Source organism: Cenococcum geophilum (assembly GCF_001692895.1).
Source record: "Cenococcum geophilum 1.58 unplaced genomic scaffold K441scaffold_15, whole genome shotgun sequence".
Taxonomy (NCBI): Eukaryota; Fungi; Ascomycota; class Dothideomycetes; order Gloniales; family Gloniaceae; genus Cenococcum; species Cenococcum geophilum.
Window position 1 is genome coordinate 1,261,096 of NW_027137573.1, and position 68,198 is coordinate 1,329,293.

A 68,198-nucleotide genomic window follows, 5' to 3' on the forward strand; every position below is an offset into this window, starting at 1 on the left:
TAGGTTCGCCTTAAAGAGCTATCTAATTATATCTATCTGTTAATTGTTATGGCTAGATATAGTAACTCCTTATCCTTTAATCTTATAGAGCTTTAGTTATAGTTATTGCTTAATAATTAGCAGTAGCTTATAGTGTATAAAGGCCTCTCCGCCCGCACTAGAGTTGAGTAGGCTTATTATATTAAGAGCCACGCCACCTAGCGCGATCCTGTATAGTATTGTAAGGGCTGCGCCTCCTAAGATCTCCTTTAGCTATACGGGCGCTATATTAATTGCTCTGGTCTACTCTAAGTAGGAGACTTTTCCTAGAGCTACTCGTTTTCTAATTCTGCCGAGTTAGTAACTATCTTGTACTTTTTACTTTAGTTAATTACTTTAGCTTCTGTTTTCTTTAGCGCTATATAATTCTTAGAATAGTGTCCTTACTTACTATAGTTAAAGTAGGTAACTAGCGCTTTTACGGCTAGTGCTAGAGTTGGAGACTACTAGGAAGGGGGGGGGACCTTTAATCTCTTTAGCGCCCCTAGTAGATGCTCTCTTTGTAGCCTAGGCTGCTCTATAGTTACTTTATTCCTTACCTATCTACTTTAGACCTTAGGCGTACTATTAAGCAGTCTTATAATAAGCGTGGAAGCTATAGTCTTTATCTACCACCTTAACTTCTATTTAGACGCGTAGGCTATTATAAAGCTTATTATAAAGCTCCTCTTTCTATTAATCTTATGGCATCCTTAAGATATTTACTAGCCGTATAAAGTTAGATTAGAAATTGTTAAAGTCTCCTAGGTATAGTATCTTAAGGCCTTTAAGTTCCTGCTAGGCCTTAATACGGCGATCTGGGTCTTTAAAGACGTTCTTTAGGAACTCAAGTACCTCTTTACTAGTAGGGTTGCGTTCTATATTGCGCTCTACCTCTAAATAAGGTAAGAGGTAGTTATAAGCTTTACCTCCTATACGCGTCTTAATGTACGCTACTTTTATATCTTTTTTTTAGCCTAGGTCGTCTTGGTAAAACTAGTCTATATTAGATTAAAGCTTATTTTATATATAGCCGCTTTAGGCTTAATAAGTAGGTTCTTTCCTATTTATAAGCGTAGGTAGGTTTAGGAACTTTGCTGTGCGTCCTAAGCCCGTAACACTGCTCGTCTAAAAGAGTGGTATCCCTTCTTGAATTATCCGTAACGGTGTGCTTTCTCGCTCGCTGTCTTCCCGATCTAAGGCTTATATAGTAACCTTACGGCCTATCCTTAATATCTTCTAATTGGCCTCGCGGAGCTCGTCAGTCCTATTATTTAGGTGCTCCTTAAGCTTTGCTATCTTTGCCTCGGCCTCCTTTTTCGCATTAATAGCCTTATATGCGTGGTTATTTATAAGACGCTATAGCATAGCGATCTACTATTTTAACGCCTTCCTTTGTATTCCTTGGAGCCTTAGCTCCTCTATAAGTTTGGTTATAGGTATCTTAGCTAGGCTTTAGGTAGTCGCGGCTATAAACTCCCTTTTAGTCTCTATCTTAAAGTATATAGGGTTCTTATCGTCTTCCGATTGTGCTATAAGACAGTCCTATTTACTCTTTATATCGTCTAAAAGCTCTATCTCGCTATAGTACGGTTAGAGCTCTGGCGGCTTAAGTGTCGCGTTTACGGGTTCCTCGCGACCTACTAGCGCTAGGTTGGTAGCTATCTCTAGTGCACTAGGCCTTAATACGCTCTTTCTTACTATAGTGTCTCTTTGCTTTCTTAGGTAAGTCCTCTTACTACTAAGATTATAATTAGGGTGATCCTTTTAATCTAATTGCCGTAGTCTCTTCTTTTAGCTGCTTAATCTACTGTCGTAATTGCCTACCTTGAGCAGGGCTTAGAGGGTCGGTTAGTCTGTAGTCGTGGTGGTAAAACTAGCTATACGTTTAACCGTTAAACCTAGTATTATATCGCCTCTACAGGCCAATTAGGGTTAACCTTAGTCTAATATTATGGCTAGCTTCCCGTGGGAGCGGTCTAATAGATTAAGCAATAATAAGGGGCTATATTATGAATAGACTAAGGTAAGGGCTTAAAGAAAGGGGCGCGGTAGATAACTATGTACATGTTTAGTCGTCGGGGCAACGTTAGGGCAACATTAATCCGTGACCGACGACGCCTCGATGGTAGCTATGTAGACGAACCGTCATATATTAACGGTTAAGGAGCCATCGCAAAATATAGTCTATTAGCTATTAGCTTAAAAGATAAGACGGCAGCTACTAAAAAGTTAAAAGCTAACGGTAGTAGGAGGCTCACTATCTAAGTAAGTTAAGGACCTCATTTAGCTAATTACTATTTAGGAGTTAAACTTAATAAGGCGTCTAAATCAGCAACAGCATACTTAATCCCCGCCTCCCTCTAGTATTAAGCCGCCTACTTAGTTAAGCCCAGTATGGTCAGAAACGGATCATTACAAGATCCTCTTACAGTTCTTTAACTGGCTGATAGCTCAGCTAAGCCATTCTAATAAGCGTTAAAGGCAGATTCTAGAGTTAATTAGGCATATATTAGTAAAGGACGATTAGAATATTAATAGAATAAGATCTCTAAAAGATATAACAATTAAGATCTAGAAGGATTATAGCTTTTTAATTAGCACGCTACCGCGGATAAGAGAGAAAATAGGAGAGTTTAAACGGCAGAGAATAGTATACTATAAGTAGAGTAGATTATAGAGAGTCTCTATATAGAGCCTTATTCTACTATATAGCCAGCCCTTTTAAAATAGCCTTCCGCGTAAACTCTATAAGCTTAACTAATTACAAACTCTAGAAATCTATTAAAGCTCTTAAAGTTAACCGCTAGTATATGGTTTTTTTTATCTAAGCCTTTAGATCTTTAAAAGTCGCCTTAATTAGATTAAAATCTGGTAAATATAGTGGTAGGAATTTAAGAATAACACCCGCCTAATCGCAAAGCTCTTAAAGCCGCTTTAACTTATAGATAGATACGTTATCTAGTATAATAATTAATCGCGGCCCTGGGTACGGTGTATAATTAGGTAAAACTTTATACTCTATAAAAGCCTCAAAAAGCTCACTTATAAAAGCTCCTTAAAAGATAATATAGTCTATATAGCCTTTAAGCGTTAACGCCGGTAAAATACTCCACCGTTTAGATCTTTTATATAGCGTTAATACCTTACAGTCTACACCAACTAGCGCCTAGCCTCATTTTCTATCACTAGTCCTCTTATTTAAAGCCGACTTATTAAGAAAGATAAGCTGGTTAGCAAGCCATTCTTTCTACCTACTCTACCACATACAACAGAGCAATGCGCTTTACTAAGCGGCACGCTTAGAAACTACCTTTCAAAACCACCAAGCTGCCTTAAGAACACGGCGAATAGTAGTAATAGAGGCTTAGATATTAAATTTATTAAAGAGGAAGTCTTACATCTCATTAAAATACGCGGTAGGCCTATCTTTAAGGTACTTAAGCAGTTGCTATAAGTAGGCAGGAATGTTAATAAAAAACTTAATACCATATTAAGAATACTGACCTACTTTTAATACTCCAAAAGAAGGCCCGGTCTACCTAGTTTTACACTAGGTGGCGCGTACGGTCGGCTCTAAAGGTCCTAGTTTAATTAAAGCTTATAAACGGTTATTTTTAACAGCCCTAAAGCGACCGCTATATTAGGTACGTACTTATTAAGATCTAAACGAAGCTTAATTTGGTTTATAACCTTAATTGGAAGACAACGGCCCATTATAACGGCGTGTGCAAGCAAAAATAATCAATTGCATCGATTTCTATGTGAAATTGGGTGGTGCGCGATGACCGGCTTTACTCCGGCGCGAGTTCACGATATTTCGGCAAGAACAATATCCTGCACGCCAACTTTCTTTTCTCCTCACATTTAGGCAGCCCCCCTAAGTAAGTCATGTTATCACACTAATCTTCTCTACAAATGTCCTGATTGGGATTTCATTTCCTAACTTTCACTTCGTCTGAACTATTTCTTCTAGTTTCTGCCTCCATTCACGGCGCTTTGGGGCCTGCGTCATCCATAATGACAGCAGATCCAGAGGTTGTGAAAGACGGCCTCCATGTGTCTTCCGCACGTTCGTCCCTCAAGGATGCACCTTTGGCGGGTGAGGTCCAACATCTTCCCACCTACGAACATGAGAAGGCCCTCGTTCTCAAATTCGACTTGCGCATCTTGCCCATGCTAGCTCTCATGTATCTGTGCAATGCGCTTGATAAGGGCAATCTCGGTAACGCAAAAACCGACGGTCTCGAAAAGGACCTGCACTTTAAGTCAAATCAGTACAACTTGATCTTGTCGATTTTTTACGTTCCCTATGTCGTCTTTGCGCCGCCAATTGGTATGCTAGGCAAGAAGTACGGTCCACACTTGGTCCTGCCAATTATGATGTTCTCTTTTGGTACCCTCACCCTGTTGAGTGCCTCTGTCAAGAACTTCGCGGGGATGATGACACTGAGGTGGTTCCTTGGTGAGTTTGTCTACATTGATTGTACAGTTTCTGCTGCTCAGACCTTGGGTCCTCCATATGAGCTTAATGAGCCCTCAAGTGTAGAAAAACTAGAGTACGCAACTACGTATGTGGGAACGCTAGAGGCGTGTCGATTCTTCCGTGTTTTTAAGCATTGCATCGAAAGCCATAGAGTTATTCAAGGCCATCTGAACCAGTTACACAAACAGCAGCTACCGTTGGCTGGAATCCCTTGCATTGATCCGGAGATATGCAGTGGCTAATATCGTTATGCAGGTATGTCTGAGTCGGCATTTTTCCCATTGGTCATTTACTACCTGACCACATTCTATCGGAGAGGAGAGCTTGCTAGACGTCTTGCCATCTTCTATGCTGCCTCAAATATTGCCAATGCTTTCAGTGGCTTGTTGGCATTTGGTGTCTTCCATATTCACTCCAGCCTCCCAGGATGGCGATATCTCTTTCTTATTGAAGGCTCCTTCACGGTTCTGTGTAAGTGTTTTGTCTCCTCTCAGATGATTAGACCAAAGTGAAGTTGATATACATCCAGTTAGTTTCTTCGCTTTTATATATTTGCCTAAATCTGCTTCGGAGGCGAAATTCCTCAGTGAAGAAGAATGCCAGATGGCTTACCTCCGCATTCAAATGGACAGTTCCTCTATTGTTAATGAGGAGTTTAACCTTCGTGAAGCGCTAAAGGTCTTTAAGATGCCCGCTGCCTACGCATTCTTAGGCATCGAAATCTGTCTCGGCGTGCCTCTCCAATCTGTCTCGCTTTTCCTACCGCAAATCGTCGCCCGCCTGGGTTACAGCCCGATCAAGACGAACCTCTACACTGTCGCGCCGAACATCGTCGGCGCTATTGTACTGCTAATATTGGCATTCTCAAGCGATTTAACGAGGTTGCGGTTCCCGTTCATCGCGTTAGGTTTTTTGCTCACATTCATTGGATTCATCATCTACGCAACGATTGATGTTTCGCACTCCATTCATGTAGCTTATTTCGCCTGTTTCATGATGACTTGGGGAACCTCCGCGCCCTCAGTGTTGCTTTCGACCTGGTATAATAACAACGTCGCCAACGAAGGTCGTCGCGTGACGCTTACTAGTGTCGGTGTTCCTCTTGCCAATCTCATGGGTGTTGTCAGCAGTAACATCTTCCGTAACCAAGATGCGCCAAAGTACATCCCTGCACTGGCAACCACTGCGGCATTCGGAGCGGTTGGCTGTGTTTTGGCGTTGCTGTTGGGAAGCTTCATGGTCGTAGATAACGCGAGGAGGAACAAAAAACAAGGTATCGCACTAACGGCAAGGGATGTGTCAACGGAGAGATTGAGGGATGGACCGACAAATCCAGAGTTTAGGTGGTTCTTGTAAATTACGAACGAGAAGAGACTATGAGATAAGGTGAATGATTTGGAGGGTAATTCCGCCGAGATCCTACTCTACAGACTTTCAAGATAGTGAATGAGTATACACTAGAGATTAACTCGATGAAAAATAACGAATGTACAATCTGAAAGACTTTTGAGTCGTCACAAGTTGATGAGAAAAGTATAATTAATGGTGGACTTCACCATTATTAGGAACCCTATGTGCCGACAGAAATAACCTATGCAAAAAGGCCTCTCTAGGGTTCCAATTTCAAAGTTGAGGAGCGTGTATACTTCATGGCTGACGTTATCTCATAAGTCAGACACGCCGAACTTAGTTAGATCAGCTTTGCTACAGGGCAGGGCACGCTCATATCTGCTCCCTATATTTTTAAATTCTACAACGGAGCGTCTGAGAGCTTATCCCATGCGCTGTTGAGAAAGGCGTACGCACAAGCGAACCAACCAGAGTCTCTAGATTAAATCGAGTCTTGGCAAAATGAAGTCGTGAATTTAATCCATAAGTTAAAGCTCTAAATCATTATAATAAAGTTCAAACTTAATATATAATTAACTCTATCATATTCTAATTAGGCTAAGGTATTCCTGCCAACAAGGTCCTTCTTTACAGAGGGGTATATTGCATAGAGCACAGCCAAATTAAGTCCTTAAAGGACGACGTCGTCTTACCCACTCCTTGCTACCGCGAGATTTCTATATTATATTTACTAAAAGCTTCATAAAAGGCTTCCTTTTTACTTGCTTATTTATACCTCTTCTACCTGCAGCTATACAAGCTACACAGCTTAGCTTCTTAGGAAATAGCTGAACGGGCCCTTATCCATGTTCCTCTGCAGGCGCCTTATAAATATCCTTATCCTCTATTATAGCAGACGGGCTAGGTAGTTTAGTAAGACGTTCACTATATTCAAATAAGGCACTAATAAGGTCTTCGCGGAAGGCTTTATGGGCGCTACGGGTAGGCCAATGGCCAGGAACTGATTTAGTAGAGAGTTTATAGCAATTAGCAACAGTTATATTAAGAAGGAAGTAGTAAAGAGACTTCCACAACTTTAAGTGCGTCCTCTATATGTTGTAATAAGACCTTAGTTAATTGGCTTAATTAACGCCGCCCATAAAGTAGTTATATATATTAATGAACTGCGGTATTAAGAGCTCCTTTATGGCGTTGTTTCCAAAGACTTTATGCATTTATTAGGCTCTAGATACTATAGCAGTAGAACGTTGTTGCGTTCGTTAAACCTCAACTCTACCTAGTAATATATAACGTCACCATCTATAGAGCCTTATTTTTTTGGTGGCAAACATACCTAAATTAACCGTACTTATAAAAAGTACTATATTAGCGTCCTTCTAGGCAAACTCCATAATAGAGCCGTCTTTTAAAAGCCTTCCGTATAACTTCCCCTATTTAATCTGCCCTAAATATACTAATTTAAGATCTGCGAGCAACCAATTAATATACTCAGGAGGATCATTTTTAGGGTATGGAGCTGGCTCTGTTCGTTCGGCTTCCCATTCATTAACTACCTCACGTCTCATTTTAGTCGTTTGTACGGTTCCTACAGCTCCAATTCCTTCCTCACAAAGCTAATAAAGTAGCTTAACGCTTATAAAAAGATTATCTAGCTATATAACATGCTTGTTCTTATTAAAATATCATTTGCCATTAAGTTCCTATAGCAGAAGGTCCAATACTACCGCCTGCGTCTTAGAAAAGCCCTTATCTTTCATCTAATACTCATCTAAATTAACAGGTCCCTTTTTGTCACCCTTTGTATGCCAAAGCCAGTCTAATATATAGCCTTAATTGGCTACAACCTATACTTTAAAGCCTTCTGGTATTGGCTTGCTTAGAATAGTAACTGTTTTAAAAGCTCGGCTAGTAAATCAAATAACTGTCTCGTTAACGGCGAGGTGGGTTCTAGGCTTCCAATAAAGCTAAAAACAGTCACATAGGGTGTCGCTAAGTGTAGCAATCTTATCAAAAGAAGACTCTTTTATCTTATTACCAGGAAGCTTTAGTGTTAATATATAAAGCTTTAAATTGATCTACTACCACCGATCCTTGCTTATATTCTCCCTTACTATAAAATGGTTAACTCCCTTCTTATAGGTAGTTGTCCAATATTCCTTAATGTCTCTTTCTGGTAATAGGCCTATATAAATTGTCACTGCCAAGAATATAAGAAGCTCCTTTAGAGAGGTAGGCTTCCATTTTCAAGGCCTTATAACCTTCCTCCTTTTATCCTTATATTCTTGGTAAGGGTAAAGTCTTATATACTCGTTCGTATGTGCGGCAAGCTCTTTAAGTAAGTCATCCGTCTATATAAGCCTGAATAATACAAGAGGATCAGTAGGATCAACGTATAGTGGTAGATTTGGTGCGCCATTGGTGTACGGAGAGTTAATAGGAAAGGGGTTGAAATTAGGCAGTGGCCAGGGCTCGGGTGGTAGAATTTTGGCCTTCTTGTGCTTTGGAATAATATATTAATCAGGTTTAACAAAGTCCGCATCATTGGAAGTACGTTTACAGCCCATTATAGTGGTTTAATTAATATACAAAGCTATATTGACACTACGGCGGAGACGCGTGCTAATGTTTTGGTGTTCGCGCACGGGCCTCTTTTGGCGTACGCCTCAACAGCGCATGGGATAGGTGGTAACTGAAAGTTTTGAAATCAAATATTTCCCTTTTTGCGAGTTATGGCCCAACCACAATAGACATAATATATTTGTTTGATGTATTGGATTCTCTAAGTAATTATTATCCTCCGTATATATATTATGGCTCTATAGGCATATTATTAAGGGATAAGATATCGTCACAGATTTTGCGACGGATTACCCATGTTTAACTTTTATATAATATAGCTACGATATAGCCAAAACATGGAGTAGAAAGAGAAAATGGAGGGCTTATACTTTGTATTATTTTTGAAGTGATTAGGCGATAGAATGATGGTAAGGTTTGGCAGTGATTTGGTTGATTGTCGCGACCATAATGGAAAATTCATAAGGAGCAGTGCGGTGTCCGTCCGTGCACAACCAACTGATTTATTAAATAACAAATGCGGAGCCAGCCACGCAACTTACTCGCCCAACGCGCCAAGAGCAAGCCCTTGGCCCTCCCGGGGTCAAGGCCGATCACGGGCTCAATGCAAAACACCTTTCAAAAATCAACCCTATACCTTTCTACGCCTTTTGAATTAATTCAAAATGCTCGGCACTTATACAAAGATTAAATCACGCATCCAAAGGGCCCTAGCAGCAATTCAGGCTAGTAGTAAAGAGCCTAATCTTACAAAATACGCGTCAGACTATGCCGTTCCATATAATAGGCTTTAGAGACGCTATAAAGGAACGGCCTTAAAATCTACGCGTCCATTAACTAATCAGAGGCTCAATTAAGATTAAATAGCAGCTTTAAAGACCTATACCCAACGCTGTAACAGTCTTAGAGCCTCTGCCCTCCATTCTTAAATACACTACGCCGCTAAACGCATCCTTAAGCTATCTAATCCCTCCACATTACCCCTTAGAAAGCACTGGGTTACAGAGTTCGTCCGCCTTAATCTAGACTATTATTTAGTTAAACAAAAGCCAAAGGATATCCAACGTACTGCTGCTTAAGAATCGGAGGTCTTAGAGGACTATTTTACCAAATATCGGCGCTTAAAAGATAAGCTTGTAATCGCAGACTAAGATATATACAATTTTAATAAAACAGGATTTCGTATTAGTGTTGGAGGTAATTAATGGATTATTATAATAGAAGTTGGCAAAGGCAAACACTATACAATTGGCTCTAAAACAAATTGCGACTATGTTATATTAATTAAGACTGTCTCTGGCGATAGAGAGGTACTACCACCCTTCCTTATTATATAAGGAACCGACCACCTTTTTTAATGGTATACAAATACTAGCCTTCTAAATAGCTATATAATAGCTACATCAATATCTAGGTACTCAAATAATGAGCTAGCTTTAGATTATTTAAAGCACTTTAATCTATAGAGCTCTAAAGGACAGGTTAGCGCATATAGGCTCTTAATTTTTAATGGCTATAGATTACACCTTATATATGAGTTTATTAAGTATTGCGACGACAGAAAGATAATACCATTTGGTTTACCACCTTATACTAGCCATTTATTACAGCCGCTTAATATTAGGGTATTTTAGCCAATGAGATACTATTATAAGAGCGCTATAGAACAGGCTACCCATATAGGCTATACCAACTTTAATAAAGTAGAATTCCTTAACGCCATCCATTCTATTCGAGTTCAAACGTTTAAAAGGTCTACAATTATTTATTCTTTTAAAAATTTAGGCCTTATTCCTTTTAATCCGTTAATTGTACTTTAAAAGATTAAGCTTCTAAATCGTCCATTAACACTAAAAAGGGAAGACCTTTTTCTAATGCAGCTTTAGGCCCATATACTAAAGACTCTTTAAATAATAAAGCAATATATTAACTACTTTAGAAGGAAGATTAAAAAGAGGCAGCTAATGCCATAGCGGGCCCTTTAGAAGATGTGTAATGCTATATTATATAATGCTATTTCATTAAGCTTGGTAACAGAGGAGCTTTAAGCAATACAAGCAGCCGTATAGAAGCGTAATAAGTAATAACAACCCGATCAACGGGTAGTCCAAAAGGGTAGCCCAATTAATATTAGTAATGCACGCCTTACAATTATAAAGATGATTAATAAAGATTAAAGGAAGGGTGCAAAAGGTGCCGCTAAAAAGGGAACTGCAACGGCAAGCAATTAATTAACAATTGTATAATACTCTCCTCCTTAAAATAACACCCAAGCTGGGTAGCTAGACACCTAATCAAAATTGTTATACATCTATTTAATTGCAATAGCTTGTTTAAACGAAGTTCTACGGCCTTAATTCAGTAGCTCTTAAATATTTTGCATTGAGCCCGTGATCGGCATTGACCCCGGGAGGGCCAAGGGCTTGCTCTTGGCGCGTTGGGCGACACCAAGCTTCAACAGCCACAACCTCGCAGCTCATCCACCTCGGGAACCACCAGGCTTCTCTATAATATATATCTGTCTTATTGAGTATCCGTATATTCTGGAGATTGCCGTACTGTAGCTCTCAGCTTCCCCGCCAATACCACCTACAAGCTCTCGAGCCATCTGGCTCACTTCTGCCAACATGGTCGTCAGAGCCGCCGTCCCGTTTCTCGTTGCCATGATGCTGGTAACTGGTGTCTGCAATACTTTGCTCACCAAGTACCAGGTAGGTCACCTTTGACTTTCCAAACACTATTGAGGCACTCGAGACTCCCGGAGACAGCTCCGCTAACATTACCTCTATGTAGGACATGCAATGCGTGCGGAACTGCTCCTCGCCCGACCCGAAAGACCGAAAGAACTTTGAACAGCCTGTAATCCAAACACTTCAAATGTTTATTGGGGAGATGGGCTGCTGGCTTGTTGTTGGGGCTTTCGCTCTATATCAACGCTACGTCTCCCGCAAGGCCGGATATGAAGCCCTTACAGCCACCTCTGATCAAGACGATACTGTTGACTCACCTACGCTCGCCGGCGACGACAGTAGTGAGGACTCGGCGACTCCCGTCTCAAACCCTCTCAAGCTCTCCGAAGGCGGCCGTGTACCTTTAACAGGCAGCAGGATCCTGCTTCTCGCCCTTCCTGCATGCTGTGATATTGCTGGGACCACTCTCATGAATGTTGGTCTGCTTTTCGTGGCTGCGAGTATCTACCAGATGACGCGGGGAGCACTTGTTCTATTTGTTGGACTCTTCAGCGTGCTGTTCCTCAAGCGTAGACTTGGCGCTTACAAATGGTTCGCCCTATTTGTTGTTGTGGCCGGTGTCGCAATCGTTGGGTTAGCCGGGGCAATCGCCAAAGATGAAAAGGCCACACCAGCAAACCTAGTGTTCAGTCAGGACTTGAAAATGACCGCTGCACAAGGATTTGAGCTTCTGCGAAGAGAGATCAGGGAGAAAGTTGCCACACCTGCAGCTGTTCAGACCATAATCGGTGTGCTCTTGATCGCTGGTGCTCAAATCTTTACCGCTACACAGTTCGTGCTTGAAGAGAGCATCATGGAACATTATGCAATGGAGCCAATCAAAGTCGTTGGCTGGGAAGGGGTCTTTGGCTTTGTTGTTACCGTTATCGGCATGATCATCCTACATCTTGCTGTCGGTCGAACAGATGTAGGACGACATGGGTATTTCGATGCTAGAGAGGGTTTGAGAGAGATTACTCATTATAGGTCTATCGCTGTTAGCAGTGTTCTTATCATGATTAGCATTGGGTATGTGCAGCCTCACTTTTCTAAGTATTTTCATTTGTGCTCATTACTAACGTTTTATACAGTGGTTTCAACTTTTTCGGTCTCTCCGTCACCCGCACCGTTAGTGCTACATCCCGCTCCACCATCGATACTTGCCGCACGCTCTTCATTTGGATCGTCTCTTTGGGCCTTGGCTGGGAGACGTTCAAGTGGCTACAGGTTGTTGGGTTTGCCCTGCTCGTGTATGGCACGTTTTTGTTCAATGACCTGGTTCGGCCTCCGTTGAAGTCGTGCGTTGAGCGCAGGCCGGAAGAGCTTCTGCCAGAAACACCGATTGAGCATAACTAAGACAGTGCATTTGGGCGGTGTTCATGGCGTTTTGAAGACGTAGGTTCGATGTAGTTCTATGCCCGTGTACACCACACACATACCTCGATCAGTATTCGATAGCGAAGTGGATGGGAGTTGGCTATCTTTTGGAATTGATATGTATCTCCTTTGAGTAGAACGGTAGACAAGATGTTGGATTTAGATGCTTTGATGTAGAAATAATTACTCCCGTTGAATAAGACTGCCGCTAATCTTTTCTAATGGTTTAATTGAAAAATATGTTGTCACTGATAACCCTCGAGATAAATAAAAGTGGGCTTTACCGCCTTGCTGTATTTGCTCTAGTGCCCAGTGAACTTAAGCGATCTTGGCGCACCAACCCACCTCCACCGAACATCAAATTGCTTTGAGTGAAAGACTGACGCGACCAACGAAACGCTTACCCTCGCTCGAAATCCTAAAACCGTTTTCTGGGAGTTCAGCTAATTTAATTCCACGCCCTCAAAATGGCTGCTACTCACGGAGGTACTATGTAAGTACCAATTGTAATGTCGCCTAGCCCGGCTCAACAAACTGACTGTTCGCAGTTCCAAGCGGAGGAAGTTCGTTGCTGGTATGATACTACTCTCTTCATGCATACGCATAGCACATATTTGCCTTGAAAACCCTTCCAAGATTTCTTCCAAAATCTTCACATTCAATCGGACGATAACAGCCAGGCGGGGAGCACAAGTTCTCACACCGCAATATCGCTACAACGACGACCGCACCCATTACGATGGATCGCTGACCTGATCTCCTAGACGGCGTGTTCTACGCCGAACTCAACGAGTTCTTCCAGCGTGAGCTGGCCGAGGAGGGCTACTCAGGCGTGGAAGTGCGAGTCACACCCACCGTCACCGACATCATCATCCGGGCCACCCACACACAAGAAGTGCTCGGTGAGCAGGGTCGTCGCATCCGCGAACTCACCTCGCTCATCCAGAAGCGCTTCAAGTTCCCCGAAAACTCTGTCTCTCTCTACGCTGCAAAGGTCCAGAACCGTGGTCTATCGGCTGTCGCTCAGTGCGAGTCCCTCCGGTACAAACTGCTTAACGGTCTTGCGGTCAGGAGGGCTTGCTATGGTGTCCTGAGGTTCATCATGNAGAGCGGAGCTAAGGGTTGTGAGGTTGTCGTCAGCGGCAAGCTGAGGGCTGCGCGTGCTAAGAGCATGAAGTTCACCGTATGTCATGAAGGCCACACCTTAAATTAGTAGGGAAATTTTGGAACTAGGCTGACATTGAAACCAGGACGGCTTCATGATCCACTCTGGTCAGCCAGCCAAAGACTTTATTGATGAGGCAACCCGCCACGTCCTGCTCCGCCAGGGTGTGCTCGGTATCAAGGTTAAGATCATGCGCGGTTCAGATCCAGAGGGCAAGGCCGGCCCACAGAAATCTCTCCCAGACTCCGTCACCATCATCGAACCCAAGGAAGAACAACCCGTCGTCCAGCCCATGAGCCAGGATTACGGTGCCAAGGCCCTCGCTGCCCAGCAAGCGGCAGAGCAACAGAGGCTTGCGGAACAGCAGGGGCAGGAGGGTGAGACGCCAGCGGAGAGTTATGAGCAGGAGTAAACCGGGCTGAGAGGTGATGAAAGATATTTGAGTTCGGAGGAAAATTCTGGTTTGCATTCGGATGGAAACACGGTTAGGGTTGTCATGGAGTCATACTGCTGTGTGTACCTATTAGCCAGAAATTTCATATGGCTTTCTTGACACTTCTTATGCGCGGATTGGGGATATTGTCTGATAATCTGCTCGTTCATTATCGCATAGCTAGGAGAATGCAGGTCAAAAAACACTCATGCCTGGAATATGTGCACCGATTTTACTAAAGTTATAAATTGCTCACGATCACTCAGTAGCCCTGCTTCGGTATGCCACGGTCATTCGACAATCTCGTAATTTTAAAGATCAGGACAAAGGAATGTAATAGGCGTGCTCCGGATGCAGAAGTTGATATGGTCGGGGAGCTGACGCAGTTTGCAAAGCCTTACAAAACTTTAGGTAGGTAGGTAGAGAAGGCCGGATTAAGGTAGTGTCAACTAAGTATCTTAAGAAGATAGTAGCTTGGATTTTTATTAATTTGCGTAGTCTCTGTCTCTGCCCAAATAAACCGGCTAGCTGAGAACAAACAATGATAGCCAAAACAACAAGCCAAGTATCCTAATTATCTCGTTGCTAATTCCCGATGAACCTGAATGCGCGGGAGGCAGGAAATCCCTGTTCCACCAAGGTCTAGAGCTACATCGGAATGGGAAGAAAGTACATGAAAAATGTGATCGAAACACTTCTGCAGGTGTAGAGGTCCCGGTTTCTGTCGACGAGTTCCGAAGAACCTCGAGAATGTCGTGGTCTGAGTACAGAGCCACAGCCGGAAGATTGTACACCCGCTGTTCTCCTGTCTTTTATTTAGGCTCGGCCCATAGTCAGGCTCTCAGAGTATTGAGTAGAATTGATAGTAACTCTAGCACGCTATGAGGTGTGGTCAAAGGAGTTGTTTGTACTCAGCGTAGGTCCTAGTCATGGGTGGTAGATTTGAGGGCATCAATCTAACAACCAGTGGCAAGCTATGAATTTCCGAGCAGGAAGATAATCCTACGGATATGGTTTGCAAGATGTCGCTACAGCTGCGATCCTCATCGAAATTCTTGAGAATCTGATGAACTAGAAACACGCCGGAATGGTGAAGGAGACTGGGGGCCGCTTGAGACACATGATAGGTGACGAACAGGATATGCGGGGTGGAGAAGGTAATGCCATCTATATTCACAAAGACTCACTCTAAGAAGAGAAATATATTTCCTTGATGCTGCCCTCGCCTGAGTAGAGTCGAAGGGAATGAAGGGGGGGGAGCATGGCCGAACCATCTGAGGTTGGGGGTTCACAGGAATGACTTGTATAGAAGAGGAAATAAGGGTGTATGAGGGTATCCTTCAAAAGAAAGGTAGAATCGAAGACCTGCTGTTATCAAAACTGGTTAAGTGAAAATACCTGGCAGCTACAGCGTCTTCTTTAAAGACGTAGAACTAGCTCCAGATGCTAAGTCTAAGCCCTGAAGGATCTCGGTCCCGAAAACGTAGACCATGTAGGAGGGGAATAGGATCCAGAGGCCACTATGGAAATGGACTGTTAGCATAGTCATTCCTTCACTGGTTATGCTATCTAGAGCTTCAACTAGCTATCCCGTGCTAAATGTATAATGCTTGCAGCACGGAGAAGTAGTAAGAAGGGCCTAAGAAATCAAAAACTTACTTCATGATACCATAGAACAAGATTATGGTCGACATATCATTATGCTTGATACCCTTGAAGCCGGAGAAGTACTCATTGAAATCTAGATGCACGCGTGAGCTTCTTCATTCCCATAGGGCCGAACTATGGGCGTGAACTAAACCCTGGGTGGCATTGGGAATAGATAGCCTTAACAAGGCTTCGAAACGAGAAAGATAAATACTTACAGTAGAGCACTGTCTTGCTCAAAGTCATGACCGCCATCGTGAACCCTAGGATTACAGCCTTGCTGGCCAGACTCCCCTGTACTTGCCTTCCTCCTGCGAGCCATCCTTTCAGTCCACCTATCTGCACTCCTCGTCCTTCTGCGGCCGGTGTTCCTTTTCGTAGTACCCACCAGAGGTATACCGCGTAACCGGTGGTCTCAATCACGTTCAGCACTCCCTGAGCTCCACCAAACCCGTCATGCTCCTCTAGTGCTGGCCAGCCGTACACGTAGTCTATGCTTGCATAAATCTCGTACGGTTTCCAGATCGGCCACTGCAAAAATCCGCCTGCCATGGTGTGGGGACGCAGTAGGATGTAAGAACTATCCCAGATTACGAGGGGAAGGGAAATGGCGAGCCATAGGAGGGTGAGGTTCGGGGCTGTATGCGTCCATTTTTTGGGAGTGAAGGGGGACATGGAATTGGATATGGCGCGCTTGCTGAGCGCCTGCGAGGGAGATGAGGTTGGGGAGCTAGGAGTGGGAGAAGAGGTCGAATTGCGCGACGACTTGGTGGGCGATGAGCCGATAGCGGGCGGTGGGAAGTCCCTCGGGTGTTTACGTGTGGATACCATATTGGGTATCGTTTAGTGAGCTTTTTAGTAAACTATGCTGTATAGGATTCGACTAGGGTAATATGGAAGCAAAGGCTGGGGATTGTTGTTGTAGCGGGGTTGCGGAGTTGGTCGGACCTTTGCTTTGTGTTGCGAAACCTGGATGGAGCAACAGAAGTTTCGCATTATTAGTCCACCTCGAAGCCATGATCTGCAGCTGCGGTAATTAATGGGACACCCAGGCTTCAGCATTGGTGCATAATGATACTTTTGAGGGTTAATTTAATTTAGTGAAGCTGGCGTTGTATCCCTTCCGCTGGTGTATTTCGTCCTACTGTTATCGATAAGAGCTGGCCAATAGGGTCGATGGGATCAAGGCTCCGTGGTTATACGCATACTTTTGATTCTAGTGTTCGCGCACGGTCCACCTCTCGTAGGACGTCAGCGGAAGGATAATCCGTCCTATGTCAGTGGGCCTCTCAGTAACCCTGAAATAGAACCTTGCTAGAGGAGCGAAACCAATCTCTCCCAAGCCGCTAAAGTTAACTAGCGCCTTTCAACATAGCTACGTGACTATCAACCTTGAAGTGGTGCCACAGATCGGAGTTACGAGCAGATTACAGGCATGATTTATTTTCAGTATCTTAATAACTACATCTGAGTATCCCCCCTTCGAGTTTCTTGCCTACATTCTTATTCATTCATGAAGAGCATCTAATCAGGCATCGCTCTCCTCGCTATTCCATTTATGATGTCCATTCATCCATACGCGCATTCACTTCAATGANCATGAGTCGCCTTCCGCTACAATTTCAATCGGCCGTGTCTCGTCCAAAGACCTTCTGCCTGCTTCCAGAATAGCTCCTGTAGCAATAGTGTTTTTCAAAGTCGGCAGCGGGCGCTGATCTAGCTCCTCCAACGTGACTTTGCCGGCATTAAGCGCGTTGACAGCGTCAACAAATTTCTCAAACGATATGTAACCGTATCCAGTTTGGCCGTTGAAATTGCCCTCCTCGTCTGGCGCATATTTCATGTAGAAGCTGGAGACACGTTAGATTCTAGTAAAGAACAAAAGAAGAAATCGTGATGCCGGATCAGACTCACGGATTGTACCACATCAAGCCAGCCTCATCTTCCGTGACATCATAACCGCGCTTGGCTTGGTTCACCCGAATTTCACCTTTACTACCCATATAGTGGAAGTACTGATTTGAATGAACGCCAGCTTTTTGTGGCGCCGTCCAGCTTGCGGTGTACACACCCGTAGCACGCTTGTTAGGGTCGTCCTTCTTGACCCAGTCGACCAAGAGTGTGATGGTATCTTCGGTTTCTGGCACACAGCCCAAGTCTGTTGCAGTACCCTTCGCGGCACTTGCAGTCACCTTCGTCGGCTTGAAGTCTGGAACCATAGATTCATTGACATCAATGTGGTGGGAGTTAAGATAATAAGAGATATCGCTGTCTTTGCCAGCCCATGCTTTGAACGTCTCGAGTTGGCTTTTTGGCTGACTCATGTAGCTGTAGAAGTAGTTGAAGTCGCCGAGATTCTTTGATCTATACCTAGCGTCCGCATATGCAGGATCGTACCGCTTGTGATGCTCGATATATACAAAGACTCCATGCTTGCGGGAGGCATCAAGCAGCTTCAAGTGATGTTTCAGAAGCTTTACCGCGGGTTTGGTGATCAGTACATGGATTCCCCGCTCGATTGCATAGAGGGCAATTGGGAAATGTGTGGTATCTGGCGTGAAGATGGTGATAGCGCTGCCGCGGGGAAGTGCATCAATTGCAACTTTGTATGCCTCGGGATCACGCTTGCCTTTCTCCGGATAGGACTCGAAGGCGACGTTAAGGCCGTTGTACACCTGGGAGATGTTCTTGTGCAGGTGTTCGCCTGCATTTGGTCAGCAGGTTGCATTATCTGGGCTGCGCTAGCGAATTCTTACGAATTGCTGGGAATTTGTCTCCAGATACTCCAACCATGCTCAGTTTCCCAACCTTTCCACGTCTCCTGAGGTCGAACAACGTCAACGCTACCACGCCAACCTTCTTATCTGAACCTGACATACCCCCACCAACGAATCCGGTGGTGTACTCGCCGCATCCTACCTGATTGAAGCTCAATTAGCGACTGCTACTATCAAAGCGTGCAGAGTACGAGAATGCGTGAGATGCAGCTGAGCTATTGTCACTGGGTCATGGAAGATCAAAAAAGGGCAAAAAAGGGAAGGGTGTTGATGGTGTGAACAAGGTGCAGATTGCGTAAAATCAGGTTTGTAGCAGAGATGCGAAGGATATCCCCGCTGTGTGCAGGGCGGTGTCTTACCATCAGCACTTCTAAAGGAGCCATGATTGCAGTTTGGAGGTGTGAGATTTCTCACTGCAGCGCTTACCCAGGGTCGTGTATGAGGGGAACAGCAGGTGGCAGAAGAAAATGGCAGACAGAGAGAGTTGCTATGGGCGCAAAAGGACCCACAGCAGGCATCATAGGGCTGAACTTCATGGACGGAAAATATATTGGTGATGAGGGGCGCAACAAAGGAAACCAATTTTGCCGACACTTCAACCACACTCAAACAGCTTTCCCCAGTGCCAAGCGGACGCCTCGTGCCCAGACACTCCACCCCACGTTACGGTGCTGGGGGCCATTGGTGCGAAATCTCTCTCCCGGGCCCCGAAGGCGATTCTTCTGAGGGTCTTGACGCGATGCCACTAAGACACGCGTCCCCAACGTAGGAGGTCTTTCCATTCCACCAAAATCGTTTAATTTTAGTCAACACTGCTTGCAACATGTCCCGCGTCTGTCCACTTGCACGCTCTCCCACTTCCTGAGCTGCTCCTGAGGTCGAGCTGCCCTGCAGATCGGACAGCCATGCCCGCCGCTCGAACCTTCTATGTCAACTATTTGCTCGTTGGCGAATGAAAGACCGCCGTAGGCTGGCACTGGATGACCGAGAAGATTGTGGGATGTGCTTGGGTTCCGGTTAGTCAATTGCTACCCAAGGTCTATTGCCTTCCATCCAGTCCGGTATATTAAAGCTGACCGAGTTCGTATGTAAACCACTGTATTTTGCCTCATACTCTCCTCTTTTCCCCGTTTCCAAATTTCCTTCCCTCCCCTTTCACTCTACCTTCATACCCTCACTCCTGAACACTCACCACAATGGCTTCAAACGGTGTTTCCAACGGAGTAGCGAATGGCCATAACAACGGAGCAGTTAATGGCCAGTCTGAGCCCCGCACTCCTCTCCGTCCCGGCATCTACTCGCCTACAATGACCTTCTTTGATCCGGAAACGGAAGATCTCGATATCCCCTCGATACGTAAACATGCCGTTCGTCTTGCTGAAGCCGGTCTTGTTGGACTTGTTACTATGGGATCAAATGGTGAAGCTGTCCACCTCTCCCGGGAGGAGAAGATGGCCGTCACGCGAGCAACCCGTGAGGCCCTCGACGAAGCTGGATATCGTGATGTTCCTGTCATTGTTGGAGCCTCGGAGCACGGTATCCGCTTGACTATCGATCTGTGCAAAGAGTCCGCCGCTGCGGGTGGTGAATACGTGCTTCTCGTTCCACCAAGCTATTACCGCTATGCCATGGATGAGGTAGCGCTGTATGAGTACTTCACAAAAGTAGCTGATGGCTCTCCGTTACCTGTTATTCTCTACAACTATCCCGGTGCAGTAGCGGGCATCGATATGGACAGTGACTTGATTATCAGGTTAGCCAAGCATCCAAATATTGTCGGCACCAAGTTTACTTGTGGCAACACCGGAAAGCTCACGCGAGTAGCCTTAGCTACCAATGCTGTGACACCCAAGAGTGAGGGCAGTGGGTACATGGCCTTTGGTGGCATGGCCGACTTCACAATGCAGACAGCAGCCAGCGGCGGCTCAGGCATCATTGCCGGCGGTGCCAATGTTATTCCTAAGGCCTGTGTTAAAGTCTGGAATCTGTGGGCTGAAGGCAAATATGAGGCGGCGATAGAACTGCAGAAGATGCTCAGCAAAGGCGACTGGGTGCTTACAAAAGCTGCCATTCCGGGGACAAAGTCTGCTATTCAATCTTACTATGGTTATGGAGGTTACCCACGCCGGCCACTCAAGAGACTGAGCAAGGAGCAAGTTAACGCCGTTGCCGAGGGCATCAAGGACGTCATGGAGATTGAGATGAGCTTATAACATTATCCACATCAGATGCTCCCCCGCCCTGCTCTGCTCCCCTTCTCTTTCCATGATAGTCTTTCCGCCTATTCAGCCTTTCTTGCCTTGCCACCTCAGTTTGTATAAGTCTCAGCCTCTGGAAACCTCGATTTTAAGAGCTTCCCGAAGCATCTTGTAGCACGCCACCGTATTTACGGAGTTTGGCACTCTTAGGTCTACGGGCAACAATGTAGATAACCGCATGGTAATTAGAATGCAGTTTTCTGAGTCTCTCCTTGATACTCTCCTGCATGACTTACGATGTCCCAACATTTAGTTTCATTTAGCCTAATGACGCCGCTGACGTCAAATCTGCGCTAAAATCCAACAGGGTTCTCCAGCTCTTGACTGGAATTGCGCTATCATGACATGCAACAAATCTCATACCCAGGGGTGAGCTGCGCGTAACAATCTTTATTCTCACCTCAAGTCTCGACCCTTGATTGTTCCCTCCAAATCCAACCTGCCTCTGTACACCGACTTTGCCGCTTATAACCCAGTAACACCAAACCCCAAATTCAAGGCTAAGCTTTTTGTGAGGGCCCTTACACATCATACTATCTCAGGGCCACTTCCAGCTGCTCCTTTGCCAAAATGGGCCTCTTAGCTCTTCCGCACGCTGCACAGGCTATCCTATCATGTTACGGCCTATACCACTCGTACCAGTGCATCATGAAATTGCGCCAGTACGAAGAACGCTCCGAGAAGGCAGCAAAGTACTCCAACATAGCTGCCGAGCAGCTATACAAGACGCGCACTACCCAAGCAAGTGCTGCAATAGCGGTACGTTTTCCGCACGCTACCCCACTTTCAATTCAAATTCTAGGATACGATGTTATAGGAAATGACCAGGGAACCTTGCTTAGCTTACAATTTTCCTCTTCCCGGAAAAATAGGTTGTTTTGAGTCTAGTCTCGTCAACCGCGCTATTTCTCACTGATGCACCGTCTGCTTCCACTGGGTCGACTTTTATGGTTTTTGCTCTGCACGCTTTGAACTTAGCAGTGCAGCTTGCGGCGCGAATGCATGTCAAAGAGTTTTGGGACAATAAGGCCAGGATTCCGTTTGTTGAAGGATACAACGAGGCTATTTCGGGGACGGCGGAGATTGTGAGGGTACTTGGTCTGTCAGGGAGTTTGTGGGCGATGGAGATTGTACAGCTAGGTCTGTGGAAGATGATGCTCTGAACTGAAATGATGAGGTGCGGTAGTGTGTGGAAGGGTATTTGGGTTGTTGTTGATGAAGGGATAGAATGTGCAGCGTATAGCTGCGGTTCGGTTTGAGTTGATGGTTCGGTTTTGCGGAGAATAGATTGGTACATGGCCAAGGTCTGTTCATGATCAAGGGTAGGCCTGTAGTGCATTTATGACCTACAATTGTCCCTCTTGTCATGTCCTTGAGGGCTCTATTTAGCGTCGTTCCAATGGTGGTTACTAACTTACGTTTAGCGGGGTTATGTTTTTGTTTCAAAATATCTCCCGCATCAGTCTATGGGTATGTCAAAGATGCGAGTCATTGGCAAGGCGGGCTCTAATGTGCGGCATCCTGCGGTAAAGGGGTTATCACAGATCTGAAACAGGATCCCTACTGTCCAAAGCTTGAGAAATATTTGCGTGAGAACAGTGCGTGTCTAGCACAGCTGCGCCGAGAGTCCGATATCCCATTCCAATAGGGGCTTCACGGCGACAATTGGATTTTGAGAATGCCATGAAGTTGATCCGAATCCACTTCACTTGTGGCAAAGAGTTCGAGGGATAGATCAACGCCAAGTCAATAAATCCAGCAAGACGGAGACGAGGGTCGTTGCAGCTAATAAGTAGGATGGCGCCAAGACAGCAGCAGTGTTGTACGTATCCGATCGACGACAAAAGCATTAACCGTAACTATTAGATGCCAATTGTTATCGCCGGTCCAAAGGGGAATATATGGACCAAAAGGAAATCTCTCACGGAGGCGTATTGCCATCTCCATTCCCATAGAAGATAAGATGAGAGATAGTAGGAAACATGGCCATACGGATTGTACAAATGCTCGCGGTACTTGCCTGCAGAAATATTCTCCTTTGAATTGGTATTAGCGATCGCCCAGACCGGCCTGAGGCTGACGATTGCGAAGGGCAAGAAGCAAAAGAAAACCTTTCAGAGGAAACCACCTGAGAGGACGCCGCTTTCGGCTGAGGAGATAATACAAAGCGGCGGGGATTGATCATGTCAAGCCTCAGGACATTGGGCATCGCAAAGGTCACGCTGGCTTGATTTGGGGCGGATTGGATTGGAGTGACCAAGGTTGACATGCCCACTACATGGCTTGACTTGGGGCAGTGATCGGCGTCTCCACTGCCAAACGCACAATAGAACAGCGTTAGAAAATAACGGGGAGCAAGCCGTGCAAGCCTAACGGGAGGGGAGGCGCCCCTTTAGCGTATGGAGTAGTATCGATGAGAGGAGCTTTACAGGTGGCGTTGACGATTTTGATGCTTTTGTCGCTGCCAAGCGCTGAACAATAACGAATGAGGAGGTGAGTAAGGAGCCCCCGGTTGCCACTTCACCGGTTTGAAACCAGAACGCGCCCAATATGAAACTCAGCAGCTCTGGAAAGGGGCGTGGCCAGCTTTGAATGCGAACCCGTTTTCATAGACTGCGATGCTGCTGTTGTTGAGATGGACTCGGGGTCGCTGCGGGGGAAGGAGGAGATTGCGACGGCAAGGAAAAGGATCTTTTTCGCATGTCTCTGCATGCCTTTGCGTGCTTTTGCAGGATGGAAGGGGAATGGGCATGCTGTTAGTTTCCGTCCTGGAGCGTCCTGACCAGGCCGGCATCTTGCCCTGACCGCCCGCGTCTCGATTCGACAGCGTGCCCGCCCGGTGGTGAGCGTTACTGCCAGGTGCTGCCAGGTGCTTACCAGGTGCTTTGCCAGGTGCTGCTCTCTTCCCTCGCGTGATGAGGGAAAAGCCTGAGAACAGCTGCAGAGGATTGCTCACTCTCTAAGGGACTCGTCGCCCGCTTGCACGCCTTGACGGACTTTTTCCTCTTGCTCTGCTGCCGGACTTGTTCCCCTGCTTTGCGCATTCAAGCAACAGCAATAAGCAAGTCCCCAATCTGATTTGTCAAGGCCTCTCAGTGAACCCTTGCCAGCAGGCTGGCGCCCATCATCTTGCTCCGGGCCTCCACCATTTCTCTCTACAACGATACTCTCTCTCGTACTTCGAAGGCGCTGTCTTCGCATCTCTGCTTCTTTGTATCTTTTTGCGTCTTTGCATCGTGCAACCCGGCTTTTGCCCGTCCTGGACTTTCGTGCCCTGAAATCCAGCGCCACGCCTCATTTCGTCAGGCGCCCACGTCCACGTCCCACTACTCACCGATTGGAGCCCTGCGCAGTGGCCGCCCTTCGAATCTCGTCACCAGCTCCCTTCACCGTCCTCGCTCTGTTCTTGAACAATTACAAGGCTGCCGTCAGGATACTATTCCTTTCACTACGAATGGTGCGCCGCCGCTGAGTCTCCGGCTGCCTGGGGGGGCATCCATTGTTGGCATTTCAAGCTCCCTCGTCACGCGCTCGCTCTGCACTGGTCCTCAGCACTCGAGCACCACAACCATTTGACAGCCTTTCTGTCTCGCTCCTCGACACAGCATCCTTTCCCACAAGAGCACGATCCGAAACCATCCTTTTTACACTCTTCTGCATGGTTAGAGAGCTACAGCGGCTGACGCACGGTTTCCAACCGTCTCGACGATCAACCCTCCGCCTACGACAACACATCCTGGAGGCAAGATGAATAACGCAAACTTCCCGAACATGATGGGCCACGCCATGCCCCAACAGCAGCAGGCGGTGCAGCAGAATGTTCTGAACCACTATCGATCGCAACAAACGCCCATGGGCTGGCAGCAGTCATGTCGGCCAGAGGATCGAACCCGTATAGCTCACCAACTGTAAGTCTCTTGCCTCTCTAAAGTATGAATTATTTGAATTCACTTACTGTGGTGCTTTTGCTACCGAGAACTTGAGTTTGTTTTGAACCTCACCTTTAAAAGCTAACAGTCGCAACTCTTCCAGATCAACATCTTTCCGCCTCGCAAAGCCAGACGCACCAGATCGTGAAGCATTAGAGTGGGCGATTGCCGTGGAAAACGATCGATTTAGCCATGCAGCGTCGAAAGTGAGTAGATCCGAGAGTAGTAGTTGGCCATTATAATTAACACTAGATTATAGGAGGAATACAATACCGCAATCAAAGAGCGCATGTACACACTCCAGCAGGCTCGGCAGAGGAATGCCGACATGCTCCAGCAAGGCAATAACCATGTTGGGCAGCAAATAGGAATGATGGGACAGGCTAATATGCAGAACCCTCGACCGAACCAGGGACAGCAATTTCCTCAGAACTTTCCAAATCCTCAGCTTCAACGTCCCATGCAAGCCTCTCCCATTCCGATGAGCCAAGGCCAATCATCCACAGGGATCGATGCTTCGAATCAGATGGTGCATCAACAACTTCAATCCGCTCCTCAAATTGGTATGCAACGAAACCAACGTCCTAGCCAGATGCCAAATCCATTGAGCGACGAGAAGATTACCCAATTCGCAGCACAACTCATGAAGAGTGCAAAGCCGGAAACTATAGAAAGAGCTCAGGCAGAAGTACAACGAATGCCTCCAGAGAAGCGACAAGAACTCGAAAGACGGGGTGTTAATCCTATGTTATTTGTATTTCGCCATCATGCACTTATAATGGCTCAGAACAAGCGACAGCAAGCCTTAATAAGCCAGCAAGGAGGCCTTGGTGCCAGGCCAAATGGGTCGATGATGTCTCAAACGAGCCAAGCTCCTCAAATCCCTGCACAACAAATGGGCAACACTCAAAGCCAAATGGGTGTCATGGGTGGCAATCAGGACTTTGATTATGCTCAACTTGCCTTGCAGCAAGCGGAAGCTTCACGAGTGCAAGACCAAGGGCAGCTTGTTGTTCCTGCGAGCAACAACCCCAACGCGAACCAGGCCATGGGCGCCTTTGGATCTGTAGGCACACCTCAGCCTGGACAAGTCTCTCAACTTGGCCAACCTCAAAATGCTGCAGCCCAGCGGCAAGCAGCTTTCGCTAATGCCCAGGCGCAAAACCAAGCTCGAAATGCGCAGTTTCAAGCTCAGGTACAGGCCCGTGCACAACAACAGGCACAGCAGCAGGCAGCTCAAGCTCAAGCGCAGGCGCAAGCGCAAGCGCAAGCTCAGGCTCAGGCTCAAGCTCAAGCTCAAGCTCAAGCTCAGGCTCAGGTACACGCCCAAGCAGCCCAAGGACAGGCACAACAACAGATACTGCTGAGAGGCCAAGCTGGGGGACTCAATATCCCCCAGGGGCAGCAACAAAGTCCTGCGATGTCGTTTCTTACCCGGCCCATGGCACCTCCTGGACAACAAGGCGGAACCACACCTCAGCAGAGGCCGGCAGCTCACGTGCCTCAGATGACTCCTCAAAATCAACCTCAGATTGATCCTCGCATGGCATCTCAACTTGCGCAGCTGGCTCAGGAAAGAGCAGCAGCCGCTCAAGGACATCAATTAAACCAACAAGTGCGAGCCAGGCTTATTCCCCCTGGTCTTCCTGATGCCGCGAAGCAGCAACTAATGAATGTTTCTGACGAAGACTTCCGTGCCGTAATGCGCAAATTAAGTAGCGCGCCAAATAATGCCGGTCAAACTCCCGGTTTTCCCGGAAACCAACCACAAATGGGCCAACCTGGCATGCCAATAAATCCGCAAAGTTTTCAAGTGGCCTTACAAGGAAACCAGCTCATGAACGGTGCCAACATTAATGCCCAGCGAGCTATGCAACTTGGGCAACAAACTCCTGGCACAATGAATCCGCAGCAGGTCCAACTGCAACAGGCGCAGCAGCAACAGGCGCAGCAACACCAACATCGACGGATGGTGTTAGCGCAACAAACATTGAAGCAGAACCCACACGTTATAACCAAGACGGACCAGAAACCGTTTCCTCCTAATATACTAAACCCTATGATTAAGCAAAATCTACCAGAAGGAGTAAAGACATGGGCACAGCTCAAAGAATGGGCTAGTCGGAACCCTGCACTAGCACCGAATATCGATACTGGCAAGTTGCTGTTACTCCAAGCCATGCATGTGCAGGACCTCCTGCACCAACAGCAGAACATGGGTGGCCAGAGGATCCCACCGCAATCTAACAATGTTGGCGCGGTTCCCAACGCTCAACCTGGAGGACAAGCCCCGCAAGCCCGAATGGTTTCGCAAAATGTTCCTCTGGCACAAATGCAAGCTCGAAGTGGGCCACAGATGTTACAGGGCATGCCTCCTCATCCGCCTATCACACCTCAAGACATTCAAAATCTCAGAGCACGACTTCCACCAGCCCAGGCTGCGTTAACCGACGACCAGTTGAGAAAACATATAACGAGTCAGAGGATGACACAATGGAAGAAACAACAAGCACAACGACTGATGCAGCAAGGTCTTCAAGGCCAAGCTAACCAGATCCCCCAACAGCCTATGCCACAACAACCGCCGCAACAGACGCCTCGGCCTGCTCAAGCACCTCCACCACAACCAACGCCTCCTACAAAGCAACCTAACAGGGCACCACAGCCGCCTAAGCCTGCGCAACAACCAGCTCAAGCAAATGTAAAGCAAGGTGTGAAACGTCCGAACGATGATGTGATCGAAATATCAAATCCGGAACAAGTGTCTGGAACGACAACAGCTTCTCAAGCTCCCAATATGATACCCTCAAGACCTCAACAACACCCTTCTAACTTTACACCGGAGCAAATGACGCGGCCGAATCTGCAGCAGCCGTCTCAAATCCGGGCACAGCTTCACAAGGCACAGGATTTGACAAGCAGGGCCCAACAGCCTCCCAATTCCCAGCAAACTTCTGGTGCTCAGGCTCAGAACTCGGCCACGATGGACAGGAATGCTCTCATAGCGCAGAAAGACGCAAGGTTCAAAGCGCTTGGTGCTGAAATCGAAAGAGCGTTCCCTAGAAACCCACCAATACCACACCCACCCGAAGTTAGAGCGCAAATGCAGCAGTGGCTACGTGATTCCTATCCTCAACTTAAGCAATTAAATAAATGTTTGCTATTTTATAATCTAATGGCAGATAATCCTGAGCCTACATTAAAGCAAATGTTTGAAACGGTAAGCCTTATATAATGTGTACTTGTGAGGTCATGAGCTTATGCTAACTCTGCGTAAAGCGCTCAACGATCTCCAGACAGATGACGAAAGACGGTAGTCTGGCTGACCAAGTCACCATTACGAAGGAAATTTTCCACGCTTGCCTCCAGAAGATAAGCAGTTTCGTCTCGAACATGGCAAGTAGGATAAACCAGCAGCCGCAGCACCCACAGCAGCACCCACCGCAGCATCAGCAACAGCATCAGCACCCACAGCACGACCAGCAACAGCAAGAGCGGCAGCAGGGCGGCCAAGCACAACAGCAGATACTACAGCAGCCTCCTCAGGAGCTGCCGCACTCAAAGCAAGCTCAGCTTAATGCTGCAAATCTAAAGATTGTAGAGCAGCAGGAAAGTCACCACCGGCAGCATAACAAAGCACCACCACCTCCAACCACCGATCGACCACCTTTCCCACTCGGCGCACAATCTCCTCGTGGTGCCCCAAAATACTTTCAAGAGTCTCAGGTCAATGCTGGGAACCTCAAGTTCCCAGCGAGTAAGAAAGCGAAACTCGAGCACGCCAACAGCCAGACGTCTACGCCTGGCACAACATCTTCGCCACAAATTGGAGCAGGCAAAGGAGCTTCGCCCGAGCTTAAACGTCCGCAACAGCCCGAGAAGCCTGTCGAAACAAAGCCTACCTTCAAGTGCAAGGATAATACCTGCGACTCCAGCATTCGTGGCTTCGATACGCAAGCTGAACTTGAAGCTCACACGAAGGATTCCCACGCTAAGATTGAGGATCCACTTAAATATGCGATCGAACAAGTAGCCGAGGCTGTTGGTCTCAACAAAGACGGCAATACTAAGCCTGACGCAAACGCTACAAACCGTGGTACTAGACCAGCAACAGCAACATCGACTAAACCCCCACACTCAGGTAAATCAGGACAGACGCCGAACCTCAAACAGGAAGTCAGTACGCCCACGGGTGCACAGGCAGCCGCTACTCCTATGGCGCGCGTCGCGACACAGAGTGCCGTTAAAAGTTCACCATCTAATAATATTCTCAAAACTCCCCAAACCGGTCCGAAGGCAGGCACACCAAGTACCGGCCAGGCGGCCCGTGGCACACCGGCTTCCACGGCCAAACCGGCATCCAAGGACACGGAAACTGCCAAAACAGACACTCCCGAAAAGAAAGAAGAGGATCCCTGGGCTACGGCCCCCTTCGACCCGACCAGCCTCAAGGATATATTTGATGCCATGGATCTCCCCGGTACCTTCACAGCCGCCTCGCTCAGCAACGAAGACAACTCGTGGATCTCCCGTAGCTTGTCCCTGTCCCCAGCCACGACCCCAGCATCCAGCCTCGGAAGTAAAGACTCGACGTCCACCCGCGACTCTGATATTTCCGAGTCGGATAACCTTCAAATCTCGCTGGGCATGGGCGGCACTGATGCTAACACTGGTGGTGACGCTTGGATGGGTGCGTTAGGCACGGATTTCATACCGCTGGATCTGCAACTCTCGGAGGATTTGAGGGCGCTCGGAGTAGGCATGGAGGACGAAGACGTGCTGCTCGGCATGTTGGGACCGATCGATGGGAAGGGCGCAGAGGGCGACGCAGACGCGATGGATATGGACTGGGACGCGACATTCGGAGCCAGAGCTGGATTGGAGGCGGAGGGCGAGATTGAGGGATGGGGTGCCGGCGGCGTTTTTGATTTGTGAGGCGCATGCGCGNTTTGGGAATCGATCGCATTCAGAAAGGCGTTTTTTCCTGCATGATTGGGAATGGGAACTCTGTTTTAGAGCTTTGGGCGGGTGGCTGCGTAAAGACGCTTTTTTCTCTCTTATTCTTCTTTCTTGCTGCTACTCCCGTCAAGCCTTCGTGACCGGCGCTGGGTGGGAGGGACTTCAGGAGCTACATCGAGGGCTCCTCGGAGGTTTTTTTTTTGCCTTTCGTTTCGCGATTTTTTAATCTGGGGCTCGGCCACTTGGGTTCACGATAAGAGCTACTTATTTTATGACGGGGAACTTTTTCTTCTGTTGTAATATTTGGCTTTGGCGCCTGGACATAGTCGCCTCGGACGAGCATGCACGGCGCTGAGAATCGGACTCGGTTGATTTGGGATGGGATGGGCAAGCGGTGTTGATAATACCCCTTGGATATCCCTTTTTTTTTCCTTTCGCTTCATTTCTGATATTTCCGCATTTTGCCGTTTGATGTCCAGGGGAGTAGATGGTGTGAAGCGGATAGACGAATCGAGTTAAAAAGTGTTTTATATACAATGCGGAATTGCTGGAGTGTGTGGGTGGATATGAACGGCTGTGATTATTAATTAGGGAAATGATGCAAAACGAGACGCGTCAGGTACACTGAGGTAAATTACGACAATTGGTTGAATGGGTTTAAGTGGCTCCAAGGATATTGTTGGGATATTACCTCTAGGTGGCCCTAGTACCAGGTGGGGTGACATGAAGCATGTGAAGCGGATGTGATATTAAGGTGGATATATATTGCTTGCAACGGCACAATTCGTCCTATGGTTATCGACAAGATCCAGTCCAATAGAGCCAATCGGATTAAGTTGGGATACCCAATCGTTATTTTGCCAGTGCACCGACCACTTGATAGTAGGACGCTACCGTTGCATGCGATAGATAACAAGCCGTGAGTGGTGTCGAAGGTTCTAAGAAGGTTCTAGGATCGGATCGCTCCATCGGCGGGCCGGTGTTTGCGAATCATGGAGCTTGACATTTTCCCGCCAACGGCCAAACTATAAATTAGAGATGACGGTCGGTCTAGCGATATGGATAAGGTAGAACCATTAGCAGAATCCGGCTTCTGCGTATTTCCAATCGTAGAAGTATTAGAGTTTTTTTTTTTCTCAATTTTAATTACGACAACAGCTTCCAATGCTTCCCTCGCACTCTCGTTCCTGCACATCATTCTTCCGACCCGAGTCATGCTGCGGCTGGATGGAGTCATAAAACGATTTGATCATCTAATACTGAGACGAAGAGCCGCACAATCATCTGACACGAAGTAGCTAAAGGCGTCAGCATGCTGATCATGCCCTTGGACTAAGTCAAACATGGAAAATGCAAAATAATTTATCGAGACAGACCCTGAGCACAAAATTCGGGGAAGAGTAATTTTTTTGCTTATCGGTCAAACTTTAGTGGATGACGGTTATTGCACAGGCACATAGAAATGATTTTTTTCATCTTCCTTTGAAGCCACTCTTTCTCCAAGCTGAGGTTGAATGATGATTCTACTGAGAAAGACGCTGACGGGGGAAGCGAAAGGGCTAAGTAGGGTATTATGAGGAGGTTGTGCAGAGCCTCGTGCTGAGCCTGCAGAACCTCGTGCAAAGCCTTCAGACGCGACCCCAAATCCTGCAACAACCACCAGTCTAAATTAAATCATTTTTGCTGCGTTCGATTCGCTTTATCCAGTTATACAATGTCACGTTGGCTGTTTATTCGTGTAGGCGCTGGTCGGTAGTTTATTTTATTGTATGGCGCTTGCCTTTGTATGAGAATTACACACAAATCGCCACTTGTCTCTGCTAATTTTCCGAACGGCATCCAAGTGATGTAAGCGTTATGTAAGCAGCTTGTGATTGGATCGTCGACTCTTTGCCCCAACATAGTCCAAGCCCAAACCACTGAGAAATGAAATCCTTGTGGCGGCAAGGTAACACGAAACCAACATTGCCCCAGCCCACGGCATCCCACGCCCAGAACTTCCAGTATAGGCCAAGGCCTAGAGGCAGGACGCTGTACAAGTGACCAAAGTTAGAAAGAAGAAGACCAAAGTAGGGTTTTCCAGACATTTAGGACAAAGAGTAGGTCAAGATTGGCGGGCTGAGAAAGCACGACCGAGACGTGGTTGGAGTGGGAGCCGAAGAATGCTCCCACCAGAGCGGAGAAAGGCTCGGTATGCAGAAAGAAGATGCGGTACCCCGTCGGATATGCCGGCCTGAATCGTCGAGGTGTCATCCCACCGTACCTCTGCGACCACTGCGATTACTGCTTGATGGCGACGACGTTTCGAGACGCTGACCGCCCCAGAACATGCAAGCTGGCTCAAAGGTGCATCGGAATCCGAGAGCCTGTCGGGAAGCCCGGTCGAAGGCTGGTAGGACGCTGGTCGAACCAAAGCCAGCGATTGAAGAGGGCAGCGCGAGCGGATAGGTTCTCGCAGCGCAATTTCGAGATTCTTTGGATGGTGTTTTGTGGTTCTGGTGGGCTTTCTGCTTCCTTGCTGGTTGCTGGTCGCTTGGTCGACTGCGCATGCCAAATGCTCCTCTAATTGATTGGCTTATGCAACGCCCAGTCCAGGGTCACAAATCTTTGCGTTCTCTCGGGCCTTGGTTCAAACTTCCTAATTTCCTGCTATTACCGCTCCCTCTACCTCCCTTTTGCCCACCCCCCGGTACACAACCTCTACTCTCGCTCATAGTCCTTTTCGTGTATTTATATTCACGTCTTTCATTCAGTGGATACCACACTCTCCTTTGCATCGTCGACGTCTTGTGTTTTGGTTTTCGCCTTCACCTCGCCTTCATATCCGCATTCTAACCACAACAACGCCCCGGCCTGCCCGAACTTCCTTTTCATCTACCCCATTCCTCAGCCCCGGCCGCCCGGCGACTCGCAACAATTCCACCGCTGCCGGTCAGCAGCCATCAATTGCCTCCTCCCACGAAAATGCTGCAGCGTAAGTCCAACCTCTCTCATAGACCGAAGACTTCCTCTGCAGTCGACGACGGGCCAGGACCGCAACGCTTCGACACTAGCATGAAACGGAGAGCTTCGCAATTGTTTCATCCACATGTACACGACGTGAGGGATACTGGGCCTCCTGCACTCGGAAGTGTGCAGGAAGGGACGAAGGTGCTTCGGTACTCTCCGCACAATGTGGGCGAGTGCCTCGAGGGAGCAGTGGCCGGCGTGAAGCAGTTCTACCGACGCTATTCAACCTCATCCAAACGACCGTCCAATTTAGATCTTGGTCCCATGAAAATGCGGAAAAGCAGTCATGAGTCCAATTCCACCGACGCGACACTACCTGAACAGTCCCAGCCACAGCCCCAGACCCAAACGAAGAGCTCGATGATGCGCCGGCTTAGCAGCATTCGACACCGACGATCAGCAACTTCTGGCCCGTCTGGTGACACGGCGCGATTCAACCCAGTGCCACCCCAAATACCTGCAAACTATGCGAACCCTCTAAGCATACCCGCCGACTCTTCCCGAGGATCGGCCGCCAGGGCTGCTGCTGCTGCACAAAACGAGCGGCTCAGTCTTACAAAACAAGCGAAACGGGAAGCTGAGATGACTGCGAGATTTCTGTCGGATGGGGCAAATAGCGTCTGCCCAGACATCGTGACCAAGGATTCGGAGAGCGGCATAGGCATGACGTACAGCTCGCCAGTTGAAGGCACAAATAACGCATTGGAGAAGAAACTTGGTATGTTACATGGAGATTCGATGGATCCAACCCACTTCTAACTATCATAATAGATCCAATCGAGTATCTTCCAGCCGAACTCTCCTCTATAATTCTCTCAAATCTTGATGCCAGAACATTGGCCAGGGTAGAAACACTCTCAAAAACCTGGCAAGCTGCTGCATCTTCGCCTCACGTTTGGCGAGTGGTCTTCCTCCGGAAGTTTGAGCAAGAAGTGCACGTTTTCCCAAAACCAATAGTGATGGGAGGCGCTGGCATTGGAAAGATAACCGGGAACAGAATCATTCCCGGGCAAGATTGGAAGAAAATGTATCAAGTCCGGAAGACAATAGATCGTCGATGGGAGGCGAATTCTCCCATGCCAATTTACTTGAACGGGCACACGGATTCTGTTTACTGCTGCCAGTTTGATGAGTAAGTAGTCCAATCTTAGTTGATCTCCGCAAACTCTTAATCTTACTTTTTGACAGAAATAAAATCATAACCGGCTCCCGTGATCGCACCATTCGTGTCTGGGACCTCAACACCTTTCAATGTTTAAAAGTCATTGGCGGCCCGGATAACAGGCCTGTCCTCCCCACATCAGCCCCACTAGAAACCCACAAAGATACCGTATCTAACATTCTCTCTCTGAACGGCACCCCCGAAGGCCGTGCTATCTACCATGTTCCATCTGACTACCATGAAGCCAGTATTTTGTGCCTCCAGTTCGACTCCGAAATCATGGTCACCGGCTCTTCAGACCATACCTGTATCGTCTGGGACATCACACAGGAAGAATATGTCCCCAAGTATCGTCTGCGCCGCCACTCTGCAGGCGTTCTTGATGTATGCCTCGACGACAAATACATCATCTCCTGTTCCAAGGACGCCACCATCAACGTCTGGGACCGCAATACAGGTGACCACATCAGGGAGCTCACCGGCCACCGAGGGCCTGTCAATGCAGTTCAGCTCCGTGGCAATCTCCTTGTCTCCGCTTCTGGCGATGGAGTGGCAAAGCTGTGGAATTTAGACTCGGGTCTCTTTATTAAAGAGTTTCCGTCTCAAGACCGAGGCCTTGCCGCCGTTGAGTTCTCTGACGATGCTAAGTACGTCTTAGCTGGTGGGAACGACCACGTCGTATACAAATTCGACACAACAACTGGTCAGCTTCTCCACACGTCTACTCGCCATGGTGGTCTTGTCCGATCCCTTTTCCTAGACGCACACAACGGGCGTGTCATCAGTGGGAGTTACGACCAGAGCATCAGGATCAGCCACTATGATTCCGGTGAGACCTTTGGGACCTACGAAAATTGGACTACGAGCTGGATTCTCAGTGCCAAATCCGATTACAGGAGGGTAGTGGCCACGAGTCAAGATGGCAGAGCGCTAATCCTGGATTTTGGATGGGGCGTAGACGGCGTGGATGTGTTAGCCGGAAAGTAAAAACATCTGCAATGCCGCTTGCATGATTTATATACGAATTATTGTGAAATAATAAGGGGAAAGTTACTAAGTTACTAAGGAAGAGACGGGGAATTTTCAAAAAGGTAGCTGGCAGCTTGAGGCTTAAAAAAGGCGTTCTCCCGGGCATTTGGCGCATTTGAGCGGGTCATTTTATTCTAGATTTTTTTTGCCGACGATTCTCCTTTTTTATTTCCGCCTATTCATCTTCGGCCGCATTATAGACTAACTCGTGGCATGGTTTAGCGGAGAGTGAGGATTCCTTCCTATTATTATCTTAGATCCCATCACAAGGCTTGTAGCCGCTACACCATACGAACCCATTGTGTTCTCCTATACTCTCCTACAGTGAACTTCTCTACATCTGTATTCCAGAGTTTTGAGACACCTTGAGCTTCGTATCTTCGTCCTTCGGTCTCCTATCTTATATTTACCTTTGCCTTTCAACATCCTCAAAGGCCATGAGACGGCAGTTGTAAAATCCTACTGTAATTCATACCTGTATTTTTGCACGGTAATTTCCTTGCTTCTGATACCCCCTTTCCCTTCACCCCGTCTGGTCTTGGGGCGCTGGTAATGATCAAGGATATAGGACTATGGAGCTGGGGGATAGCCTACTTTTTGGGATCGAGAACACCATTTGTAGATAGCTCACTAGTTTACTTGGAATTTGAATTTTTTTTAGCAAGATTTTGCACTAGAATCTTGATGTTTTGCAGGAATGAACAATGGTATCTAGCAGCCTCCTCCCTCCTCGGCTCTCACTCCCACACACCGCAGAGCCATCGTGAAGACGAGTGAGTGCTATGGAGTAATCCTCGTCAACCCCGCCTCCGCAAAATCCCCATTCTGACCCTAAACCCCTCGCGTTCCCAAACGTTGCCAACGCACCAGCTCCCCACTACTAGCGCTAGCGGTGCCACAAAGCCCACGCACCGCACCGCACCGCACCGCATCACACACGCCCCGCAATCCGCCCAACACCAAGCACGCACCAAAACGCCTCCTCCCTCCTCTCCTTCCCCACCGCCGCTGCCGCCGCCCCAGCCCGGGCCTGCTCACCCCCCGCCGCGCGGTCCTCAGCCGCGACCTCGCTCTCGAACTCGATACGCACAAACACCGGGATCTCCAACACATCGTCATCGTCGTCGAGCTCGAGCTCGAGCTCGTGCTCCTCCTTCACGGCGCTCTGCCCCCCGGTCCCGGGGAGCCGGAAGTCCAGCGGCGCCAGCGGCCGCGGGTGCCCCGGCACGACTTCGAGGATGACGGCGGTCCAGTTGCGGCCGCGGTCCCAGATCTTGCCCGCCTCGACGGGGCCGGCGCCGCTGATGCTGGCGCCGAAGTCGGTAGCGCCGCCACCGCTGGTGCCGCTGCCACCGCGCTTTGCTGGCCCAGCGGCGCTCAGGGCCTCGTCCCAGACGTCGGTGTTGGCGCCGACGTCGAACTGCGGGCACATGATTGTGACTTTGGTGGCGATTTTGCCGGGGGTGGTGGAGGGGGTGGCGAGGGTGACGCGCACGGGGTCGAAGAGCGGGTTGGAGAGCGTGAGGAGGAAGTGCGTCGGGATGCCGGGGGCGAGCTTGGCGTAGTCGAAGCCCTGGGCGCCGGCCGAGGGCGGGGCGGTCGGGAGCGGGAGCGGCGTCGAGAGCGCGCGGAGGGAGAGCCGCGGGATGTGGTTGAGGGCGAGCAGCTTGATCTTGTAGCGCGTCGAGGTGATTTTGGATTCGGGCTTCGAGAGAATGTGCCGGCAGGTGCGGCATCGCTTGCCGCGTTTTGTGCGGAGGAGAGTGGGGACGGGGCGCACCTCGTCTTGGAATTTGGCGGTTGGGGAGAACTGGTGCGATTTTTGGGAGGGGGAGAGCGTGTGGTCCCAGCCCTTGGTTTTGAGCGTTTCAATGGCCATGGTGTCGGTGGAGGGCTGATGTGGAACTAGACCTTCGAGTATGGAGCACGCTTCGCGCATTTGGGTTGGTTTGTCGCGTTTTTGCTTCTTCGAGGACGCGGAGGAGTAGAGATTCATGATGCGAGAGAACGAAGAAGGGGAGGCAAAGTTGATGTCGTGGTGTGGAGAGAATGGGTTGGATGGCATGGCGAGGGTGAGCTGGGACTTGTAGAAGGCGGAGAGGTTTGAGAAAAGCTCATCATGCAATGGTATATCTGAGGGGCCCGTCTCATCGGATGGAGATCCGTCTCCTTTGGCCGTAGACTCATCTCTAGCTTCTGCGTCCCGCTTTTTGTCTCGTTCTCTTTCCCTCTCTTTCAGGGTTGGGACAACTTGCCCACCATTCTTTATCCTAGCTAGCTGCTGTGTGATGCCTGTGTGTTTCTCGAATTCGATGCCTATGTCTAGTGTTGTCCAGTGGCAGTATGGACATGAGAGGAAGAACGGTCCAGCCAAACCGCCCATATCTTCCGCTGTTGGAGCCTTGGATGGTTCCAGAGAGCCGACAGTCATAGGCGACGTGCACAGTGGGCAGTTGTAACAATTTCGTGTGCACCTGAATACAGTATCAGCATTGCAAGCATTTAAATATTCCTCCATTGCCACCCGTTGTGTTGTGCACCCACCGGAGGACTCTTTACCTGTTACCCTCGCTCTTGATCATGCTGCTTGGGACTTCGAAGAGGCAGCTCGGGCAAAACCAGTTTAGGGTCTCCTCGATGACGCATCGTGGGCACCGTATTTGCCGGCAGTCTTCGCAGTAGAGGAGGTGATCGAGAGGGTAGAGGGAGTAGCTCGCACGGGGGTTCCGCGGGTCGAAGGTTCTTTCGTCCTCTTCTTCTTCGGTTAGAGAAGGCTGAGACACGCGCTTCGAGGGAGACCCTCCTACTGTGGAGTCGTAGCAGTCGCAGGAGTAGTATGTGTAAGGGAATGGTTGTGCCATTGTTGCGCAGTCGAGGATGTTTTCGTGATGTTTCGGGGAGCGACAGGCCTCTCCGCAGAGACGTCACCGAAACAATTTCATTCGAAAACCCCGGTCATGTTTATTGCTAGCCTGTGCACAACGCTTGTCAATTGATCTTGCCGTATCTTGTGAATATAGATATTTTCTTCCCGTACGATGAGTTCATTCTCAATTCGCCCTTTCATTCCCTCTCTTTCTCGACGTATTGTTCCTCTTCGAGCCACGCGGCGGTACGCAATCCAAGCTCCGGGAGGACCGACTCTCGAGATATTCAATCGACAAACGAAATGGCTACAAAAAGAGCGCGCAGCTGCAGATGTTCAGGCGAGTAGGAATGCCGACTACCTCAGAGATGAGGTTGCTTCTAGGCTATGTGAAAGGCTACTTGTAACATCCCTCAAGCCATTGCTCTTCTACCTCAGCAGCTCACTCTGCGCTAGGATATCAACCGTCACTTTCCACACGTCCTCGACTTAGGAGCTAATGCTTGCAATGTAGCGCGAATGCTCACTCTTCCTTCCCCTGATGCACCAGACTCCACTCCTCGTTCCGAGCGTCTTTCAAACCTCACTGCCGCTGAATCGTCTCATACTCTCCTTCATCGGGATGCAGACCTGCCGTTCAATGATGAGATTGGTATTACGCGAGAAGTCATTCCGACTACGGAAACTCTTCCGTATGAAGCCAACACTTTCGATGCGGTCCTCAGTAGTCTGAGCCTGCACTGGATCAACGACCTGCCCTCTGTGCTATCACAAGTGAACAACATTTTGAAGCCTGATAGCCCATTTTTAGGCGTAATGCTGGGCGGGGATAGTCTGTTTGAGCTGCGTACATCATTGCAGCTAGCAGAGCTCGAACGTCGCGGTGGTGTCTCAACGCATACCTCTCCTCTTGCCGATGTGCGTGACGTTGGGGGTCTTCTCCAGCGTGCAGGATTTCATCTCCTTACCGTGGATGTTGACGATATTATAGTCGATTTTCCAGATAGCTTCGCCCTCATGCGAGACTTGCAGGCTATGGGAGAGTCGAACGCCGTACTCGGAAGAGAGATGGGTGCAATACAGCGAGATGTGCTGCTAGCTGCCGAAGCAATCTACCGCGAACTACATGGAAACGAGGATGGGAGCATACCTGCGACCTTCCGAATAATTTACATGATTGGGTGGAAGGAAGGGCCAAATCAAGCCAAACCATTACCCAGAGGAAGTGGTATGGTCAGCATTAAGGACATTCTAGAAGGCCATGGAAAGGAAGGAGGAGAAAAGAAATGATGAAATCCGCATAGCTATGCTACATGCGACTACAATGGCAGCAAACGGTAAAGAACCCGAATTTTGTCTAGATGTAGCAGATTGCAGTAGGCACCAATAGGACATCCAGCGCGCATCCGGATGCTTGGTATCATCGTAGATGGCTGTTGGTATCTAGGTTTCCGGGAAATACTACGATCTTACCAGAAGAAGGGCACCAGTGCTGGGATCCCCTGGAATGCACCATCAAAGGATTTCGAGTATCTAGTTTGCAACGCTCAAACCGTCAATATGCATGTCAAAACTCAGCAAGAAGATCATCTCCTGAAGTTCTTGGTCGACAATACACTTTATTCGTTTGTGAATCTTGCGGCTATAAAACCTCAAAACGCCGCGCCAATTCTATCTCTAGTGCCACTGCACATGCACGGCTACTTGCATGTGAAGTTACAAGGCTAGGGCCTCAGGTAGAAATAGCGAGTGTGCTATAATCAACTACATCTTGTTGTATTCTTCTATTGAGTTTGTTTTCATTGCAACACCGACAGCCGTTCCAGCCTCCAATCACCGTTCGAGTTTTAAGCGCAGGCCCCCCGCTTGGAGCCGTTGGCCTTATCCCTCAGTCGGTGCCTCCTCTGAGTGATGCGAGTAGATTATTGAGACAGATTCTATGAATATCCTACAAGTCGCCGGCAGATACCGTATACAGATGCTAAAAATAACGGCTGTACTAATTAGCAGCTATGAACCTCCAGAGATGTCTTCACAGTGAAAGAACCGCAGAGCCCTATCTCACAAATTCCTGATACTTTCCCCGACGTTTCTGTTCTGGTATACTTTCCCCATGTAGAAAAATTCCTTACTCTCGCGAATATCAGATAGATGAAGTTCTCATGGCTCTCGTCATCATATACTGGAAGCATTTCTAGCATGTGTTGAATGGTTGGAAGGACTGTGGCTATCCGAGTAGAAGTGGGCATTCAGGAGCATGTTTCTTTAAGCTATGTTCATGAGGCTGGTGAATGACACTAGTCATGCACAAAAGCACCAAGGCCACTTAGTGTCTTTCGTTTAGTTGCCCTGAAATAGCGAAATCCAATATGTTTCGTGTAAGAAAGGCCGTGCGTTCAGATTGGCACATTTTAGCGAGAAAGAAGCTTTTCAGAGGGTTTTGCCGAGAAAAGTGTGATAAAGTCCGAAACAACATTGGAATGGAAGCGTTGGGAACCACCAGGGCAATTGGGGTAATTGGAGCACGTGAGCAATTCTCGTGAATCGATACGGCACGTTTTACGGAATACGCGTGACAGAATTAGCACCGGACTTGTCCGTGGCGTGGCGAGCGCAATTTATCCAAACGGTCGCCCATCCCCATCTCTCGTCTCCCATCAGCCTCCGCAACAACTTCCACACGCATCGCGTGAATTTTAAGATGGCTCGATTTAGAACACCACTGCTTGCTTCTGGTGGCACCTACATCTGCGACAACGACATCGAGTGTATCTAGTAATTCAACGGGGCTCTAGCAACCAACGGTAGACGATGCAGCGAGCACGGGGCAAAGATAGGAACCGACGAGCGAGGGAGTGTCTGCTCACCGCACTTCGCCATCCGAGCGCAGTAGTCAGACAATCCCCGACTGGCTAGAAGAGTTACCTATCTCTGTGCCACCGGCGGTCCCGTCAGCATTTGCAATGACACCGGCAATGTGGGTACAACTGTTTCTTCTTCTGAAAAAAAAACTGAAAAAAAACGTCATGATAATAGGGTAACACGAATGCCGTTGCATGCATCTCTCCGGCCTAGGCTGTCCCACCACAACCCCCAGACTAACGGATTGATGGATTGGTGACTTTAATGCTTCATCCATGCAGTTCGCGTGTTGTACCGGCTTCTTGGTACCCAGTCCGCTTCCAACGTGTCTTCGCTCTGGGCGGGCGATACGACATCCGGCTTCGTCTAACCCTTTCATCGGTATACTCTACATTGGCTTAACGTTGTTGTAAATTCAGGATTTCGGATTGCTAGGAACAGGTGCGCGATTTACGGAGAACATGTGACAAGGCGCCTTTGTTGAAACGTTGCGTCATGGGTCTACCACCATCGATTACCATTTGATAATGCTCACAATTTCCATGTAATGGTAGTATTGACGCCAGTCTAGCTCATTGCGAAAACTTATGTTGGTTCTTTCACAACCAACGCATCCAGTAGCGCTGCGCTGCTTGAGCGAATTTCCCCCATCAGCATTTTCGCATCCAGACGCTGAGTCAGGATGGTATAACTATATATTCTCTGCAAGAGTAAGTTTGTGAAGCTTTCTGACTGCTTTGTTTCGTTCCTTTTTTGATCCTGTACGGCGAGAGGAGGCAAATAATGTCTTCCATTACCCATTCCGTCTCACCCAAATTGGAGGCTGGTGAGAGCCATCCGCCACTAACTCAGCAGCCACGCATTGTTTTCCAGGACGAAGATGCCATACGTCCGGATCGCCGCAGCCATCGCCGTGGCAGTCGCCAACGCTCCGCCAGCCGCGATTCCATATCAAGTGTACGGAGTCGTGCTAACTCAACATCCGGAATCCCCATAGAGTTTCGCACCATCTCATTCCAGGTCTCTGAATCGCAGGCTATCGGACGCACACTGTCTAAGGATAGGAAAGCCACAACAAAAAAAGATGACGACAAAAACCACTTTGACAATATCGACTTCCATACACTAACCGGAACTCAAGTTTGCCAACAGTTCAACGTACTCCCCGAACAAGGTCTCAGCAGCAGTGCCGCATCCACTCGACTGCAACGAAATGGCAAGAATATTCTTCCTCAGCGCCGCGAGAACTATATGAAGAAGTTATTCGGCTATGTCTTCGGCGGATTCTGCTCCGTCCTTTGGGTTGGAGTTATCATATTTTTCTTATGTTGGAGACCTCTTGGCAAGCCGCCTGCTCCATACAACCTAGGCCTGGCGATATTGGTCCTCATCGTCATATTCCTTCAAGCCTGCTTCTCCGCTTTCCAGGACTGGTCCACCAAGCGAACCATGAATTCCATTCTCGATCTGCTACCGTCTGAAGCTCTTGTCATGCGAGACAGTGGGCTCGTCAAAGTTCCTTCCAGCGACCTGGTCGTCGGTGATATCGTTCGCATTGGTATTGGCAACAAGGTACCTGCTGACCTTCGGCTCCTTAATACCTCTGGTGACATTCGATTCGATCGCTCGATGCTCACCGGCGAATCTGATGAAGTTGAGGGAGCAACGGATATGACAGACTCAAACTTCCTTGAAACGCGCAACATTGCTCTCACTGGCACAATGGTTACCAATGGAAGTGCGACTGGAATTGTTGTTCTTACTGCTGGTAATACTGTCATGGGAAGAATCGCCAAAGCCACGGCGGGGGTTGAAGATGAGCCGACACTTATCCAACGCGAAATATCTCGTTTCGTGAAGATTATCGTTTGCCTCACCATTTGCCTTGCATTACTCATACTACTCACCTGGGTTGGCTGGCTACGTGTCGATCACTACAGTTTCATGAACGATGTCGCTATGCTCAACGACGTCATGGGATGCGTTGTTGCCTTCATTCCGGAAGGTATGCCTGTCGGTGTCGCTCTTACGTTGATGATGATTGCCCGCCGGATGAAGAAGGCCAATGTACTTCCCAAGGGTCTTTCAACCGTGGAGACTCTCGGATGTGTCAATGTTATATGTTCTGACAAGACCGGAACGCTGACCGAGAACAAGATGTCCGTCATGTCAGTGGGTTTTGTTGACGAGTTCCTTACCACCGACGAGGCATCCAACGAGTTTTCCCAGTCGGAGAAAGCTCAAGAGCGGCAGGCCCTCTCTCGGCTTCACCGGGCTTCTCTACTGTGCAACGATGCAACTTTCGACCCTTTGACAAAGGACCTTCCTGTAATGGAGCGGCAAGTGCAAGGCAATGCTACGGATGGAGCAGTCCTTCGCTTTGCCGAAGCTGCGAAGGCCGGTCGCTCGATTCACAATACTCATCCGAAAGCATTCCAGATCCCATTCAACTCGAAAAACAAATGGATGCTTACCTTACACAATACTCCACAGCTACCTATTTCCGGGAAACATGAAAAACAGGCGTACCTAGCCCTAGTCAAAGGCGCCCCCGACGTCCTGCTTCCAAAGTGTTCCTCTTATTGGTCGTACCAGACCAATGAGACTCGACCCTTGGACGACGATGCCAAATCTCGTTTTGCGGCCCTCCAAGAAAAACTGTCGCGTAATGCGGAACGAGTGTTACTGCTTTGTGAACGCCAATACTCACCAACCGCTGCCCTGCATTCGAACGAGTTTGGTGATGAGATCGTCCGGCATTGTATGCACGATCTCATCATAATTGGAGTCCTAGGAATCCTTGATCCACCCCGGGCCGAAACAGCAGATACGGTTGCCTCCTGTCGTCGTGCTGGAATCCGATTCTTTATGGTTACTGGCGACTTTGGTTTGACAGGAGCCGCCATAGCCCGCAAGGTTGGAATCTTCACTGGATCCGGAGATCCAGATACCTACGACACCCTTAGGCAAAGAAGATACTCATTCGTCGAAGGCGAGCCGATTGTCCTGCCGACGGGTAAAAGCTTGCTTCTTGAAGGCTATCAACTCAACCTACTCGAGGACGATGACTGGGATCTGATCTGTTCTTACGAGGAAATTGTCTTTGGTAGAACCACTCCAGAACAAAAGCTGCGCATTGTAAACGAGTTCAAGGACCGTGACAATGTTGTCGCCGTCACTGGAGATGGGGTAAACGACGCGCCAGCCCTTCGCGCTGCAGACGTTGGCATTGCAGTTGTATCGGGAAGCGATGTTGCCCTCGAAGCTGCCGATCTTGTGCTGATGGATAAGTTCGATTCAATCATTGAAGCTATTCGCCTCGGCCGTCTCGTTTTTCAGAACCTTCAGAAAGTTATCGGCTATCTCTTGCCTGCCGGCAGTTGGTCTGAAATTTGGCCGGTCTTGATGAACGTCTTCATTGGGGTTCCTCTCCCCCTGAGCTCCTTCTTGATGATCATAATTTGTGTCTTTACCGACTTATTCCTCAGTCTCAGTTTGATCATGGAAAAGGAAGAATTTGATCTCCTTGATCTCCCACCGCGCAATCACAAGAAAGACCATCTGATCAATCTTAAGATTTACCTGCAGTCGTACCTCTTCATCGGTGTTATGGAAACCGTTTGCGCTCACTGCATGTTCTTCCTCTACCTGTATCGCCACGCCAAAATTCCGTTCCATGCCCTCGTCTTTGCGTTCGAGAAATACTCGGACGGCTTTTATGGATATACTGAGGCTGAGCTCATTCATTTCCAAACCGCCGGCCAATGTGTTTACTTCGTCACCCTTGTGATTCTTCAGTGGGGTAACATTCTATCGATCCGGAATAAGCGTCTCTCTATCCTTCAAGCTGATCCTTTCCGCAAGGGCCGAAGGAACTTGTGGCTCTTCGGTGGCGCGCTGATGTCTTTCGTCATTGCCATCTTTGTCACCGAGGTTCCAGGGATCCAGAGTCTCTTTGGCACAGCGTCTGTACCTATTGAGTTCTGGTTACTGCCTTTACCCCTTGCCCTCGGTATACTAATCATGGACGAGATGAGGAAGTTGGTCGTGAGAACCTGGCCTAAAGGACCAATTGCTCGGATCGCGTGGTAACATATCGGGAGGGAGCTGGTCAATAGATGGTTGTGTTGTGAGAGCTCCAGATGGTTGTGAAATCAAAAGCCTGATGACGGACGGTTACGAAAATTGGAAATAGAAAGTCATATTATTAAATGACTTTGATATGAGCTTACTTAGAACAAATAAAATTTTTACCCACGAGCCTCAGGCCTAGGATTATGCTTTGGATCTGGTAAGTATGTTGTAATATCATGATTGAAGCTTCTAATCTATTTCTATTGCTTTTGAGGTTTAAAGTAAAAGTTATGTGGACGTCTTGTCTGCGGAATCCTCCTCATCCTCCGACGATGATGGCGGGGTAAAAAGAAATAACTCACAAAGCCACAAACTAACGCCAAACACTAATGGCGGAAGAGGCGCAAAGGCCAACTGTTGGTGGGGCTGGTGTCCATCTTGTCCGTATCTATGCCTGAAACCCATACGCGTTTTAAGAAGGGCTGGGTTGTTGACGAAGATGCAAGCGCAACATGATTTGAGACAAGAGGTGTGGAATTTTTGGAATTTTATATAAAGAGAACCCCCAACACAGCAAATTGCTTTTAAAACGATTGAGAGATTCCTCAAGGTCCTGCTGTGGTTTTATTGAAGCTATGGTAAAGTGTCTGAAGGAAATTGCTGCGTTACCCACCATTTTCTCTCCTCCGACGTGGACATCAAGGCGGACTTACTGTAACCACAACACTCAAGCTTCATATTCTTTTCTTATCGACGGTCATAGACGTAGATGTCGTCTATCGTTGAGTATGAGTTTGCATGCCTTGGTAGGAAAAATGGATTTCTCATACGATTATTATGTTCTTGCGAAGCCGACGGCAACAGACTAGGGTAATCAGCTGCAGCCCTGCAATTTTAGCGTAAACGAATGCTTGAGCGTGTGGGGAGTTTCGTTTTCAGCACGGAACACTGGGTTGGTGCTAGCCACAGGCGCCATCCTGCCCGCCACCTTCTCGATGCATATCGACGCCCGGCCTCGCCCACTCCATACGAAGTGCTTCCGAGGAACCTGCATGAGAAATTGGTCGGGGGATGCTCCCCCGGTCTAACTTGGCCTTGGGTAAATCAACTTTCACATATTGGACCAGGGGACCCGGAAGTCCGGAACAAGCTCCAAGCAAGGTCCATTTTGTGCTACTTTCTCCAGCTGCCAGGTAACGCTTTCTCACTCGAGATCTTCCTTTAGATGGCCGCTGTTGGGAGAGCTACCCTGGGTCTGACAATGAACTTCGCCTGCAAGTCTCTACTAGCTCTCTTCTGGAGCATTGCTCTGCTGCTCTTGTCCCTCAATGNCATGACAATTGTTGTCGCTGAGCCCATTCCCAGCCCAAGTGCTGCTGCTTCTCCCATTGTTGACCTCAGCTATGCTACTTACCAAGGCTACTACGATACCAATTACAGCCTCAACGTCTTTAAAGGGTAAATAAAAAACCCGTGCGCCTTTGCTTAATATAACGTCAATAGTTAACAGCGAGCTTTTCGCAGGATTCGATATGCGGCGGCACCCACAGGGAAGCTTCGTTGGCAAGCTCCTCGCGACCCAGTCAAGAACAGAAGCAGTATCATCGCAGCGCTGAACAACCCGCCAATTTGCCCCCAATCCGGAGCTGCGGGCACTCCAGAAGTTTACGGCTTCAATTCGGGTCCTGGAGACGAGGACTGCTTATTCCTCAATGTCTACGCTCCACCAAATGCTAAGAATCTCCCGGTGTTCTTTTGGATACGTAGGCTGCTCCAAAACACAGCCCTCGAGTATCGATTGCAATGAAGCTAACAAGTTACCCTAGACGGAGGCGGTTATGCGCTCTTCTCGGCCGCGACAGTGGACCCGGGCTCGTTGATGAACACCGGTGGCAACAATTTCATCTCCGTTGTGATTCAGTACCGACTTGGCGCATTCGGATTTCTAGCTTCCAGTGACGTTAAGGATTATGGCGCCCTTAATGCTGGTATCTTGGACATGAATTTCGCTCTTCAATGGGTTCATAAATATATTCACAAGTTTGGAGGCGATCCCGGTAAGGTTACGATTGCAGGAGAGTCCGCTGGCGCTGGAGCGGTCATGTATCAGGCTATGGCCTACGGCGGTACACAAAGCCCAAGCCTGTTCAACAACGTAATATCTACCAATCAGCGACGTGAATTTGCGGTGCTGACTTAACCCTCAAAGATCATTGCAGTTAGTCCATGGGTGCCAGGAGTATATAAATACAATGACCCTATTCCGACGCAGCACTACCAAGATTTCGCCGCCGCCGCGGGCTGTGGTAATGCGGAGTCAACCTTCAAGTGCCTAGTGAATGTGGATACCGCTGCGTTGCAAAATGCCAGTGGAACGGTCTCAACGTCTGGAGCATTCGGTACCTTTGGCTTCTTGCCTGTGGTAGACGGCGCATTTATCCAAGAAAGACCCACAGTCCAGCTGCTACAGAAAAGGCTCAGCGGCACGCGCATCCTCGTAGGCGTAAATCACCACCTCCACGTCTCCTTCCTCTTGCTCAATAAGCTGACCGAGTAACCAGAACAACGCGAACGAAGGCGTCCCGCTCAGCCCTCCCACCGTCACAACCGAAGCCGGTTTCCTCGACTACGTCAAAACGGCCTTCCCAGCCTTCGGCAGCGCCGACATCTCCAGCCTCCAGGCCCAATACTCCTACGCCAGCGACCACTCCCCCGTCAACCCCTCGGCGCCGCTCTTCGACACCCTCGGCGACAGCGGCCCCACCGCCATCAACCAATCCGGGCTGGCAACCGGCCAGCAGCAGCGCGTCTTCAACGTCTTCGGCGAATCGACCTTCGACTGCCCGAGCTACTGGCTCGCCGACGCCTTCCCGCAGGCCTGGAAATACCAGTACTCGGTCGTGCCGGCCTACCACGGCGCGGACCTGACGGCGTACTGGTCGCGCGGCGCGGCGGTCCCCGGCAAGGCCTTCACCCACGCCTTCCAGAAGATCTGGACCAGCTTCATCACCGCGGACAGTCCCGTCATCTCGGTCGCCGACGCGACGGCCGGTCTGCCCAACGCTACCGTGCCGCGCGGCCCGTACGGTGATATCGCCTGGCCGCAGTACACGCCCGAGCGGCCGGTTATGATGAGCCTGAATGAGACGGGCGGCACGCTGCGCGAGGTGAACGTGACGGCGAATCTGCGGTATAATGTCATTCTGGAGCCCGGCATCACCAACGTGTTCAAGTTGGCGGATGCGTACAAATGGGAGGGCGGGCGCGGGGAGCGGTGCCAGTGGTGGAGGAGCGTTGCGGCGAAGATCCCGGTGTGAGAGGAGCGGGAGTGTGCTGGGGATGGTCTGGAGGTGTATTCTTCAAGGCATGTACTTTATCATTGAGATGCCGTAGTGGCGCTCACAGAGTACGTAGGGGTTCTTCACATCATGTACATATTGGAGAATGAGATTTGGTTCAGAGCGATGGCACAAATGGCTGCGGCCGTATTATGTGGGTGGCGGAGAGAGCAAGCTCCTTCGGTGTCTAGCGACAAAGCTAGGGAGTTATATTTAAAATTATCGGTAACTTTCGTATATATCGTAGGACTCTATCGGAGCAATTTTGCAGGGGCAGGGTAACGTCTTAGCTAACTAACCAACTTTGTATACTAATAAATTTACCACCGTAACGTGTCCCGCTTCCACGTCGCCTAAGGCAAAAAAGAGAGCAGTACTCGTCAATCTATTGCGACTGTGGCGGGACCAAAATATATACTCTTACAATTACCTCCCCTCTGCGCGCTCGTCTTCGAGCGCCCCTACAAGGGCCCGCCTGCCAAGAGCCCTATACTATTGGTATCAGGCCTATATTTTGTGGGTGGAGCTGGTGCACCGAGCGTCTGCAGGGGTGGAAGTGGCTTGTATTTTATTTCAGAACTTTGTAAACCCCCCTTAAACAACAAAGAGTTAGCTTTTCAATACATATTGAATTGTGGGTACACTCATAGGGGCCCCTTGCTGCTTACGCCCCACCCACAAAATATAGGCCTGATACCATATATTAGCATCTCCCAGTAACGTAGGCCTTGCCGGGTCGCTACCGGGCTTGGACACAAGCCGACGCCTCCTCGCATCTAACCCCTGTAGACGCGCGTTACAGGGTATCCGACCTTCGGTGTCCCCCTATGTGCGCGCGCAACACACACCAGCAATTTCGCTTCGTACACACTAGGAAATTTTAAGTTTAACTCTTATAATTAAGCTTAAATAATTAAAGGCTTTGCCTTTCTTGCGGGTGTACAGCTCTTTTGGCAAGCGCATAGTATCTACTGGATGGTGCACTTGACCAGTGATTACCGAAATTGCTGTGTGTTGCACACACAGGGGAGGGGACACCGAAGGTCAGATACCCTGTAGACTGTACCAGAGCAAAGTGCCCAGGAGTCGCACCCTCGGCCTCCCGGCGACCTCCCGGCGACACCGACCGTAGGTCCTCTCGACTAGTCCGACACTAACTCCGGCAGATTCGCGAGTACGATTGTAACGTGTCCCTTCCATGTCGCCTAAATGGCCAAAATGACAGTAGTACTTGCGAAACCTAATATATGCTCTTACAACCACTCAACGCCGCACCCACGTTTCTGCGGCTTTTCGTTGACTTGGAAATTGATTCTTTTAAAAGGCCTGCTTTGCAAGAAGTATTTTAGCTTCTTTCTAAAGTAATCGAGCATTTGGTGTCGATGTCATAATTACTTTTGTACGAAGACGGCGTTGAGTGGTGAAACACGTTATAAAGTTGGTTAATATTAGTGTAATTCTAGGTGGCTCGCTTGGGTGGCTGACTCGTTTGGGTGGCTAAGACGTTAGCCCATCCATTATCGGAAGGCTCCGGAAGTTCACCAGAGAAACCCGGAGTGAACCAGATGTTGAATAAAATCCCCCATGAAACGTTATTAAGTCGATCCTCCGCAAGAGGATATAAAATTACTCCCAAGAGCCGTCGCTAAATCGATGCCGAAACGCCACATGCCATGCAAAAAAGCCAGTGACTCCGCCCACAGCTATCCCTATCCAGTTGCAAAGACGTGACGCCCCAAATGACATGATTTGCTGCACTGTACAAATTCACCTTTTCCTGACCTCGTAAACATTCTTCCGCAGGCCTGGGACCCCCCCCTTTGATTCTGGATTCTGCGTGACTTCAGTCCTAAACTCTCGTTCCACAACAATGCTGTTCATGGGCACGGCGATGCCCACCTCTTCATCTTCGCCATTCCTCTCTGCGCTATTCCAGAATTCGGCCGGCTTCGGCCTCACCACCGTGGGATCTAATTGTAGCCCCTTGCCATCCTTCGTTAACTCGACCTGCGAGCTGCTTGCGGGAAGCGGCAGCCAGCGATTCGGGCTTTCGTCGACGGAGGAATGCTGCCGGGAAGGCCGGGAGGGCCGGGTAGATTGCGTTTGCTTGGAGTACGAAGTGTTCTTGAGCGGGGAGCGGATTTTCCGGTACATGTGCCAGATTATAGGGAGGTTGGTGCATAGAATGCCGCCAAGAGGCTCGAAGACGGAGTACGCGCCGAGTGAAACGGTTGCCCAAGTAAAGTCTGGGGAGCCGTGCCCTAGCACAACGGTAATGCGAATGGCACTAACAACGCAGGTGCTGTTGCGAATTCAAGTCAGTTGATTATTCTCATTGCACATGGTCGTGCAGGACCACAGAGATATCGAAAATATCTACTCACGCAAGACCAACCGAGAAAATAGCGCATAGACCAATTTTCCTGCTTAGCGGAAGCTGCAATCGCAAAATTACTGGTATGGGAAGGAGAAAGATCCATATGTCGGTGGCCAGATTCGAGATGTTCGTGAAATAAGTGAACGTGACCAGGTTTAGGCAAGTTCCCTTTACGCTGTCGTCCCAAAATGTATTAATGGGCCGACAAACAAGTGCCAAAGTAACGGTGATGGCGATTTCCCAGCATACTACGAAGGCCGCGGTTGCGAGAACTATACGTTGGAAGATCGGCACAATGAAAACACGGTAGTAGAAAGCTAATATGGCAAGTTTGACGCTTCCCAGAGCCATATCGTAGAAATGGCTGAAGACATAATCGCCCTGGTTAATTCAACGCGTCAACACCTGCTCATTTGAACTTTTGGAGAGCGCATGAGCGCGAGTTGCCCACCTTCCGGAAAATTTTGAGATCTTCAGCAGATACAGCGTTGATGTGCCTTCCCATTCCATGCGGTGGGCCTTGATAGCCACTGTGAGCTGTGGAAGCGTATTAAGGACTTAAAGACTTACCATAACCAAGTCCGCTAGCGCATTCGCCAACTAAACAAATCTACTGCTGTTAGATTCTATTCGGTGGCTGAATGGGGCGTGGCAGAATACGCCGAAAGAAAAAAGAAAAATATCGAAAGTGCAAAGCATACAGTTGCGAATATAATTAGGTAGTCGTCAAGCCTGATGCCATTTCTCCCAGCCTTCTTCGCCCAGAGGCGAAAAGCGGTGCTGAGTATCGAGACAGGTATAGGGACGCTGTAACACCAACGGATTTCGTGTACTCGAGAATCGTTCTTGTGCGCTTCCAGATATGCCCACTGCTCTGGGGTGAAGGCGGACGACATGTTTCAAAGGGTGTGTGGACTTGGTGGTGGAGAAAGCGCAGCTAGGGCGGAGCTATGAGCATGGCGAAGAGCCCATTGGAGAGCGGCGGGAGAGGCAGAAGACTAAGAATTATTCTACGGCCTTGTGCGGAAGGGGAGATCATATCTAACGAAATGGGGATTGGTGTTTTGGGAGAACAGGCCATTGGCTCTTAAAACGAGGAATGCAAGTATCCTGGCAGGCAGGCAGGCTGACGGTCTGGTAAAACCCGGGTAGCTTCCCACAGGCCATTGAGAAAGAGCTGGGGTGGACGGAGGGCGAGCTTTCCTGTTTGGAGCTGACCGCGCATCGTGTGCCCGGGGTGAAAGGGAAGGGCTGGGAGAGGAGCGAAATCGAGCCCACTTACCGCTCCCACTGAAACGACACATCCATGATCCCCAGCGACGCCTCGCGGGCTAGCTGCTCGTCTTTACGGCATTTCTCTCCGTTCGAAAAACGAACCTGGGGGGACCGAGAAAGAGTGCGAACACAGCGAACAAGAAAGCGGGAGCTGGAAATCTCCGACTGCACAGTCGCTTGCACAATCGGCTTCCGCTTTTGCAGACCTGCAGCGCTTAGCATGCACTTTACCTGGTTACTTTCAGCTTTAAGCAAGGTAGCCCTGTGGCGCTAAGGTGACAGAAACCCTCTAAAGTGCTTTATTTATCCTTCATGCCTTACGGCCTTTTCTAGTGTCAGCCACTGCTTATTCGAGGGGAGACTTATATCAGACGCGGGGTAATAATGGCATTATGAAACATGCACACAATCGCTTCAGCGAAGCTTTAGCAGGATAGCCAATGGGCGGGTCGCAACGCAAGGTGGGACACCTACCACGAGAAAGGGTGTAAAATGACCTCAAACCATTCACACTCAACTTTCCAATCTTTATTAACTGCTTCTCATACTTTCTCATGTTATCCCTACTCCGCTTTCAGAGCGACTCCTTCTCATAGCATTAACCCACTCTGACTCTTCTGGCCTCGTCTGCCCTCATTATGAGGTCATGTCAATCGCCACGCCTCCCGGCCCTCACGGCACCACGCTCTTATAAGGCGTAAATAAGACCTAGATAACTAGACGGCTATAAAGATCTTATTATAGACTTAGACGCTACTATAACTAGAATACCTTAACCTCTAAATACGGGTAGAACTAAGTACGGACTTTTTAGGCACTAAGATATATCCTATTAACTCCTTTAAACTTAACCTTATTAATAAACTACTATAGGCTAATTAAATAACTCCCTCTTTATAGGAGTACCGTAAAAAGGTAAAGAACGTTACTAGCCTATAGTCCCTTAAAAATAGACTACTTAAGTACCAGAAACGGCTAGTAGTAGCTAAAAAACAGAACTTATAGGCCTAGCTTATTGCCGAAGCTTATACCTAGGTCTCTATAGCCTACCCTAAAAAAGATAAAACCTATAAAATTATTAGTAACCGCTACTACTAGCCCGGAATAGTTATAGATATTAACCGTTATATATAGAACTGCGACAGCTACTATAGATCTATAATCCTACAAGATAAGACCCTAGGACTATCAAAACTACTCCTAATACTGTAGTGGGGTAAATTGGCCCACTAGATTTAATATCTAGATTAGGCATAGTCTGTAACGGCGCTATCGCACGTTACCTGCCAAATTCTGCCATATTCTGCCGACCTGCGATTGGCCCGCCTAAAGCTAGCGCCTTGGCGGCTCACCCTATATATTTGTTTACATCGGTCCTAGCGACCCCTTTTTCCTTCTCTTTAGCTTAGTATCTTAGTAATATAGCATTCGTTCAAGCTTCGGTTTAGAGGCATTTATTTAAGCCGTGATATTATACTAAGCTCTCCCTACCTTGCCTGGGAAGGCCTTAATAATATCCCACCCCAAAGAAACTTCGTCTACAACGACGCATCGACGCGCTATACTCAGACACTAAAATAACTCTATATTACCTGGGAAGGCCTAAATAATATCCCACCTTACAAGCTAGATAGGACTGGACCTATACCCCCGGAATTAAAACTAAAGCGTATAATACTAATAAACCTTAGGAAGTTAATAATGGCACCTAAAGCAAGCTTATCTAAGAGAGCTGCTTCTACCTAAGAGGAACCTAAGATCTAATTGGGATCAGAAATTAAAGATAATAATAATGTCATAGACATACGCGAGTAGATTCGTGCCCTTATAGCTAGCTAAGAAGCCGATTGTCTTAAAGCGAGAAATATATAAGAGACTCTACAAGAGATCCTAGAAAGCCTTACGGCCCTATAAAATAGCCTAGCTTTCCCTTCTTAAAGCCCTAGTTAACCTATTTACTCTACTAAATGCAATATACTAGGGAGTATAGATATAATAATAAAGTAATTAAAGTCCGTTAAGCTCCCTAATCCCCTACTACTATTTAACGGGATAAACCCTACCTTTAAGAATTAAAGGATTTAAGTATAAGGAAAGCTCCGCGTTAACTATAACCATTTTCTTTCCAAAGAAGCTAAAATACTCTACCTCTTTAGTTAAACTACTAGGGACGCCTAACGGCACCTTTAAGCTAAGTTTAAGGACGACTTCCCTGTCTGATTTATATTTATTAATAAGATAATACAGTACCTAGTAGCTATTTATATTAACCCAAATAAAGTATAGGATACCCGTTATAACTATAATCACCTAATAATAAAACCGAACTAACCCTTTGCTAAATTCTAGACTTAATTCCTATACCTTACAGGAGAAGGCTAGGTTCCCCTTAAGAACTACTAATTAGACCTATATAATAAGCTAACAATTTAGCTATAAGAAAAGATTGCTGTAACCTTAAATAACCTACTAACCCATAAAAGACTCGCAGCTTATTGCCTATTATTAGACTTAGAACTAAAGCGGATTAACGCCCGCCCTAATTAGCAGAAGCGACTCTATAATAATTAGAACTCGCTAGCTATACCTATAGGAGCTAGAGCAGAAAGATAAGTTATAACTACTCTTATACCAAAGGCGGTTATAACTACGCACTAGCGAGCCTTACCTGACTAGCTATATACCACGCCATTAACTAATATTCGCCGTAATACTCCAATTAACCCTGCCTCGGCTATATGCTTTAACTATAATAAGTAAGGTTACTTTACCTTATCCTATCCGGAGCTAAAGGATATAAGCGATATTAAGGAGATAGAGGAAGGAGAAACGTCCGATAAGTTAAGAAAAGAAAAACCCTAGGGAAAAACTTCCCCCTAGGGTACCCTATTAATTTCAAAGAGATTAATCTTAGTTAGTTAATAGGTGGAAAGCATTTTACGGTTCTATATATAGTATCTTAAAATGGATATAGAGTTAATATAACCGCCCTTATTAACACTAAAGCAAATAGCTTCGCCTTTATAAATACTGCCTATATAAATAATATTGCCAAGTTTCTAAATATAGAAGCCATTTAACTAGAGAAGCCTATTTAGGTAAAGGGCTACAACGGCTAAGCCGGTTAGCCCATTACCCACGTCTTAAAGTTATATATCGCTCTTAACGGATAACGCTAATATAGTATCCCCTTTTATATCCTAAACCTAGGGTCCTATAATATAATCCTTAGACGAAAATAGATGTCCTATTTTGATATTTAGTTAAATATGCAAAAAAGACGGTTTATCTGGCTAGAGGATAGACCAAAGTTGCCCTCCTTTGTTAGGGAGATCCAAACTAACTATAAGACACTAGCCGTAAGGGCTAACCCTACATACTAGTAGGATGTCCGGGCCCGTGACCTAGCCTTTACCTAAGAGGACGCCCGCCACGAAGCTAGAAAGAACTCCGTATTAATAAAGATACTTTCCTAAAGCGCTATATTTAAAGAGGACTCTACGTACGAAAGCGGGATAGATAATAATATAAATAACGTCTAAATTACACAGATTTAACCGTTATAGAAAAGAACGTATTAATAGGATATAAGGGATAACCTCCGAAAGATATAATAGGAGCTAAAAGGAGTAACGATAACGCTAATACTCTAGAAGTCCCTAAAGTTATATACGCCCCTATTGTTAGTTAACCCCCCTACCATAGATATTGCCGTAATTAGCGCTATAGCATTCCACTTTAATATATACTAGAAGGATAATAAGGTCTTTATAACAAGCCTATATAAAATTAACCGAATTATTAATAATAGAGAGGAAAGGCTAGATAAGGAAACCAATAAGAAACTAGTTAAACGCCTCCTTTTTACTATTTATATAGGCTATAAGGATACATTCTTAAAGGCGGCCTTAGATAAGTTATCCCCCTACCAGACGTACGATTATAAGATTTAATTAGAGGCCCATAACTTACTAGGCTATAGCCCCCTCTACTATTAATTAACGGATAAGCTAAAAGTAATAAAGTAGTACTTAATTAATAACCTGGATAAAGGGTTTATCGAGCTAAATTAAGCCCCTTTTGCTTTCCCTATCCTATTCGTAAAAAAGCCTAATAAAGGCCTTTATTTTTATATTAACTATTAAAAGCTAAACGCTATTACTTAAAAGGACTAGTATCCTATTCCTTTAATTAATAAGACCCTTACACGTCTAAGCTAGGCAAAGATCTTTACCAAACTTAATATTCGCTAAGCTTTCTACTAAATTAGAATAGACCCTGTATTTAAAGATTTAACAACGTTCCGTACCCGCTATAGTTCCTATAAATATAAAGTTCTTCCTTTTAGACTAATAAACGGACTAGCTACGTACCAAAGGTATATAAATAACGTTCTTTTTAATTACCTTGACGAATTCTGCACGGCATACCTAGATAATATTCTTATATACTTAGACGACGAACTTAAGTATTAAGTTTATATTAAGAAGGTTTTAGAGAGACTACGGAACGCGGGCTTATAAGTTAATATTAAGAAATGCAAGTTTAGGGTAAAACGTATAAAATACCTTAGGTTTATTATAACTATGGAAGGAATTAAGGTTAACCCTAAGAAGGTAGAGGCAATTTATAACTGGAAGCCCCCTTATATAGTAAAAGGAATCCAGTTCTTCCTTAGTTTTTATAATTTCTACCGCTAGTTTATCCGTGACTACGGAATTATAGTAAAACCTCTTATACAACTAACTAGGAAGGATATACCTTTTGTCTTTAATAATAGCTATATAGAGGCCTTTAAAGAGGTAAAGGATCGGCTTATCTCTTCCTTAATTCTTTATTACTATAACCCGGACCTTAAATTAATGCTAGAAATAGACGCCTCTAATAGGGTCGTAGCGGGAATCCTATTACAGTTATATCTAGACGGCGAATGGTACCCTATAGCTTTCTTCTTAAAGATAATGGACCCGGCTAAGTATAACTATGAAGTATATAATAAAGAAATGCTAGCTATTATTTAATTACTCTCTTAATGGCGCGCAGAGCTTAAAGGTATAAACTCCCGGATTAAGATATATATAGATTATAAAGCCCTAGAGTACTTTATAACTATAAAGTAGCTTATAGGGCGATAAGCCTAGTAGGCCGAAATACTCTCCTAATTCTTTTTTATAATTATATATTATTCTAGCAAGTAAAACTTTAAGGCTAATACTCTAACCCGAAGAGAATAAGACGTAGGACCCTAGGATAAGCTAAAGACCTAATATTAGACGCGCGNCCTNTTTTATCTAGAATAGCTTAACCCGCGGATCTTTAAGGAGCTAGACTNNTAGNAAAANNAGCTAGNACTAATNGAGGAGTNCTTAAATAAGCTAATAGGGCTAATTAACCGCCTCCTAACTATAAACCGCACGGCTAATGCCCTAAGGGCCCTCCGCAAATAAGCCGTGAAAGGAGACCCCGATTTTAAGATGGAGGAAGGATTGCTCCTATACTAGGAGCGGCTTATAATCCCTAACGTTAATAATCTATAGACTAAACTAATCCGCGAAGCTTATTACTAAGTCTTTATAGTATACCCTAGCAAGAACAAGACCCGTAAAATCATTAACTGCCGCTACTACTAGCTAAGAATAGTTGCGGATATTAATTAATATATACGGAACTATAAAGACTGCTAGAGAGCTATAATCCTACGGGATAAGACCCTAGGACTACTTAAGCCATTTCCAATACTAGAGCGCCCTTAGTAGTATATCTCTATAGACTTTTATAAACTACCTAGGGACCGTAACAGATACAATATGGTTATAGTTATAGTTAACCGCTTTAGTAAACGCCCGTTTTTAATTCTATGTTATAAGAATATTAATGCTAAAGAGGTAGCCTAGCTATATGTTTATTACGTCTACCGAATCTACAAACTACTAAATACTATTATATCCGATTACAGGCCGCAGTTTATATTAGCCTTCTGGAATAAGTTTACCCGAATCCTAGGTATTAAGCTAAAGCTTTCTACGGCTTATTACCCCCAGACAAACGGTTAAATAGAGATTGTAAATTAGTACCTAGACTAGAGGCTTAGGCCCTTTATTAACTATTTCTAGGACAACTGGTCTAAACTACTACCCTTAATGGACTACGCGTAAGTAACCTTACCCTATAACTCTATAGGGTTTGCCCCAATTTAGCTAGAAATGGGATACTTACCCCGTATAAGCTTTAACTAGAAAAGGCTAGAAGAACCCTAGACTATATAAGAGAAGCTATTTTATGCTAAGGCCTAACAGTACGCTAAACGATTGGAGGAGGCCTAGACGGTAGCCTGTAAGAACCTAGAAAAAGCTTAGAGGTTAATAGAACAGTAGGCGAATAAACACCGTTAAGAGCCCGATTTTGCCCCTAGCGATATAGTCTAAGTTATAACAAGGAATTGGAAGACCGAACGACCTAGCCATAAGCTAGACTACTAGATAGCAGGACCATATAAGGTTCTTAAGAAGATAGGTAACTTATATAAGATAAAGCTCCCAGACTTAATTAGGGTTCACCCTATCTTCTCGCTAAATAAGTTACGGAAAGCTATAAACAACCTATTGCCTAGACAAAAGAACGAGCCTCCCCTACTAGTTTAAGTAAACGGTGACAATAAATGGGAGGTTAACAAAATACTGGCCTGCAAGATAGTATAGGGAGTGCTAAAATACTATATCTAATGGAAGGGCTACAATCCTGACCTAACCTAGTACCCTATGTGGAACTTTATAGGCTACCCCTAGAAGCTTAAAGAATTTTATAACTAATACCCTAATACGCCTGGACCCCTAAAGTACCTAGACGAATGGATGGAATGCTAGCATAATAAAGACGATAAGTTACCGGAAGAATATAGGGATAAAAACGCCCTAAAGCCCTAATACAGCTATCTGCCAAATTCTGCTATATTCTACCGTTTTCTGCCAGTACTGTAAAATTTTAGATGTCCAGGAACTTTAACCGCCGGTTAAAGTTGTCTGATTGGTCAGATCCGTGCTAAGACTTTTAGCGGCTACTCTTTCTAGCCTAGTGCTTCTACTTAGCCCACAATCGCCCTTTGTACTTAGTTAGGACGGACTCATGTCCCCTTTTATCTCCTTATCTTATATTTTTGTAATCCTACGTTTATAAGCCTAGTGCTACCCTATTTTTTCTAACTAAGCCTAAGGGTAGGCTTTCTTTTAAAGAGGGGGGTAATGTAACGGCGCTATCGCACGTTACCTGCTAAATTCTGCCATATTCTGCCGACCTGCGATTGGCCCGCCTAAAGCTATCGCCTTGGCGGCTTACCCTATATATTTGTTTATATCGGTCCTGGCGACCCCTTTTTCCTTCTCTTTAGCTTAGTATCTTGGTAATACAGCATTTGTTCAAGCTTCGGTTTAGAGGCATTTGTTCGAGCCGTGACATAGTCTAGGGAGTGTATAGGCCTTCCGTAGTCCCAGAGTCTTTAATAACTTAGATAGGCTCGACAGATAGACAGTTTCGATACACAATATACTCTTTTCTTCTCTTCTTACTAACTGCTTTCCTACTGATTTCTACTAACTAACTACGGCCGACCGACAGACCTACAGCACCGTAACTTCTTGTTTGGAGAGAGACCTTCCCTCCTATAATACTAGAACGCCCCTAGTAGTATATCTTTATAGACTTTTATAAGCTACCTATAGACCGTAACGGATATAATATAGTTATAATTCTAGTTAACCGCTTTAATAAGCGCCCGTTCTTAATCCTATATTATAAAAATATTAATATTAAAGAAGCGGCCTAACTATATATCTACTACGTCTACCAAATCTACAGACTACTAGATACTATTATATCCAATTATAGGCCGTAATTTATATTAGCTTTCTAGAATAAGTTTACCCAGATCTTAAGTATTAGGCTAAAGCTTTTTATAGCATACTACCCCCCAAACAGATAGTTAGACGGAAATTATAAATTAATACTTAAATTAGAGACTTCAGCCCTTTATTAACTACTTCTAAGATAACTAGGCTAAATAGCTACCCCTAATAGACTATACCTAAGCAACCCTACCCCATAACTCTATAGGATTTGCCCCTATTTAACTAGGAAAAACTAAAAGGACCCTAAACCGTATATAAAAAACCATCTTATAAGGAAGCATGGCGGTACGCTAAGCGCTTAAAAGAAGCCTAGACGGTAGCCTATATGAATCTAAAAAAGGCCTAAAAATTAATATAATAGTAGGCGAATAAGTATAAGCGAGAGCTGTGACGGCTCGAACCATCGAACAAATGTCTTAATAGAGACTTGAACGAATGCTTGCAAGATCAAGCGAACGAATGCTGTATTACGAAGATATTAAGCTAAGGAGTAAGAGAAGGTGGTGAGGCCACGTCCATATACACATGCCAAGTCCTAAGCGAACCCCTGACTAGGTGACGCGCCCTAGCGCCGTCACAAGAGCCTAACTTTACTATAGGAGATATAGTCTAGGTTATAACAAAGAACTAAAAAATAGAACGACCTAGCCATAAGCTAGACTATTAGATAGTAGGACTATATAAAGTTCTTAAAAAGATAGGCAACTTATATAAAGTAAAGCTCCTAAATTTAATTAAAGTTTATCTTATTTTCTCTCTAGATAAACTATAGAAAGCCGTAAATAACCTATTACCTAGATAAAAGAATAAACCTCCCCTATTAATCTAAGTTAATAGCGATAATAAATAGGAAATTAAAGAAATACTAGCCTNTAAGCTTNTNAGGGNAANNTTAAAATATTATATTAGTTAGAAAGGGTATAACCTAGACCCTACTTAGTACCCTATATAGAACTTTATAGGTAGTCCCTATAAGCTTTAAAGGTTTTATAGTAGTTACCTTAACGAACCTAGACCCCTAAAGTACCTTAATAAGTAGATAAAGTATTAAAATAGTAAAGATAATAAGCTGCCTATTAAGTATAAAGATAAGAATACTTTATAGATATAATACGGACGTATAAAGCCTAAGGGCAGGCTTTTTTAAAGGGGGGGTAATATTACGGCGCTAGTAGAAACTAGTGGATTATAGCTAATAGATATTAGTAGATTATAGCGGATAGTTATAGATAGTCGCAAATAGTTTTATATAGTTTTAGATAATTGCTATTATATAACTAGAGGATTATATATAACGTTAAGCGGTACTACACTTTATTTCCTTTCCTTTCTCTAGCTTTAAATTCTTGTTTATAGACTACTAATTATATAGGCTTGCGTGTCCCTCTTACTATACTTATACCTTAATTAACTAAGTCGCTAATATATATATAAGGCTTTGTATAAGGCTCTATATAAGGCTCTATATAAAGCTCTATATTAGGTCCCCGCTATATTTCTAATAGCCTTTATATATACCTCTACCGCCTTATTTTTACCCTTCCTTTTTTCCTTATATCTTCCCTATCTAGGGAAGTACTAAAACGGCAGCTAGTAGAGGACTATTACTAGAACTAAATAACTATTGCTAGAACTAGATAACCGTTACTAGAACTAGATAACTATTACCAGAACTAGATAACCGTCGCTAGAACTAAATAACCGTTACTAAAACTAGATAGCTGTTACTAGAGCTAAATAACCATTGCTAGAACTATACAATTGTTATTAAAACTAGATAACTGTCGCTAGAGCTAGATAACCGTTACTAGAACTAAACAACCGTCGCTAAAACTAGATAACTGTTACTAAAACTAGATAACCATTATTAAAGCTAGACAACTGTTTCTAGAACTAGATAAATATTACTAGAACTAAATAACCATCGCTAGAGCTAGATAACCGTCGCTAAAACTAGATAATAATGACTAGCTAGCAAATACTATAAACAATTTAATTAATTGATTAAATTAAGGTAGTATAGATAGATAGGTATAAATAGGCAGATGCTAATAGGTAGGTAAATATAGATAGGTAAGTAGATTATAAGGCACATTGCTAGGGTATATAATAGGGAGTAGGTAAGCCAAGTATAAGTTATAAGGAGAGTTAATAGAAGAGGACGATATAGTAATAAGGGTAGGTAATAGCCTAAATATAGAGACGAACTAATAAGGAGGGAAGGGCTGTAAGCCTAAGGTGCTTATAAGGAGGTGCTAAGGGCTAGCCGAAGGCTAGCCTTAGCGACCCTTAAGAGCCCCTAGGCAATACAGCCGAGTAAAGGCCAAAATAACTGTAAGCTTTGCAGTGTGTGGAATTGAACGAGCAACTTGATTGTAAATCTATAGAAATCAAGTGATATAAATACATGAAAGTAGATCCCGAACTCCGAAGCCTATAACTCATTTCAAACGTATCCGAGACATACGAGGGTAGTGCTAACGTAGGTGAAACAGGGTAATATGCAAGGTCCGGTAGTCGGTTACAATAACCCTTATATTGCCCCCCCCTTCATTAGGGCTGGCCCCTAGCCTATATACCCAAATGAATTGATTTTTATATATAAAAAGGTAAGCAGTGCTAAAGCCTTACTTATATTGGGAAACAGGGAATAGGGAGCTAAGCAGCCTTAATAAAAACCTTAACCTATAACTAAAACCTAGTGGGAAAAAAGGTCTAATTTAGGTAGGAAAAGAGCGTCTACTATTAGAGAGTTGATCGTATATAATTAATAAGCTATAGCTCGTTTATGCGTCTTTATCTTAACGTCTTAACTGCCTTACCTTAGCCGCGTAATTAGTTTTTATAAGGAAGTAATGGCCAAATAGCTATACGAGTGTTTCCTTCCTTCTAAATTACACTGTTGTTACGGAGTAATATTGGCAATAAAAAGAGATTACGTAGAATCTAAAAGCTGCTGCTATTTTTTTTAGGTAAGCTATAGCTCTTAATGCAAGCTAAAGCTCTTAGAGCGACCAAAGCCTTATAGAAAGATAATTATATACGATCTTTAAGCCGTAGCTTATAAGACCTCCTACGATCTTAATAAGCCGTAGCTCTTAAAGTAAGTAGTAGCTTATAAGATTATATAGGATCTCTAAGCCGAAGCTCTTAAGGTAAGCCATAGCTTAATAAGAGACAACCGCCTACAGTTTACTCTTAGTAGCCCTTAGGCTAACAGCCAAAGAGTCTCTAGGTTAGGCTATAGCCCTTAAATAAGCCGTAGCTCTAAGACGAGCCGTAGCTCTAAGACGAGCCGTAGCTCTAAGACGAGCCGTAGCTCTAAGACGAGCCGTAGCTCTAAAAGATAATCGCCTGCGATTTAGTCTTGGCAGCTCTATAGCTAATAGCCAAAAAGTTTTTAGGTTAGCCATAGCCCTAAAATAAGTCGTAGCTTAGAGATTATATTTAATTTAGAAGAGAGGGTAATAGCTATAGCTTTAAAAACTAGCCGTTAGTTCTTTAGATAGCCATTAAATAGTAATTAGATAGCCTCTAGGGTAGCTATATCTCTTTAAGGACGTTTAACCTTTTAATCTCTATTAGTAGGACCTCTATAGTAAGTGAACCGCGGTTAGCTATAGAGTATTTATAAGCTTAATCGTATAGGATCCCCCTTAACTCCTACTAGAAAGCTTTTAGATAGCAATTAAATCGCCTTTAGGTCGCCGTTATAGCAGAGCTATACTACTATACTGCTAATTATATGCGGGTATACTAATAGCGTTAGGAGATAATCGCGTACGATCTAAATAGCCCTAACCCTTAGCTAAGTAGCTACTGTCTCCCTTATCTCCTAATCCGTATCTACTACTATAATATGCGGATACGATCTACTAGACGTCTTGCTAGTATAGCTACTCTATAGCATACGCAATCGTCTTAGGTAAAGGTAGAGGACCTAATTTATATTCTAACACCGTTATACGGATGTAATCTGCTAGGCGTTTACTAGTGTACCTACTATATCGCAGTAAACGCGATCGTCCTAGGTAAAAATAGAGGATTATAAAATTGCTTAAGGGCAAAGCCCTTAGCTTACTATAGGCTACTACCTATAAGGGTATAGGATTGGTTTAAATATAAGGCATATTACTAGGGTATATAGTAGGAAGTAGGTAAGCTAAGTATAAGTTATAAGGAGAGTTAATAGAAGAGGACGATATAGTAATAAGGGTAGGTAATAGCCTAAATATAGAGATAAACCAATAAGAAAGGAAGGGCTGTAAGCCTAAGGTGCTTATAAGGAGGTGCTAAGGGCTAGCCGAAGGCTAGCCTTAGCGACCCCTAAAAGCCCCTAGGCGATATAGCTAAGTAAGGGCCAAAATAACCCTTATATAGATATAGATAGGTAAGTAGATGCAGATAAGTAAATAGATATAGATAGGTAAGTAGATATAGATAGGTAGGTAGATATAGATAGGTAGGCAATATAGATAGGTAGGTAATATAGATGGATAAGTAAATAGATATAAATAGGTTTATATCTACTACTCTTAGTAGCTACTTTATATATATTATATAAAGAAGTATATACAATTTACCTTACTAGCCTTATAAATAGCTTTAAAATAGCCTTTATTTATTATTTATTATCTAAAATATACTATTAATATAAAAGAGGCAGATAGCTTTAAATATAATTATAGTTGCTAAATGCGTAAATTGTACGTAGGTTGCGCGTAGGTTGCGCGTAGGTTACGCGTAGGCTGCGTATTAAAAAAACACGATATAGGCTAGTCGGCTAAGTTGCTAAATGTTAGCGACTTAGTCAATCGAGGCACGAGTATGGTAAGAGGGACGCGCAAGCCTGTATAATTAGTAGTCTATAAACAAGAATCTAAAGCTAAAGAAAGAAAAGGAGATAAAGGTTAGCGCCGCTTAATGTTATATATAATCCTCTAGTTATATAACGGTAACTATCTAGAACTATATAAAACTATCTATAACTATTTATAACTGTCTATAACTATCCGCTATAATCTACTAATATCTATTAGCTATAATCTACCAGTTTCTACTAGCGCCGTAATATTACCCCCCCCCTCTAAAAAAGCCTGCCCTTAGGCTTTATACGTCCGTATTATATCTATAGGGTATTTTTATCTTTATACTTAATAGGTAGCTTATTATCTTCGCTATTTTAGCACTCTATTTACTTATTAAGGTACTTTAGGGGTTTAGGTTTATTAGAGTAATAACTATAAAACTTTTAAAGCTTATAGGGACTACCTATAAAGTTCTATATAGGGTACTAAGTAGGGTCTAGGTTATACCCTTTCTAACTAATATAATATTTTAATGTTCCCCTTATAAGCTTATAGGCCAGTATTTCTTTAATTTCCTATTTATTATCGCTATTAACTTAAATTAGTAGGGGAGGTTTATTCTTTTATCTAGGTAATAGGTTATTTATAGCTTTCTATAGTTTATCTAGAGAGAAAATAGGGTAAACTTTAATTAAATCTGGGAGCTTTACTTTATATACATTGCCTATCTTTTTAAGAACCTTATATGGTTCTACTATCTAATAGTTTAGCTTATAGCTAGGTCGTTCTATCTTTTAGTTCTTTATTATAACCTAAACTATATCTCCTACAGCAAAGTGAGGCTCTTGCCTATGCTTATTCGCCTATTATTATATTAATTTTTAGGCCTTTTTTAGATTTATATGGGCTACCGTCTAGGCTTCTTTTAAGCGCTTAGCGTACTACCGTGCTTTCTTATAAGATAGTTTTTCGCGTACGGTTTAGGGTCCTTTTAGTCTTTTCTAGTTAAAGCTTATACGGGGTAAGTAACCTATTTCTAGTTAAATAGGGGCAAATCCTGTAGAGTTATAGGGTAGGGTCGCTTGGGCATAGTTTATTAGGGGTAGTAGTTTAGCCTAATTATTTTAAAAGTAGTTAATAAAGGGCCGAAGTCTCTAATCTAAGTATTAATTTATAATTTCCGTCTAACTATCTATCTAGGGGTGGTATACGGTAAAAAGCTTTAGCTTAATACCTAAGATCTAGGTAAACTTATTCTAGAAAGCCGATATAAATTACGGCCTATAATTAGATATAATAGTATCTAGTAGTCCATAGATTTAGTAGACGTAGTAGATATATAGTTAGGCCGCTTCTTTAGTATTAATATTCTTATAATATAGGATTAAGAACGGGCGCTTACTAAAGCGGTTAACTAAAATTATAACTATATCGTATCCGTTACGGTCTGTAGGTAGCTTATAAAAGTCTATAAAGATATATTACTAGGGGCGTTTTAGTATTAGGAGTGGTTTTAATAGTCCCGGGGTTTTATCTTATAGGATTATAGATCTATAATAGCTATCGCAGTTCTATATATAACGGTTAATATCTATAACTATTTTAGGCTAGTAGTAGCGGTTACTAATAATCTTATAGGTCTTATTTCTTCTAAGGTAGGCCGTAGAGACCTAGGTATAAGCTTTGGCAATAAGCTAGGTCTATAAGTTCTGTTTTTTAGCTACTACTAGCCGTTCCTAGTACTTAAGTAATCCGTTTTTAAGGGACTATAGGCTAATAACGTTCTTTGCCTTTTTACACTACTTCTATAAAGAGGGGGTCGTTTGGTTAGCCTATAGTAGTTTATTAATAAGGTTAAGTTTAGAGGAGTTAATAGGATATATCTTAGCGCCTAAGGAGTCTATATTTAGTTCTGCCCGTATTTAGGGGTTAAGGTGTTTTAGTTATAGTAGCGTCTAAGTCTATAATAAGATCTTTATAGCCATCTAGTTATCTAGGTCTTACTTACGCCTTATAAGAGTGTCCGCACGGTTTATAGCGCCTAGTCTATATATAATTAAGAAGTTAAACTAAAATAGGGTATCTGCCTAGCGTACCTACTAAGCTATAAGGGCCTTAGTTATTATAAAGTATTCTAAGGCCTTATAATCTAAAACTACCTTAATCGGCTTAGGGGTCCCTTCTAGCTATATACGCCAGTGCTAAAAGCTAGAGATAATAGCTAGCATTTCTTTATTATAAATATAGTAGTTTAGCTTAGCATCTATTATAGTCTTCGAATAGTATATAATAGGGTACTACTTTCTATCTAGTTGCTTTTAGGAAAAAACACTAGCTATCGCGCCGTTTAAGGCATTAGTTTCTAGTATTAAGGGCCATTCTAGGTTAAAATAGGCAAGTAGGGGAGCTAATACTAGCTGTTTCTTAAGCTTATTAAAGGCCTACCTATATATAGCGTTAAAGTAGAAGGGCTGGTCTTTTCTAGTAAGACGGTTAAGAGGCTGGGTAATCCTACTGTAGTTCTTAATAAAGTATTAGCAGAAGTTACAAAAACCTAAAAATAATTATACCCCCTTTACGGTCCGTGGGGGTGCCTACTGTCAGATAATCTGTATTCTCAGAGGCGTAGGACGTGCACGAGTCACGTGCATTGTAAACATCTTCGTCTAAGCCTAGGGGCCCTAGGTCGACCAACGATCAAGACACGAACAACATCAATCAATTAATCAACCCATTTCATTAATGAATAGCTCTATTTGAGTTATCTGACAGTTATGAGCCCAGTCCGCCGACACAAGAAGCTTTTCAGCTATTACTCAATCATTTAAAGAAATTCTACCTCATCGTCAGACTCTGACACCTCATCGTCAAGGACGCAGACTCTGACAGAAATTCTACCTCAATTGTCACAGGACGATTCTGACACGAGACTCCACGAGATTCCACGAGATTCCACCTCAATCGTCACAGGACGATCCTGATAACAAGGACGATCCTGACGACAAGGACGATCCTAACGACAAAATACCATCTCAATTCCTCCTTTGCCTATCAGTTAAATGACTCCACCAACATCGAGTTCATCGACTACAATCATCCTCAATAAGCCAGAAGACTGGGAACAATGGCTATGGTAACTCCGAGCCCTCATAAATTAGTAAATTTGGGCCCACGTTGACCCAGCCACAGAAGCACCTTAAGAAGGTCTACTTAAAAAAAAACCACCTTATCTAAAGGTTATAGATTTTAATGAGAATGCAACCTTATATGCACAGCTCTCGACGAATTAATAGAAAGCGTACGAGAATAGTAGACAATACTATAACTAGGATATAAAGTACTTCCTAAAACAGGAAAAGTATCTGTAATAGATACGCACCTAGATTACGACCACAGTATTAATTTAGAAGAAGCTACTACTTAACCCTTCCTTAATAGTTAAAGAATAGCTATCCTAATTAAAGGAGAATATAGAACCTACCTTATTATTTATTAGAAAGAAGGTATAACGCTAGTACACAAAAGCCCTTAAGGGGTTTAAACACTTATTAAAATTAAATTAGTGGTTAGATTAATGGGAACACGTAATAGTACTAGGAGAGAAGTATAAGATCCCTTAAATATCCGATAGAATCTAGCTTTAAGATTTAATAGAAGTTATTTAACCTTTTAGCGACGCCTACTATATAAAGTACACTACTAAGTTAAATAACCCGCAGAAGTTAAGATCTTCCAAATACCGCAGAGTAGTAAAGGAGCTGTAAGAAGGACTTAGAACACCCTTAAAGAAAG

At 45.6% G+C, this 68,198-nt stretch overlaps 14 protein-coding genes across 14 annotated transcripts; 10 read left to right on the plus strand and 4 right to left on the minus strand.

Annotated features, from left to right (window-relative positions):
- Nucleotides 1-3,882: 3,882 nt before the first annotated feature.
- Nucleotides 3,883-12,747, plus strand: K441DRAFT_704764 (MFS general substrate transporter). Its single transcript, XM_067653550.1, has 6 exons — nt 3,883-4,483; nt 4,760-4,975; nt 5,034-5,847; nt 10,546-10,564; nt 11,225-12,189; nt 12,252-12,747. Exons 1-6 carry the CDS (start codon nt 4,039-4,041, stop codon nt 12,514-12,516), a joined length of 2,724 nt encoding a protein of 907 aa, XP_067505450.1. The 5' UTR covers nt 3,883-4,038; the 3' UTR covers nt 12,517-12,747.
- A 239-nt stretch (nt 12,748-12,986) lies between these two features.
- Nucleotides 12,987-14,391, plus strand: K441DRAFT_657954 (40S ribosomal protein uS3). The gene is made up of 4 exons (XM_067648270.1): nt 12,987-13,030; nt 13,086-13,111; nt 13,302-13,720; nt 13,788-14,391. Exons 1-4 carry the CDS (start codon nt 13,005-13,007, stop codon nt 14,112-14,114), a joined length of 798 nt encoding a protein of 265 aa, XP_067505451.1. The 5' UTR covers nt 12,987-13,004; the 3' UTR covers nt 14,115-14,391.
- Nucleotides 14,392-15,103: 712 nt separating this feature from the next.
- Nucleotides 15,104-16,865, minus strand: K441DRAFT_63226 (uncharacterized protein). Its single transcript, XM_067646337.1, has 3 exons — nt 16,001-16,865; nt 15,795-15,876; nt 15,104-15,655 (listed from the first exon to the last, which is right to left on the minus strand). The coding sequence occupies exons 1-3, from the start codon at nt 16,611-16,613 to the stop codon at nt 15,541-15,543; spliced, it is 810 nt and encodes a 269-aa protein (XP_067505452.1). The 5' UTR covers nt 16,614-16,865; the 3' UTR covers nt 15,104-15,540.
- Nucleotides 16,866-17,201: 336 nt separating this feature from the next.
- K441DRAFT_695379 (D-galacturonic acid reductase-like protein) lies at nt 17,202-19,145 on the minus strand. Its single transcript, XM_067652807.1, has 4 exons — nt 18,919-19,145; nt 18,539-18,701; nt 17,697-18,486; nt 17,202-17,632 (listed from the first exon to the last, which is right to left on the minus strand). Exons 1-4 carry the CDS (start codon nt 18,940-18,942, stop codon nt 17,368-17,370), a joined length of 1,242 nt encoding a protein of 413 aa, XP_067505453.1. The 5' UTR covers nt 18,943-19,145; the 3' UTR covers nt 17,202-17,367.
- A 610-nt stretch (nt 19,146-19,755) lies between these two features.
- K441DRAFT_686308 (aldolase) lies at nt 19,756-20,772 on the plus strand (the record flags this gene model as incomplete). Its single annotated transcript, XM_067651980.1, has 1 exon — nt 19,756-20,772. One exon carries the CDS (start codon nt 19,756-19,758, stop codon nt 20,770-20,772), a length of 1,017 nt encoding a protein of 338 aa, XP_067505454.1.
- A 615-nt stretch (nt 20,773-21,387) lies between these two features.
- Nucleotides 21,388-22,978, plus strand: K441DRAFT_686316 (uncharacterized protein; the record flags this gene model as incomplete). The annotated part of the gene is made up of 3 exons (XM_067651981.1): nt 21,388-21,576; nt 21,804-21,957; nt 22,938-22,978. 3 exons carry the CDS (start codon nt 21,388-21,390, stop codon nt 22,976-22,978), a joined length of 384 nt encoding a protein of 127 aa, XP_067505455.1.
- Nucleotides 22,979-24,291: 1,313 nt separating this feature from the next.
- Nucleotides 24,292-28,349, plus strand: K441DRAFT_63431 (uncharacterized protein). Its single transcript, XM_067646404.1, has 4 exons — nt 24,292-24,725; nt 24,850-24,952; nt 25,006-25,812; nt 25,903-28,349. Exons 1-4 carry the CDS (start codon nt 24,565-24,567, stop codon nt 27,979-27,981), a joined length of 3,150 nt encoding a protein of 1,049 aa, XP_067505456.1. The 5' UTR covers nt 24,292-24,564; the 3' UTR covers nt 27,982-28,349.
- A 3,077-nt stretch (nt 28,350-31,426) lies between these two features.
- K441DRAFT_63449 (uncharacterized protein) lies at nt 31,427-32,470 on the plus strand. The gene has a single exon (XM_067646406.1). It carries the CDS (start codon nt 31,912-31,914, stop codon nt 32,269-32,271), a length of 360 nt encoding a protein of 119 aa, XP_067505457.1. The 5' UTR covers nt 31,427-31,911; the 3' UTR covers nt 32,272-32,470.
- K441DRAFT_63482 (WD40 repeat-like protein) lies at nt 32,471-35,160 on the plus strand. Its single transcript, XM_067646416.1, has 3 exons — nt 32,471-33,432; nt 33,486-33,846; nt 33,903-35,160. The coding sequence occupies exons 1-3, from the start codon at nt 32,670-32,672 to the stop codon at nt 34,861-34,863; spliced, it is 2,085 nt and encodes a 694-aa protein (XP_067505458.1). The 5' UTR covers nt 32,471-32,669; the 3' UTR covers nt 34,864-35,160.
- A 373-nt stretch (nt 35,161-35,533) lies between these two features.
- Nucleotides 35,534-37,766, minus strand: K441DRAFT_633807 (uncharacterized protein; the record flags this gene model as incomplete). The annotated part of the gene is made up of 2 exons (XM_067646384.1): nt 35,534-37,379; nt 37,465-37,766. The coding sequence occupies 2 exons, from the start codon at nt 37,764-37,766 to the stop codon at nt 35,837-35,839; spliced, it is 1,845 nt and encodes a 614-aa protein (XP_067505459.1). The 3' UTR covers nt 35,534-35,836.
- A 177-nt stretch (nt 37,767-37,943) lies between these two features.
- On the plus strand, nt 37,944-39,061 carry K441DRAFT_554684 (S-adenosyl-L-methionine-dependent methyltransferase; the record flags this gene model as incomplete). Its single annotated transcript, XM_067643240.1, has 2 exons — nt 37,944-38,174; nt 38,228-39,061. 2 exons carry the CDS (start codon nt 37,944-37,946, stop codon nt 39,059-39,061), a joined length of 1,065 nt encoding a protein of 354 aa, XP_067505460.1.
- A 2,355-nt stretch (nt 39,062-41,416) lies between these two features.
- On the plus strand, nt 41,417-44,725 carry K441DRAFT_554431 (cation-transporting ATPase pma1; the record flags this gene model as incomplete). Its single annotated transcript, XM_067643228.1, has 1 exon — nt 41,417-44,725. One exon carries the CDS (start codon nt 41,417-41,419, stop codon nt 44,723-44,725), a length of 3,309 nt encoding a protein of 1,102 aa, XP_067505461.1.
- Nucleotides 44,726-46,040: 1,315 nt separating this feature from the next.
- K441DRAFT_554862 (alpha/beta-hydrolase) lies at nt 46,041-48,024 on the plus strand (the record flags this gene model as incomplete). Its single annotated transcript, XM_067643249.1, has 5 exons — nt 46,041-46,165; nt 46,232-46,470; nt 46,534-46,862; nt 46,917-47,210; nt 47,269-48,024. 5 exons carry the CDS (start codon nt 46,041-46,043, stop codon nt 48,022-48,024), a joined length of 1,743 nt encoding a protein of 580 aa, XP_067505462.1.
- Nucleotides 48,025-49,528: 1,504 nt separating this feature from the next.
- On the minus strand, nt 49,529-51,413 carry K441DRAFT_63631 (uncharacterized protein). Its single transcript, XM_067646470.1, has 5 exons — nt 51,124-51,413; nt 50,993-51,032; nt 50,874-50,941; nt 50,430-50,803; nt 49,529-50,347 (listed from the first exon to the last, which is right to left on the minus strand). Exons 1-5 carry the CDS (start codon nt 51,316-51,318, stop codon nt 49,813-49,815), a joined length of 1,212 nt encoding a protein of 403 aa, XP_067505463.1. The 5' UTR covers nt 51,319-51,413; the 3' UTR covers nt 49,529-49,812.
- Between the last annotated feature and the right edge of the window lie 16,785 nt (nt 51,414-68,198).

Coding starts and splice junctions, on each gene's coding strand:
- K441DRAFT_704764 (XM_067653550.1), top strand. CDS start 4,039: ATGACAGCAGATCCAGAGGTTGTGAAAGACGGCCTCCATGTGTCTTCC. Junction 4,484..4,759: donor GACACTGAGGTGGTTCCTTG/GTGAGTTTGTCT, acceptor ATCGTTATGCAG/GTATGTCTGAGTCGGCATTT. Junction 4,976..5,033: donor AGGCTCCTTCACGGTTCTGT/GTAAGTGTTTTG, acceptor ATATACATCCAG/TTAGTTTCTTCGCTTTTATA.
- K441DRAFT_63226 (XM_067646337.1), bottom strand. CDS start 16,613: ATGGTATCCACACGTAAACACCCGAGGGACTTCCCACCGCCCGCTATC. Junction 15,877..16,000: donor GAGCAAGACAGTGCTCTACT/GTAAGTATTTAT, acceptor GCGTGCATCTAG/ATTTCAATGAGTACTTCTCC. Junction 15,656..15,794: donor TTGTTCTATGGTATCATGAA/GTAAGTTTTTGA, acceptor CCATTTCCATAG/TGGCCTCTGGATCCTATTCC.
- K441DRAFT_63431 (XM_067646404.1), top strand. CDS start 24,565: ATGAATAACGCAAACTTCCCGAACATGATGGGCCACGCCATGCCCCAA. Junction 24,953..25,005: donor TTAGCCATGCAGCGTCGAAA/GTGAGTAGATCC, acceptor ACTAGATTATAG/GAGGAATACAATACCGCAAT. Junction 25,813..25,902: donor CCATGGGCGCCTTTGGATCT/GTAGGCACACCT, acceptor GCTAATGCCCAG/GCGCAAAACCAAGCTCGAAA.
- K441DRAFT_63449 (XM_067646406.1), top strand. CDS start 31,912: ATGCGGTACCCCGTCGGATATGCCGGCCTGAATCGTCGAGGTGTCATC.
- K441DRAFT_63482 (XM_067646416.1), top strand. CDS start 32,670: ATGCTGCAGCGTAAGTCCAACCTCTCTCATAGACCGAAGACTTCCTCT. Junction 33,433..33,485: donor CGCATTGGAGAAGAAACTTG/GTATGTTACATG, acceptor CTATCATAATAG/ATCCAATCGAGTATCTTCCA. Junction 33,847..33,902: donor TACTGCTGCCAGTTTGATGA/GTAAGTAGTCCA, acceptor ACTTTTTGACAG/AAATAAAATCATAACCGGCT.
- K441DRAFT_63631 (XM_067646470.1), bottom strand. CDS start 51,318: ATGTCGTCCGCCTTCACCCCAGAGCAGTGGGCATATCTGGAAGCGCAC. Junction 51,033..51,123: donor ACCTAATTATATTCGCAACT/GTATGCTTTGCA, acceptor TAACAGCAGTAG/ATTTGTTTAGTTGGCGAATG. Junction 50,348..50,429: donor ATTTTCTCGGTTGGTCTTGC/GTGAGTAGATAT, acceptor AATTCGCAACAG/CACCTGCGTTGTTAGTGCCA.